This window comes from Rhinopithecus roxellana, chromosome 5, assembly GCF_007565055.1.
Source record: "Rhinopithecus roxellana isolate Shanxi Qingling chromosome 5, ASM756505v1, whole genome shotgun sequence".
Taxonomy (NCBI): Eukaryota; Metazoa; Chordata; class Mammalia; order Primates; family Cercopithecidae; genus Rhinopithecus; species Rhinopithecus roxellana.
In genome coordinates, this window is record NC_044553.1 from 70,909,169 (window position 1) to 70,981,257 (window position 72,089).

Below are 72,089 nucleotides of genomic sequence, written 5' to 3' on the forward strand. Positions count from 1 at the left end.
TAGGTTTGGCATTTTCACATAGTCCCATATTTCTCGGAGGCTTTGTTTATTTCTTTTCACTCTTTTTTCTCTAATCTCATCTTCTCACTTTATTTCATTAATTTGGTCTTCAATCACTGATATCGTTTCTTTTTTTTTTTTTTTTTTATTCATTTGTTTTATTTTTGGGGTGTGGGGGATGGGAGGTTTCAATCCAGTGCTTCACCCATGGTACCACTATGGCTATCTTTTATTTATTTATTTTTTTATTATACTTTAAGTTCCAGGGTACATGTGCATAACGTGCAGGTTTGTTACATATGTATACTTGTGCCATGTTGGTGTGCTGCACCCATCAACTCGTCAGCACCCATCAATTCGTCATTTATATCAGGTATAACTCCCAATGCAATCCCTCCCCCCGTCCCCCTCCCCCCCCCCCCATGATAGGTGTGTGATGTTCCCCTTCCCGAGTCCAAGTGATCTCATTGTTCAGTTCCCACCTATGAGTGAGAACATGCGGTGTTTGGTTTTCTGTTCTTGTGATAGTTTGCTAAGAATGATGGTTTCCAGCTGCATCCGTGTCCCTACAAAGGACGCAAACTCATCCTTTTTTATGGCTGCATAGTATTCCATGGTGTATATGTGCCACATTTTCTTAATCCAGTCTGTCACAGATGGACATTTGGGTTGATTCCAAGTCTTTGCTATTGTGAATAGTGCCGCAATAAACATACGTGTGCATGTGTCTTTATAACAGCATGATTTATATTCCTTTGGGTATATACCCAGTAGTGGGATGGCTGGGTCATATGGTACATCTAGTTCTAGATCCTTGAGGAATTGCCATACTGTTTTCCATAATGGTTGAACTAGTTTACAATCCCACCAACAGTGTAAAAGTGTTCCTATTTCTCCACATCCTCTCCAACATCTGTTGTTTCCTGACTTTTGAATGATTGCCGTTCTAACTGGTGTGAGATGGTATCTCATTGTGGTTTTGATTTGCATTTCTCTGATGGCGAGTGATGATGAGCATTTTTTCATGTGTCTGTTGGCTGTATGAATGTCTTCTTTTGAGAAATGTCTGTTCATATCCTTTGCCCACTTTTTGATGGGGTTGTTTGTTTTTTTCTTGTAAATTTGTGCATTTGTCACGTATTTCTCGTGTCATGGTTTTCATCTCTGTCATTTCGTTTATGACCTTCTCTGCATTAATTAGTCAAGCTGTCAATTCTTCCACTCTTTTTTCAAGATTTTTAGTTTCTTTGCGCTGGGTACGTAATTCCTCCTTTAGCTCTGAGAAGTTTGATGGACTGAAGCCTTCTTCTCTCATCTCGTCAAAGTCATTCTCTGTCCAGCTTTGATCCGTTGCTGGCGATGGGCTGCGCTCCTTTGCAGGGGGAGATGCGCTCTTATATTTTGAATTTCCAGCTTTTCTGCCCTGCTTTTTCCCCATCTTTGTGGTTTTATCTGTCTCTGGTCTTTGATGATGGTGACGTACTGATGGGGTTTTGGTATAGGTGTCCTTCCTGTTTGATAGTTTTCCTTCTGACAGTCAGGACCCTCAGCTGTAGGTCTGTTGGAGATTGCTTGAGGTCCACTCCAGACCCTGTTTGCCTGGGTATCAGCAGCAGAGGTTGCAGAAGATAGAATATTGCTGAACAGCGAGTGTACCTGTCTGATTCTTCCTTTGGAAGCTTCCTCTCAGGGGTGTACACCCCCTGTGAGGTGTGGGGTGTCAGACTGCCCCTAGTGGGGGATGTCTCCCAGTTAGGCTACTCAGGGGTCAGGGACCCACTTGAGCAGGCAGTCTGTCCCTTCTCAGATCTCAACCTCCATGTTGGGAGATCCACTGCTCTCTTCAAGGCTGTCAGACAGAGTCATTTGCGTCTGCAGAGGTTCTGCTGCCTTTTTGTTTTTTGTTTTTGTTTTTTTTTTTTTTTTTAGCTGTGCCCTGTCCCCAGAGGTGGAGTCTACAGAGACAGGCAGGTTTCCTTGAGCTGCTGTGAGCTCCACCCAGTTGGAGCTTCCCAGCGGCTTTGTTTACCTACTTAAGCCTCAGCAATGGCGGGCGCCCCTCCCCCAGCCTCGCTGCTGCCATTTTGGTTAGATCGCAGACTGCTGTGTTAGCAATGAGGGAGGCTCCATGGGCGTGGGACCCTCCCGGCCAGGTGTGGGATATATTCTCCTGGTGTGCCCATTTGCTTAAAGCGCAATATTAGGGTGGGAGTTACCCGATTCTCCAGGTGTTGTGTATCTCAGTTCCCCTGGCTAGGAAAAGGGATTCCCTTCCCCCTTGCGCTTCCCAGGTGAGGCGATGCCTCGCCCTGCTTCAGCTCTCGCTGGTCGGGCTGCAGCAGCTGACCAGCACCGATTGTCCGGCACTCCCCAGTGAGATGACCCCAGTACCTCAGTCGAAAATGCAGAAATCACCGGTCTTCTGTGTCGCTCACGCTGGGAGTTGGAGACTGGAGCTGTTCCTATTCGGCCATCTTGCTCCGCCCCATATCCTTTCTTACACTTGATTGAATTGACTATTGAAGCTTGTGGTTGCATCACAAAGTTCTCGTGCCATGGTTTTCACCTCCATCAGGTCATTGAAGGTCTTCTCTGCACTGCACTGTTTATTCTAGTTAGCCATTCATCTAACCTTTTTTCTAGGTTTTTAGCTTCCTTGCGATGGGTTAGGATGTGGTCCTTTAGCTTGGAGAAGTTTGTTATGACTGACCTTCTGAAGCCTACTTCTGTCAACTCATCAAACTCATTCTCCGTCCAGTTTTGTTCCCTTGCTGGCAATCCCTTGGAGGAGAAGAGGCGCTTTGTTTTTTGGAATTTTCAGCTTTACTGCTCTAGTTTCTCTCCATCTTTTTGGTTTTATCTGCCTTTGGTCTTTGATGTTGGTGACCTACAGATGGGGTTTTGGTGTGAATGTCCTTTTTTTATTGATGTTGATGCTATTCCTTTCTGTTTTTTTGTTTTCCTTCTAACAGTCAGACCCCTCAGCTGCAGGTCTGCTGGAGTTTCCTGGAGGTCTACTCCAGACCCTGTTTGCATGGGTATCACCAGCAGAGGCTGCAGAACAGCAAATATTGCTGCCTGTTCCTCCCTCTGAAAGCTTCATCACAGAGGGTCACCCACCTGTTTGAGGTGTCTGTCGGCCCCTATGGGGTGTTTCCCAGTCAGGCTACATGGAGGTCAGGGACCTGTTTGAAGGAGCAGTCCGTCCATTCTCAGAGCTCGAATGCTGTGCTGAGAGAACTATTGCTGTCTTCAGAGCTGTCAGACAGGGATGTTTAAGTCTGCAGAAGCTGTCTGCTACCTTTTGTTCAACCATGCCCTGCCCCCGAGGTGGAATCTATAGAGGCAGTAGGCATTGCTGAGCTGCAGTGGGCTCCACTCAGTTTGTGCTTCCTGGCTGCTTTGTTTACACTGTGAGCTACTCAAGCCTCAGCAATGGCAGATGCCCCTACACCTGTCAAGCTGCCGCATTGCATGTTGAACTCAGACTGCTACAGTAGCAGTGAGCAAGTCTCCATGGGCATGGAACCCACCGAGCAAGGCACAGGAGGGTATCTCCTGGTCTGCTGGTCACTAAGACCATGGGAAAAGTGCAGTATTTGGTCAGGAGTGTACCATTGTTCCAGGTACAATCTGTCACAACTTCCCTTGGCTAAGAAAGGGAAATCCCCCAACCCCTTGCGCTTCCTGGGTGAAGCAATGCCCCTCCCTGCTTCAGCTCACCCTCCGTGGGCTGCACCCACTGTCCAACCAGTCCCAGTGAGATGAACCAAGTATCTCAGCTGGAAATGCAGAAATCAGCCATCTTGTGCATCAATCTCACTGGGAACTGCAGACTGGAGCTGTTCCTATTTGGCCATCTTGGAAGTGACCCCTGTTAATCCTGAGTTATAATTTGATTGCACTGTGGTCTGAGAGACAGTTTGTTATTATTTCTGGTCTTTGGCATTTGCTGAGGAGTGTTTTACTTCTAATTATGTGGTCAATTTTGGAATAAGTGTGATGTGGTGCTGAGAAGAATGTATATTCTCTTGATTTGGGGTGGAGAGTTCTGTAGATGTCTATTAGGTCTGCTTGGTCCACAGCTGAGTTCAAGTCCTGGATGCCCTTGTTAATTTTCTGTCTTGTTGATCAGTCCAATATTAACAGTGGTGTGTTAAAGTCTCCCACTATTATTGTGTGGGAGTCTAAGTCTCTTTGTAGATCTCTAAGAACTTGTTTTATGAATCTCGGTGCTCCTGTATTGGGTGCACATATATTTAGGATAGTTAGCTCTTCTTGTTGCATTGATCCCATTACATTATGGAATGCCCTTCTTTGTCTTTTTTGATCTTTGTTGGTTTAAAGTCTGTTTTATTAGAGAGTAGGATTGCAACCCCTGCCTTATTTTTTTTTTTTTCCCTTTCCATTTGCTTGGTAAATATTCCTCCATCCCTTTATTTTGAGCCTTTGTGCATCTTTGCACATGAGATGGGCCTCCAGAATACAGCACACCAATGGGTCTTGACTCTTTATCCAATTTACCAGTCTGTGTCTTTTAATTGGGGCATTTAGTCCATTTACATTTAAGGTTAATATTATTAAGTGTGAATGTGATCCTGTCAATACGATGCTAGCTGGTTATTTTGCCCTTTGGTTGATGCAGTTTCTTCATAGTGTTGATGGCCTTTAAAATTTGGTATGTTTTTGCAGTGGCTGGTACCAGTTTTTTCTTTCCATGTTTAGTGCTTCCTTCAGGAGTTTTATTAAGGCAGACATGGTAGTGACAAAATCTCTCAGCATTTGTTTGTCTGTAAAGGATTTTATTTCTCCTTCACTTTTGAAGCTTAGTTTGGTTGGATATGATATTCTGGGTTGAAAATTCTTTGCTGTAAGAATTTTGAATATTGGCCCCCACTGTCTTCTGGCTTGTAAGGTTTCTGCAGAGAGATCTGCTGTTAGTCTGTTGGGCTTCCCTTTGTCAGTAACCCGACCTTTCTCTCTGGCTGCCCTTAATATTTTTTCCTTCACTTCAATCTTAGTGAATCTGATGATTATGTGTCTTGGGGTTACTCTTCTCAAGGAGTATCTTTATGGTCTTCTCTATTTCCTGAATTTGAATGTTGGCCTGTCTTTCTGGGTGGGGGAAGTTCTCCTGGATAATATTCTGAAGAGTGTTTTCCAACTTGGTTCCATTCTCCCCGTCACTCTCAGGTACACCAATCAAACATGCATTTGGTCTTTTCACATACTCCCATATTTATTGGAGGCTTTGTTCATTCCTTTTTATTCTTTTTTCTCTTATTTTGTCTTCTTGCTTTATTTCATTAAGTTGGTCTTCAATCTCTGATATCCTTTCTTCTGCTTGATTGATTTGGCTATTGATACTTGTGTATGCTTCACAAAGTTCTCGTGCTGTGTTTTTCAGCTCCATCAGGTCATGTATGTTTTTCTCTAAACTGCTTATTCTAGTTAGCAATTTGTCTAACCTTTTTTCGAGGTTCTTAACTTCCTTGCATTGGGTTAGAATATGCTCCTTAAGCTCAGGGGAGCTTGTTATTACCCACCTTCTAAAGCCTACTTCTGTCAATTTGTCAAATCGTTCTTTGTCTAGTTCTGTTCCATTGCTGGTGAGGAGTTGTGATCCTTTGGAGGATAAGAGACATTCTGCTTTTTGGAATTTTCAGCCTTTTTGCACCGCTTTCTACCCATCTTTGTGGATTTATCTGCATTTGGTCTTTGATGGGGTCTCTGAGTGGATGTCCTTTTTGTTGATGTTGATACTATTGCTTTCTGTTTGTTAGTTTTCCTTCTAATAGTCAGGCCCCTCTGCTGCAGATCTGCTGGAGTTTGCTGGAGGTCTACTCCAGACCCTGTTTGCCTGGTTATCACCAGCAGAGGCTGCAGAACAGCAAAGATTCTGCCTGTTCCTTCTTCTGGAAGCTTCATCCCAGAGGATCCCCCCTGTTGGATGTCAGCCAGAGCTTTCCTGTATGAGATGTCTGTCGGACCCTACTGGGAGATGTCTCTGAGTCAGGAGACATGCGGGTCAGGAACCCCTTAGCAGTGTGACCCTTAGCAGAGCTTGAATATTGTGCTGGGAGATCCACTTCTCAAGCCTCAGCAGTGGTGGATGCCCCTCCCCACACCAAGCTCAAGCTTCCCAGGTGGACCTCAGACTCCTGTGCTGGCAGCAAGAATTTCAAGCCAGTGGATTTTAGCTTGCTGGGCTCTGTGGGGGTGGGACCTGTTGAGCCAGACAACTTGGCTCCCTGGCTTCAGCCCCCTTTCGAGGGGAGTGAATGGTTCTGTCTCACTGGCATTCCAGGTGCCACTGAGGTATGAAAAAAAACTCCTACAGCTAGCTTGGTGTCTGTCCAAATGGCTGCCCACTTTTGTGCTTCAAACCCAGGGCCCTGGTGCCGTAGGCACCAGAGGGAATCTCCTGTCTGCAGGTTGTGAAGACCGTGGGGAAAGCACAGCATCTGGAATGGAGTGCACTATTCACAGACCCTCAAGGCTTCCTTTGGCTAGGGCAGGGAATTTCCCTACTCCTTGAACTTCCCAAGTGAGGCAACACTCCATCCTGCTTCGGCTCACCTACTGTCCAATCAGTCTCAGTGAGATGAACTGGGCACCTCAGTTGGAAATGCAGAAATTACCCACCTTCTGTGTTGATCTCGCTGGGAGCTGCAGACTGGAGCTGTACCTATTTCACCATCTTGCCAGCCTGTCTCTCTTGAAGCTTTTTTTTTTTTTTTTTTTTTTGACCCAGAGATTATTTTAAAATGTGTTGTTCAATTTTACATATTTGGAGACTTTCCTGTTGTATTTCTGTAATTAATTTCTAATTGATTCCATTACTGTTTGAAAACATACTTTTATTTCTATTCTTTTAAGTTTGTTATAGTATATTTTTTGACCCAGAGTATGGTATATTTTTATGAATGTTCCATACGAGCTACAGAAGAATGGAGTTGTTGGAAAGAGTATTCTATAAAAGTCAATTAGATCAAGTCAGTTGATAGTGATGTTAAATCATTGATATCTTTACTGATTTTCTGATGGCTTGATCTATCAATTACTAACAGAGAAGTGCTGAAGTCTTTATAGCAGTGACTTACTTATAGATTGATCAGTTTTTGCCTCATATATTTTGATGCTTTCTTGTTAGGTGCATAAGAGCAATAAAGAATTGACACTTTTATTATTACATACTTCCCCCTCTTTTAAATTCGCTAATTCTTTATACTTAAAATGGGTTTTAATAGGTAACATATAATTGGAGTTTTTTTATCCACTCTAAAAATCTGTCACTTAACATATTTAGACTATTCACATTTAAAGTGATTACTGATCCAGTTAGATTAATATCTACCATGTTTGTGACTGTTTTCTGTTCATTACATTTATTTTCTCCTCTTTCTTTTGCCTTTGCTGGTATTATTGAACATTTTACATGATGCCATTTTATCTCCTCAATTAGTGTATCAAATATATTTTTAAAAAATAGTAGTTGGGGGGCGGAGCAAGATGGCCGAATAGGAACAGCTCCAGTCTCCAACTCCCAGCGCGAGCGACACAGAAGACCGGTGATTTCTGCATTTTCAACTGAGGTACTGGGGTCATCTCACTAGGGAGTGCCGGACAATCGGTGCTGGTCAGCTGCTGCAGCCTGACCAGCGAGAGCTGAAGCAGGGCGAGGCATCGCCTCACCTGGGAAGCGCAAGGGGGAAGGGGATCCGTTTTCCTAGCCAGGGGAACTGAGACACACAACACCTGGAAAATCGGGTAACTCCCACCCCAATACTGCGCTGTAAGCATACAGGCACACCAGAATATATCCCACACCTGGCCGGGAGGGTCCCACGCCCACGAAGCCTCCCTCACTGCTAACACAGCAGTCTGCCGCGATCAATCCGCAAGGCAGCAGCGAGGCTGGGGGAGGGGCGCCCGCCATTGCTGAGGCTTAAGTAGGTAAACAAAGCCGCTGGGAAGTTCGAACTGGGTGGAGCTCACAGCAGCTCAAGGAAGCCTGCCTGTCTCTGTAGTCTCCACCTCTGGGGACAGCCCACAGCTGAAGACCAACAGGGGAAGTAGCAGGAGCCGGTGCAGACGCGAACGACTCTGTCTGACAGCTTTGGGGAGAGCCGTGGATCTCCCAACGCGGAGGTTGAGATCTGAGAACGGACAGACTGCCTGCTCAGGTGTGTCCCTGACCCCTGAGTAGCCTAGCTGGGAGAAATCCCCCACTAGGGGCAGTCTGACACCCCACACCTCACAGGGTGGAGTACACCCCTGAGAGGAAACTTCCAAAGGAAGAATCAGACAGGTACACTCGCTGTTCAGCAATATTCTATCTTCGGCAACCTCTGCTGCTGATACCCAGGCAAACAGGGTCTGGAGTGGACCTCAAGCAATCTCCAACAGATCAACAGACAGTCCTTCTGACTGTCAGAAGGAAAACTATCAAACAGGAAGGACACCTATACCAAAACCGCATCAGTACGTCACCACCATCAAAGACCAGAGACAGATAAAACCACAAAGATGGGGAAGAAGCAGGGCAGAAAAGCTGGAAATTCAAAAAATAAGAGCGCATCTCCCCCTGCAAAGGAGCGCAGCCCATCGCCAGCAACGGATCAAAGCTGGTCAGAGAATGACTTGGACGAGAGGAGAGAAGAAGGCTTCAGTCCATCAAACTTATCAGAGCTAAAGGAGGAATTACGTACCCAGCGCAAAGAAACTAAAAATCTTGAAAAAAGAGTGGAAGAATTGACAGCTAGACTAATTAATGCAGAGAAGATCATAAACGAAATGACAGAGATGAAAACCATGACACGAGAAATACGTGACAAATGCACAAGCTTCAGTAACCGACTCGATCAACTGGAAGAAAGAGTATCAGCGATTGAAGATCAAATGAATGAAATGAAGCGAGAAGAGAAACCAAAAGAAAAAAGAAGAAAAAGAAATGAGCAAAGCCTGCAAGAAGTATGGGATTACGTAAAAAGACCAAATCTACACCTGATTGGGGTGCCTGAAAGTGAGGGGGAAAATGGAACCAAGTTGGAAAACACTCTTCAGGAAATCATCCAGGAGAACTTCCCCAACCTAGTAGGGCAGGCCAACATTCAAATTCAGGAAATACAGAGAACGCCACAAAGATACTCCTCCAGAAGAGCAACTCCAAGACACATAATTGCCAGATTCACCAAAGTTGAAATGAAGGAAAAAATCTTAAGGGCAGCCAGAGAGAAAGGTCGGGTTACCCACAAAGGGAAGCCCATCAGACTAACAGCAGATCTCTCGGCAGAAACTCTACAAGCCAGAAGAGAGTGGGGGCCAATATTCAACGTTCTTAAAGAAAAGAATTTTCAACCCAGAATTTCATATCCAGCCAAACTAAGTTTCATAAGTGAAGGAGAAATAAAATCCTTTACAGATAAGCAAATGCTTAGAGATTTTGTCACCACCAGGCCTGCCTTACAAGAGACCCTGAAGGAAGCCCTAAACATGGAAAGGAACAACCGGTACCAGCCATCGCAAAAACATGCCAAAACGTAAAGACCATCGAGGCTAGGAAGAAACTGCATCAACTAACGAGCAAAATAACCAGTTAATATCTAATGGCAGGATCAAGTTCACACATAACAATATTAACCTTAAATGTTAATGGACTAAATGCTCCAATTAAAAGACACAGACTGGCAAACTGGATAAAGAGTCAAGACCCATCAGTCTGCTGTATTCAGGAGACCCATCTCACATGCAGAGACATACATGGGCTCAAAATAAAGGGATGGAGGAAGATCTACCAAGCAAATGGAGAACAAAAAAAAGCAGGGGTTGCAATCCTTGTCTCTGATAAAACAGACTTTAAACCATCAAAGATCAAAAGAGACAAAGAAGGCCATTACATAATGGTAAAGGGATCAATTCAACAGGAAGAGCTAACTCTCCTAAATATATATGCACCCAATACAGGAGCACCCAGATTCATAAAGCAAGTCCTCAGGGACTTACAAAGAGACTTAGACTCCCATACAATAATAATGGGAGACTTCAACACTCCGCTGTCAACATTAGACAGATCAACGAGACAGAAAGTTAACAAGGATATCCAGGAATTGAACTCATCTCTGCACCAAGCGGACCTAATAGACATCTATAGAACTCTCCACCCCAAATCAACAGAATATACATTCTTCTCAGCACCACATCGCACTTATTCCAAAATTGACCACATAATTGGAATTAAAGCACTCCTCAGCAAATGTAAAAGAACAGAAATTATAACAAACTGTCTCTCAGACCACAGTGCAATCAAACTAGAACTCAGGACTAAGAAACTCAATCAAAACCGCTCAACTACATGGAAACTGAACAACCTGCTCCTGAATGACTACTGGGTACATAACGAAATGAAAGCGGAAATAAAGATGTTCTTTGAAACCAATGAGAACAAAGATACAACATACCAGAATCTCTGGGACACATTTAAAGCAGTGTGTAGAGGGAAATTTATAGCACTAAATGCCCACAAGAGAAAGCAGGAAAGATCTAAAATTGACACTCTAACATCACAATTAAAAGAACTAGAGAGGCAAGAGCAAACACATTCAAAAGCTAGCAGGAGGCAAGAAATAACTAAGATCAGAGCCGAACTGAAGGAGATAGAGACACAAAAAACCCTCCAAAAAATCAATGAATCCAGGAGTTGGTTTTTTGAAAAGATCAACAAAATTGACAGACCGCTAGCAAGGCTAATAAAGAAGAAAAGAGAGAGGAATCAAATAGATGCAATAAAAAATGATAAAGGGGATATCACCACTGACCCCACAGAAATACAAACTACCATCAAAGAATACTATAAACGCCTCTACGCAAATCAACTAGAAAATCTAGAAGAAATGGATAATTTCCTGGACACTTACACTCTCCCAAGGCTAAACCAGGAAGAAGTTGAATCCCTGAATAGACCAATAGCAGGCTCTGAAATTGAGGCAACAATTAATAGCCTACCCACCAAAAAAAGTCCAGGACCAGATGGATTCACAGCTCAATTCTACCAGAGGTACAAGGAGGAGCTGGTACCATTCCTTCTGAAACTATTCCAATCAATAGAAAAAGAGGGAATCCTCCCTAACTCATTTTATGAGGCCAACATCATCCTGATACCAAAGCCTGGCAGAGACACAACAAAAAAAGAGAATTTTAGACCAATATCCCTGATGAACATTGATGCAAAAATTCTCAATAAAATACTGGCAAACCGGATTCAGCAACACATCAAAAAGCTTATCCACCATGATCAAGTGGGCTTCATCCCTGGGATGCAAGGCTGGTTCAACATTCGCAAATCAATAAACGTAATCCAGCATATAAACAGAACCAAAGACAAGAACCACATGATTATCTCAATAGATGCAGAAAAGGCTTTTGACAAAATTCAACAGCCCTTCATGCTAAAAACGCTCAATGAATTCGGTATTGATGGAACGTATCTCAAAATAATAAGAGCCATTTATGACAAACCCACAGCCAATATCATACTGAATGGGCAAAAACTGGAAAAATTCCCTTTGAAAACTGGCACAAGACAGGGATGCCCTCTCTCACCACTCCTATTCAACATAGTGTTGGAAGTTCTGGCTAGGGCAATCAGGCAAGAGAAAGAAATCAAGGGTATCCAGTTAGGAAAAGAAGAAGTGAAATTGTCCCTGTTTGCAGATGACATGATTGTATATTTAGAAAACCCCATCGTCTCAGCCCAAAATCTCCTTAAGCTGATAAGCAACTTCAGCAAAGTCTCAGGATACAAAATTAATGTGCAAAAATCACAAGCATTCTTATACACCAGTAACAGACAAGCAGAGAGCCAAATCAGGAATGAACTTCCATTCATAATTGCTTCAAAGAGAATCAAATACCTAGGAATCCAGCTTACAAGGGATGTAAAGGACCTCTTCAAGGAGAACTACAAACCACTGCTCAGTGAAATAAAAGAGGACACAAACAAATGGAAGAACATACCATGCTCATGGATAGGAAGAATCAATATCGTGAAAATGGCCATACTGCCCAAGGTTATTTATAGATTCAATGCCATCCCCATCAAGCTACCAATGACTTTCTTCACAGAATTGGAAAAAAACTGCTTTAAAGTTCATATGGAACCAAAAAAGAGCCCGCATTGCCAAGACAATCCTAAGTCAAAAGGACAAAGCTGGAGGCGTCACGCTACCTGACTTCAAACTATACTACAAGGCTACAGTAACCAAAACAGCATGGTACTGGTACCAAAACAGAGCTATAGACCAATGGAACAGAACAGAGTCCTCAGAAATAATACCGCACATCTACAGCCATCTGATCTTTGACAAACCTGAGAGAAACAAGAAATGGGGAAAGGATTCCCTATTTAATAAATGGTGCTGGGAAAATTGGTTAGCCATAAGTAGAAAGCTGAAACTGGATCCTTTCCTTACTCCTTATACGAAGATTAATTCAAGATGGATTAGAGACTTAAATGTTAGACCTAATACCATAAAAACCCTAGAAGAAAATCTAGGTAGTACCATTCAGGACATAGGCATGGGCAAGGACTTCATGTCTAAAACGCCAAAAGCAACGGCAGCAAAAGCAAAAATTGACAAATGGGATCTAATTAAACTAAAGAGCTTTTGCACAGCAAAAGAAACTACCATCAGAGTGAGCAGGCAACCTACAGAATGGGAGAAAATTTTTGCAACCTACTCATCTGACAAAGGGCTAATATCCAGAATCTACAAAGAACTCAAACAAATATACGAGAAAAAAACAAACAACCCCATCAAAAAGTGGGGAAAGGATATGAACAGACATTTCTCAAAAGAAGATATTCATACAGCCAACAGACACATGAAAAAATGCTCATCGTCACTCGCCATCAGAGAAATGCAAATCAAAACCACAATGAGATACCATCTCACACCAGTTAGAATGGCAATCATTAAGAAGTCAGGAAACAACAGGTGTTGGAGAGGATGTGGAGAAATAGGAACACTTTTACACTGTTGGTGGGATTGTAAACTAGTTCAACCATTATGGAAAACAGTATGGCAATTCCTCAAGGATCTAGAACTAGATGTACCATATGACCCAGCCATCCCACTACTGGGTATATACCCAAAGGATTATAAATTATTCTACTACAAAGACACATGCACACGTATGTTTATTGCGGCACTATTCACAATAGCAAAGACTTGGAATCAACCCAAATGTCCATCTGTGACAGACTGGATTAAGAAAATGTGGCACATATACACCGTGGAATACTATGCAGCCATAAAAAAGGATGAGTTTGCGTCCTTTGTAGGGACATGGATGCAGCTGGAAACCATCATTCTTAGCAAACTATCACAGGAACAGAAAACCAAACACCGCATGTTCTCACTCATAGGTGGGAACTGAACAATGAGATCACTTGGACTCGGGAGGGGGAACATCACGCACTGGGGCCTATCATGGGGAGGGGGGAGGGGGGAGGAGGGAGGGATTGCAATGGGGAGTTATACCTGATATAAATGATGAATTGATGGGTGCTGACGAGTTGATGGGTGCAGCACACCAACATGGCATAAGTATACATATGTAACAAACCTGCACATTATGCACATGTACCCTAGAACTTAAAGTATAATAAAAAAAAAAAAAAAAAAAAAAAGCCAGAAGAGAATGGGGGCCAATATTCAACATTCTTAAATAAAAGAATTTACAACCCAGAATTTTATATCCAGCCAAACTAAGCTTCATAAGTGAAGGAGAAATAAAATCCTTTACAGACAAGCAAATGCTGAGAGATTTTGTCACCACAATGCCTGCCTTAATAAAACTCCTGAAGGAAGCACTAAACATGGAAAGGAACAACTGGTACCAGCCACTGCAAAAAGATGCCAAATTGCAAAGACCATCAATGCTAGGAAGAAACTGCATCAACTAATGGGCAAAATAACCAGCTAACATCATAATGACAGAATCAAAAACACATAACAATATTAACCTTAAATGGAAATGGGCTAAGTACCCCAATTAAAAGACACAGACTGGCAACTTGGATAAGCAATCAAGACCCATCAGTGTGCTGTATTTAGGAGAACCATCTCATGTGCAGAGATGCATATAGGCTCAACATAAAGGGATGGGGGAATATCTACCAAGCAAATGAAAAAAAAAAAAAAAGCAGAGGTTGCATTACATAATGGTAAACAGATCAATTCAACAAGAATAATTAACTATCCTAAATATATATTCACCCAATACAGGAGCTCCCAAATGCGTAAAGCAAGTCCTGAGAGACCTAAAAAGAGACTTAGACTCCCATACAATAATAATGGGATACTTTAACACCCCACTGTCAATATTAGACAGATCAATGAGGCAGAAGTTTAGCAAGGATACCCAGGACTTGAACTCAGCTCTGTACCATGCAGTCCTAAGAGACATCTACAGAACTCTCCACCCCAAATCAGCAGAACGTACATTTTATCAACACCACATCACACTTATTTCAAAATTGACCACATAGTTGGAAGTAAAGCCCTCCTCAGCAAATGTGAAAGAAAAGAAATCACAACAAACTGTCTCTCAGACCACAATGCAATCAAACTAGAACTCAGGATTAAGAAACTCACTCAAAACCACACAACTACATGGAAATTGAACAACCTGCTCCTGGATGACTACTGGGTAAATAACAAAATGAAGGCAGAAATAAAGATGTTATTTGAAACCAATGAGAACAAAGACACAACATACCAGAATCTCTGGGACACATATAAGGCAGTGTGTAGAGGGAAATTTATAGCACTAAATTCCCACGAGAGAAAGCAGGAAAAATGTAAAATTGACACCCTAACATCACAATTAAAAGAACTAGAGAAGCAAGAGCAAACATATTCAAAAGCTGTCAGAAGGCAATAAATAACAAAGGTCAGAGCAGAACTGAAGGAGATAGAGACACAAAAAAAAACCTTCAAAAAAATCAATGAATCCAAGAGGTGGTTTTTTGAAATTATCAACAAAATGCATAGGCCGCTAGCTAGACTAACATAGAAGAAATGAGAGAAGAATCAAATAGATGCAATAAAAAATGATAAAGGGGATATCACTACAGATCCCACAGAAATACAAACTACCATCAGAGGACACTACAAATGCCTTGATACAAATAAACTAGAAAATCTAGAAGAAATGGATAAATTCCTGGACACATACACCCTCCCAAGACTAAAGCAGGAAGAAGTTGAATCGCTGAATAGACCAATAACAGGCTCTGAAATTGAGGCAATAATTAATTAATAGCCTACCAACCAAAAAAAGTTCAGGACCAGACAGAGTCAAAACCAAAGTCTACCAGAGGTACAAGCAGGAGCTGGTACCATTCTTTCTGAAACTATTCCAATCAACAGAAAAAGAAAGAATTCTCCCTAACTCATTTTATGAGTCCAGCATCATCTTGATACCAAAGACTAGCAGAAACACAACAAAAAAAGAGAATTTTAGACCAATATCCCTGAGGAACGTCAATGCTAAAATCCTCAATAAAATACTGGCAAACCAAATCCATCAGAACATCAAAAAGCTTATCCACCAACATCAACTTGGCTTCATCCCTGGGATGCAAGGCTGGTTCAACATACACAAATCAATAAATGTAATCCATCACATCAACAGAACCAATGACAGAAAACACATGATTATCTGAATAGATACAGAAAAGGCCTTTGACAAAATTCAACAGCCCTTCACGCTAAAAACTCTCCATAAACTAGGTATTGATGGAACGTATCTCAAAATAATAAGAGCTATTTATGACAGATCCGCAGCCAGTATCATACTGAATGGGCAAAAACTGGAAGCATTCCCTTTGAAAAATGGCACAGGACAGGGATGCCCTCTCTCACCACTCCTATCAACATAATGTTGGAAGTTCTAACAAGGGCAGTCAGGCAGGAGAAAGAAATAAAGGGTACTGAGTGAGGAAAAGAGGAAGTCAAATTGTCCCTGTTTGCAGATGACATGATTGTATATTTAGAAAACCCCATCGTCTCAGCCCAAGGTATCCTTAAGCTCATAAGCAACTTCAGCAAAGTCTCAGGATACAAAATCAATGTGCAAAAATCACAAGCATTCTTATACACCATTAACAGACAAACAGAGAGCCAAATCATGCGTGAACTCCCATTCATAATTGCCACAAAGAGAATAAAATACCTAGCAATCCAACTTACAAGCGATGTGAAGGGCCTCTTCAAAGAGAACTACAAACCACTGCTCAATGAAATAAAAGAGGACACAAACAAATGGAAGGACGTTTCATGCTCATGGACAGGAAGCATCAATATCATGAAAATGGCCATACTGCCCAAGGTAATTTGTAGGTTCAATGCCATCCCCATCAAGCTACGAATGACTTTCTTCACAGAATTGGAAAAAAAAAAAAAAACTACTTTAAAGTTCATTTGGAAGCAAAAAAGAGCCCTCATTGCCAAGACAATCCTAAGTCAAAAGAACAAAGCTGGAGGCCTCACGCTACCTGACTTCAAACTATACTACAAGGCTACAGTAACCAAAACAGCATGGTACTGGTACCAAAACAGAGATATAGAACAATGGAACAGAACAGAGGCCTCAGAAATAACACCACACATCTACAACCATCTGATCTTTGAGAAACCTGACAAAAACAAGAAATGGGGAAAGAACTCCCTATTTAACAAATGGTGCTGGGAAAACTGGCTAGCCATCTGTAGAAAGCTGAAACTGGATCCTTTCCTTAAACCTTATACAAAAATTAATTCAAGATGGATTAAAGACTTAAATGTTAGACCTAAAACCATAAAAACCCTAGAAGAAAACCTAGGCAATACCATTCAGGACATAGGCATGGGCAAGGACTTCATGACTAAAACACAAAAAGCAATGGCAGCAAAAGCCAAAATAGACAAATGGGATCTAATTAAACTAAAGAGCTTCTGCACAGCAAAAGAAACTACCATCAGAGTGAACAGGCAACCTGTAGAATGGGAGAAAATTTTTGCAATCTACCCATCTGACAAAGGGCTAATAATATCCAGAATCTACAAAGAACTGAAACAAATTTACAAGAAAAAATCAAACAACCCCATCAAAAAATGGGCAAAGGATATGAACAGACACTTTTCAAAAGAAGACATTTATGCAGCCAACAGACACATGAAAAAATGCTCATCATCACTGGCCATCAGAGAAATGTAAATCAAAACCACAATGAGATACCATCTCACACCAGTTAGAATGGCTATCATTAAAATGTCAGGAAACAACAGGTGCTAGAGAGGATATGGAGAAATAGGAATCCTTTTACACTGTTGGTTGGAGTGTAAACTAGTTAAACCCTTGTGGAAGACAGTGTGGCAATTCCTCAAGGATCTAAAACTAGAAATACCATTTGACCCAGCCATCCCATTACTGGGTATATACCCAAAGGATTATAAATCATGCTGCTATAAAGACACATGCACACGTATGTTTATTGTGGCACTATTCACAATAACAAAGACTTGGAACCAACCCAAATGTCCAATCATTATTGCCTGGATTAAGAAAATGTGGCACATATACACCATGGAATACTATGCAGCCGTAAAAAAGGATGAGTTCATGTCCTTTGTAGGGACATGGATGAAGCTGGAAACTATCATTCTGAGCAAACTGTCGCAAAGGTAGAAAACCAAATGCTGTATGTTCTCACTCAGAGGTGGAAATTGAACAATGAGAACACTTGGACACAAGGCGGGGAACATCACACACTGGGGCCTGTTGTGGTATGGGGAGATGGGGGAGGGATAGTATTAGGAGAAATTACCTAATGTAAATGACGAGTTAATGGGTGCGGCAAGCCAACGTGTCATATGTATAACTGTGTAACAAACCTGCACATTGTGCACATGTACGCTAGAACTTAAAGTATAATAATAAAAAAAAAGAATTCTCTCTCAATGAAAGTATTTTTCTTTTTTCTAATGTGTTATAGTTGTTTTTATTTTACATGTTTATCTCACTTTCCTTAGTTTTGTTTTTATTTTTATTTTTCAAACATCTTGAATGGCAATAATTTGTTTAATTTTTACTGTTTCTAGAATTACCATTTGACCTAGCAATTCCATTACTGGGTAATGGAAATATATTCACAGAGGAATATAAATCATTCTACCATAAAGACACATGCATGCAAATGTTCATTGCTGCACGATTCACAATAGAAAAGACATGGAATCACCCTGAATGCCTACTGATGACAGACTGGATAAAGAATATTTGGTACATACATACCATGGAACACTACACAGCCATAAAAATTAATGGCATCATGTCTTTTGCAGGTCATGGATATAGCTGGAGGCCATTATTCTCAGCAAACTAACACAGGAACAGAAAACCAAATATCACATGTTCTCACTTGAAAGTGGGAGCTAAATGATGAGAACTCATGGACACAAAGAAGGGAACAACAGACATGATATGTTTGGATCTCTGTCCCCCACCCAAATCTCATGTCAAATTGTGATCCTGAATGTTGGAGGTGGGGCCTAGTGGGAGGTAATTGGATCATGGGGGCAGATTTTCCCATTGATGCTATTCTTGTGATAGTGAGTTCTTGCGAGATCTGGTTGTTTAGAAGTGGGTAGTACCTCTCCTACTCTCTTCCTCCTGCTCCTGCCATGTAAAATGCCTGTTCCTGATTTGCCTTTTGTCATGAGTAAAAGCTCCATGAGACCTCCCCTGAAGCAGAGGCTTCCATGCTTCCTTTACAACCTGTGGAACCATGAGCCAATTAAACCTCTTTTCTATAAAAATTATCTACTCTCAGGGTTTTTTTTATAGCAGTGTGGATTAATATAGTAGAATTGCTACCAGTACAAGCAAATTGGTACCAGGAGTGGGGTATTGCTATAAAGATACCTGTAAATGAAGCAGCTTTGGAACTGGGTAATGGGCAGAGGTTGGAAGAGTGTAGAGGGAAAGACAGGGAAATGAAGCAAAGTTTGAAACTTCCTAGAGACTTGCTGAATGGTTGTGACCAAAGTGCTGATAGTAATATGGACAATGTGGTCCAGGCTGAGGATGTCTCAGATGGAGATAAGGAAATTATTGGGAACTGGAGTGAAAGTCACTTTTCTTATGCAATGGCAAAGGGAATGGTTGGATTGTGCGCCTGCCTTAGGGATCTGTGGAACTTTGAACTTGAGAGAGATGATTTAGGGTATCTGGTGATAGAAATTTCTAAGCAGCAAAGCATGCAAGATGGATGTGGCTGCTTCTAAAAGCCTATGCTCATGTGCATGAGCAAAGAAATTACCTGAAACTGGAAGTTCTATTTAAAAGGGAAGCCAAGCATAGAAGTTTGAAAAATGTGCAGCCTGGCCATGTGGTGGAAAAGAAAAGCCCATTTTCAGGGGAAGAATTCAAGAAAGTTGTGGAAATATGCATAGGTAAAAAGGCACCAATTGCAAGAGCTAAGACAATGGGAAAAAGGCCTTGAGGGCACATTTCAGAGACCTTCATGGTAACCCCTCCCATCACCAGCCCAGAAGCCTAGGAGAGAAGAATGGTTTTGTGGGACAAACCCAGGGCCTCACTTGCACTGCCTCAGGACACTACTTCTCGATTCCCAGTCACTTCACCTTCAGCCCTACCTCAGAGGAGCCCAGGTGCAACTTGGGCCACTGCTTTGGAGGGTGTAAACTATAAGCTTTAGCGGCTTCCATATGGTGTTAAGCCTGCAGGTGGTCAGAGTTCAAGAATTGAGGCTTGAGACCTCTGCCTAGATTTCAGAGGATGTATGGGAAAGCCTGGATGTCCAGGCAGAAGGCTGCTGTGGGAGCAGATCCCTCATAGAGAACCTCTACTAGGGCAGTGAGGAAGGGAAGTGTGAGGTTGGAGCCCACACACTGTCCTCCAGATCCCAAAATGGTAGATACACAGGCAGCTTGCACCTGTCACCTGGAAAAGCTGCAGGCACTCAGTGCCAGCCCATGAGAGCAGCTGCAGGGGCTGAAGCCTGCTAAGTCACAGGGGTGGGACTGCCCAAGCCTTGGGAGCCCACTTCTTGCACCAGTATGCTCTGGATGTGAGACATGGAGTCACATGAAATTATTTTGGAGCTTAAGATTTATTGACTGCCTGTTGCATTTCAGACTTGCATGGGGCCTGTGGCTCCGTTGTTTTGGACAATTTCTCCCCTTTGGAATTGGACTATTTACCCAATGCCAGCATCCCTATTGTGTCTTGGAAGTAACTAACTTGTTTTTTATTTTACGGGCTCATAGGTGAAAGGGACTTGTCCTGTCTCAGATGAGATTTGGAACTTTGGACTTTGAGTCAATGTTGGAGTAGTTAAGACTTTGGGGAACTGTTTGGAAGGCGTAACTGGAATTTACAATGTGTGAAGAATACGAAATTTGCAAGGGGCTGGGAGTGGAATGATATGGTTTGGATCTGTGTCCCTGCCCAAGTCTCATATTGAATTTTAATTCTCTATGTTGGAGGTGGGCCTGGTGGGAGGTGATGGAAACATAGGGGCAGAGTTCCTAATTGGTGCTATTCTCATGATAGTGACTGAGTTCTTGTGAGATCTGGTTGTTTAAAAGTGCGTAGCACCCCCCGCCCTTCTCCTGCTCATCCCATGTACGATGCCTGCTCTTGCTTTACCTTCTGCCATAAGTAAAAACTCCCTGAGGCCTCCCCAGAAGCAAATTCTGCCATGCTTTCTGTACAGCCTGCAGAATCATGAGCCAATTAAACCTCTTTTCTTTATAAATTACCCAGTCTCGGGTATGTCTTTACAACAATCCAAGAACAGACTAATATAAGACACTTTGGCCTACTGGAGGTTAGAAGGTGGGAGGAGGGAGAGAAGCAGAAAAAATAACTATTGGGTGCTAAGCTTAGTACCAGGATGATGAAGTGATCTGTACAACAAACCCCCGTGACACAACTTTACCTATATAACAAACCTACACATGTACTCCCAAACCTAAAATAAAAGTTAAAAGAAAAATTTACTGTTTCTCATTTACTAAAGAAAGAGTAAAAGTGAAACTATGAATTTGAGTCTGACTACAGCTTTAACTATATCTCATGAGTTTTTAAAATTTGTAGATTTATTATGATTTTTAAATATTCTACAGTTATACTTTTGACTTCCTCTTTGGCAGTAGAATTATTTAGTAAAATTTTTTTGCTTTGAAATTTTCAATTGATTTGAATTTGATGTTTTAAAGTTGTTAAAATTTTGCAGTTATATTTCTTTGTTGCAGAAATCTGCCTTCTAAATTTTCTGCTTTGGTGAATTTAACTAAGTTTACCTTATGTTTATTCATGATCAACTTTTGAAAATTCTCCAAAACAAATATATTTCTGTCAATCTCACGTATTTTTTTAAGTTTATACTTTGTATATTTATTTTTTACATAATTATTTATGACCCATGTATTCATTGTGCATTTTACCCTTTGTCAGTAAACATCAACTCTTCCTATTACTTGCTGCTTTGGTTTCCACTATTTTGATATTACAATCTCTGCTGTTTTTGCCTATTTAGTCATTTTGTCTAAATGATAGGTTGTAAAGAAAATACACAATTTTATTTTATTTTATTTGTTGTTTGTTGAGATATGGTCCCACTCTGTCTCCCGGGCCAGAGGGCAGTGGCGCCATCATGGCTCACTGCATCCTCCACTTCATGTGCTCAAGTTTTCCTTCCACCTCAGCCCCTTGAGTAGCTGGGACCATAGGCATGTGCCACCATACATGGCTAATTTTTTTTTATTTGTTGAGATGAAGTCTTGCTATGTTGCCCAGGCTAGTCTTGAACTCTGGGACACAAGTGATTCTTTCACCTTGACCTCCCAAAGTGCTGGGATTACATACGTGAGTTGCTGTGACCAGTTCATAGACTTTGAGGTAGGATACCTTTTAACCTTTTTTCTTTTAACTGTAATAGCCTGATATTTAGATATTATTTCTGTCATAATGCTTTCTGAGGTTATAAGAATGTTTATTTTATGTGTGTTACACAAATTGTGTTGTTGTTGAGTTTATCCTCAATCTTTTTACTTTCTAAGGTGTATTTCTAAGTTATTTTGTTCTAATCATTATTTTTGAAAGTTAAGCAATATGTGTTAACTCTCCTTCTTGACTCTTAAGTACATTAAGGACATTGGCATGGTTTGTTTTTTTCCTCCCACCGTCTTCTGCAGTGATTTTTGGCAGTAGTTGAGATTTATTTTATCTGACTCCTTATTATATTTTATCTTATATTTCAGTTTATATAAGTATTTAGGACTTCCATTTTGTTTTGTAATAATCTTTAGGAGATATTTAGCCTAAATTCTGTTGTTACGTGGTTTTAATACCCATTGACATTTCTTAAAAAGTATAGTTTTCCCGTTACTGAGGTTTTTTTTTTTCTTTTTGCATGTCCCTCAGTTATTTCAAAATGTCTCTTGTAGTAGTATTTTAGGAAAAGTACATGAGTGTTTTGCTTGTCAAGTTCTTCATGTCTAAGACTTTCTGTTACCATCACACATAAATGCCAACTTTGTGCAGGGTAAAGGAGGGACCAAGAATAATGCAGGCAAAATGACTGAATTCCTTTGTTCTCACTGGCATGTTTTCTAAAATCTTTAATTATTTTTTTGTTTACTAACAGTATGACCCCCTAGAGTACTGTGTGCCGTTGCTTTGTGTAAACAGTTCTTTCATATATTGTCTTAAATTTTTCTAACTCAAGTTCAAGAGATGTCCTTAAACCTAATAATATGAAATTTGGGGAATATGCCCATGAACTTTATGGCAATATTCACACTTTATAGATTTCAATCAGGCCAATAGTTAACTTCTGCTTTTTTAGACTGGAAATCTCTAATATTCTTCCACTCACATTCCTTCATTTTTTTAGTCTTTTTTCCTAATACTACTTATTTTTAATGTTTTTACTGATTCACTTCAAACTCATGCCAAATTCAAGGTGCTATGCAATATATGCATAAAAAGACCCTCTATTTTGTCTTCAATGAGTTTCTTATAGAGAGGCAAGGTATCTTGATAAACTGAGACATGTGCACTTGGAAAGACTTCGTGAGGGTTCATTACCAAGATCCTTGACTTTATACATATAGTTTAGATTTTTAAGCTCTAAGCCCATTTATCTTCCATTTCTCTGTCAATTTATAAGATTCATAGTATTCACCCATAAATACACCATCGTTTACTTAGGTCTCCTGGAGTGCATTCTTACAGGCCTGACTCTTCAGAACTGAAAAATGGTATTATTTAAAAACAGCAAATGAAACTGCTTGTAGCACTTGCTTCAAAGGAACTATCTAACTGTTACAAAGAGAAAAAAGTAAGTGATGTACCCCATATGGAAAGTCCTATATCATTGTGGACTTTTCAAGTAAATGATTCATAGGAATAAATCTCTAAGGAGTTAAAACGTGCTGTTTTGTTATTCTTTATTCTAATAAAAATATTCATTAGAATGTTTTTCTAAAATTAAGCTTTGTATTAGAGTGTATATTAAGGTCATCAAATTGGGAGATTTTAGAATTAGTACATTTTTTCTTAAGCGAAATGTATTCTTATTTCTAGTTTCTACACATTTCTGAAAAGTTCTTTTCTGCCTTATAAATTTAGCAACTTAAGCGACTGAATTCTTTCTTTTTTTTTAATTCACTGTTTAAAAGTGCCATTATATCTACATTTGAAATAATTATAAGTAGATACAAAAAAAATCTACTATCAAAATCAGTTGTCACTTGAAAGTATTTCTCATTGCTAACTTTTAAGGATTCCAAGGTTGCATATTTGTTATAGTTTTTATTTTTAAGTATTGTCAACTGTATCCAGAAGATTAAGGCAGATCTAAAGAAATCGTCAACTAGGCCACAGTATGTTATCTACATTTTTTTAATAACTTAACAAAACAGACTATAATGGTTCCAAAGAATGCATTAAAGACACTTGGGTGCTCTTTCAAGTTCCTTCTGTGGATTATAATTAACTTGCTGGATGAGTGGCATGCCATCAGTGTGGTCTGTTTAGTACATAGCAGGGAAAATCTGTGGTAAAACAAACTATAATTAGACCTGGGACTATTTCATAATCCTTTGTAGGCAATGAAATGTGGACTTTGAGGAATAACTTTAATAGTATTGGGTGAATTTTACTTCAATCACTTCACTATTGCTTGCTAATTCAAGAAAAGGAACACCAATTTCCAAACTAGCTTTGATCTAAAACATTTATTTTAGCCAAATGTCTTTTACAAGAAAATTTCATCAATGATGCACCGTTATAAGAGTTTGTTCATCCACCTTATGCTGAGAAACCTAGATGCTGTATTATTCTAACATGAGACAACTTTCTAAATTTCTCAAGCCTTTGATTATAAATTTGAACAAGAGAAATCATGTATCCCACTGTTGAAAAGATGTGTTTTTTCTTAACTTCCTTACCATATGGAGAAAATACTATTGAATATACACTTTATACTCCATAGAGAGGCATACTGAAGAGAAATTAAAGACATAAACGTGAAAAGTAAAACTATAAAGCTGATACAATTATAGAAAAATATTTTTGTGACCTTAGAAATGAGAAAAACTAAGAAAACTGATATCATAAGGAGGAATATTAATGGTTTTGATTGCATACTATCAAGTATTTTTATATAAAGATACCATAAACAAATTTTTTTAATTGAGAAAAAATATTTTCCTGAAACTAAGCATGCTTCATAGCTCTATTACTACAACTTCCTTGCTACATACAAATCTAATTTATGTGTGAAATGTTATTATGTACTAATAATTTCTAGTGTTTTTAATTTTTTTTTTAATTTTATTTTACTTTGAGTTTTGGGAGACATGTGCAGAACGTGCAGGTTTGTTACCTGTGTGGAAAGCTCAGGTTAACGTTTGCCATGGTGGTTTGCTGCCCCTACAACCTATCACCTAGGTATTAAGCCCCACATGCATTAGCTATTTGTCCTGAATCATAAACAAAATTAACAGAAAAATAGATTGGAAAAATACTTATAATGTTAAAAACTAGGTAGCAGTCAACACAATTCAATGGGGGAAGAATGGTCTTTTCAACAAATGGTGCTGGGACAACTGGGTATCCACAGACAAAAGGATGAATGAAGTTAAACCCATACACAAAATGTTTTCATATCCATACACACTATACACAAAAAATTAACCTAAAATGATCAAAGATCTATAACTTTAAAACACTTAGAATAAAACATTGAAGTCCATCTTCAAGACATTGGGTTCCACAATGGCTTCTTAGTTACAAAACCAAACACATAAATGACAAAAGGGAAAAATAGACTTCATAAATTAAAAACTTTTATTCTTCAAAAAACACCATCAAGAAGGTGAAAAAAACCCACAGATTGGAAGAAAATGTTTGCAAATCATGTGTCTGATAAGGGATTTTGTGATAGTTAATGTTAGGTGTCAGCTCAACTGGACTGAAGTATACTCAGCTGATAAACCATTATTTCTGGGTATGTGTGGGGGTGTTTCCAGAAGAGATTAGCATTTGAATCAGTGAACAAAGAAAGATCCACATCAATGTGGAAACCATCCAGTTGGCTGAGGGCCTGGATGAAGGAAAAAAAAAAAAAAAAGACGGAGGAAAGGTAGATTCCCTCTCTGTCTTCTGGAGCTGGCACACCTTTCTTCTGCCCTTGGACATCAGAACTCTAGACTCTCTGGCCTTTGGACTCTGGGAGTTGCATCAGTACACCATCAGGTTCTCAGGTTTTCAGCTTCAGACTGAAGGAAACCATTGGTTTCCCTGGTTCTCCATCTGGAAGACGGCCTATCCTGGGACTTCTCAGTCTCCATTGTTGAGTGAGCCAGTTCCCCTAACAAATCACCTCTCATGTATCTCTCTATATATATCTCTGTCTATCTCTTGATATCTGTCTATCTAATCTGTTTATCTATCTATCCTACTGGTTCTGTCACTCTGGAGACCCTGACAAATTCAGATTTACATCCTGAATATATAAAGAACACTTAAAAATAAAAAGACAAATCAAAGATAAAATGGGCAAATAGTTTTAATAGACATTTCTCTAAAGAAATGATCTAGCAAATCAAAACCATGATGAGATATCACTTTCATACCCATAGGATGGCTATACTTAAAAATATACGTAATGACAAGCATTGGCAAAGATGGGGAAAAAATAGAACTTTCATATATTGCTGAAGGGTATGTAAAATGATGCAAGTGCTTTGAAAAATGATTTAGTTGTTTTTTAGAATGTTAAACATTGAGTTGGCATATTATCTAGCAGTTCTACTGCTAAGTACACACCCAAAAGAAATATAAACATAAAAACTTGTACACAAATGTTTATAGTAGCATTATCCATAATAGCTTCAAACTGGAAAACAACCCAAATTTCCGTCAACTGATGAATGGGTTAGCAAAGTTCCATACCATGGAATATCACTTGTTAGTAAAAATAAGCATTGATACATGTTACCACATGAGTGAACCTCAATAACATTAGCTAAGTGAAAGAAGCCAGTCACAAAAACCACGTTTTGTGATTCCATTTGTATTAAATGTTCAGAATAAGCAAATCTATAGAGACAGAAAGTAGAATAGTGGTTGCTTATGGCTATAACATTGAGGGGAAATGGGGAATGATGGCAATGGGTATGGGTTTTCTTTCTGTAATGATGAAATTATTCTAAAAGTGATAATGATTGTACAACTCTGCGAATATACTAATAATTTAATATACTAATAATTGTACATTTTTAATGTATGGGTTGTATGGTGTATGAATTATGTATCAATAATGCTATTTTTTAATATCTAATAATTTCCTGGGTTTTAACTAATGTAATATATTAATATTAGGGCAAGTGAGATGAGTATATATTGAAATTCTTTGAACTGTAAATAAAAAAGTATTCTAAAATAAAAGTTTTAAAAATAAAAACTAGAGTTTAATATCTAGTATATTCAGGAATTCCTCAAGGCAACAATAAGATAGAAAATTAAATTAAAAAACAGACCAACAAAATTAATAGACAATCAGAGAAGATGAAATATTAAGGGCTAACAAATTTTAAAGTGATTTCTCACTAGTTAGATGAACAACATAAAATGAAATAAAACAATAACATAAGTTTTCATACCTCTCAGCTGACAAATACTACAAAGTCAGAGAATGATAAGTTCTATTAAAGATGTGGGCAAGCAAGTACTCTCATGTTGTTGGGAGTCTAAACTAGTGCAGCCATTCTGGAGAACAATATGGTAACTGCTTGCAAAATGAAGTACTCAAATACCCAATGGCCCAGCCACCCCATCCGCAGACGTAAAATCCAAAGAAACTCATGTGTAAGCTCATGAGTGGAGAGATGTAAAATATTCATGCCATGAACTTTATGATGGTGAAAATTTGGAAGCAAGCTATATATCCATCATAGAATTGATAAGAAGATATGGAGGACACGTCATATGAAATACTTTGCAATAGTTAGAAGGAATAAGCAAGGGATTTTTTTTTTTCATTAAGAAGAGATTCTAAAATCAAAGTGAAAAAAGAATAATAAAAATAAAAAAGCAATATTGACAACATAGTATTTACGTAACTCACAGATATGTAGACAGAAGTCCATTGTATATTTTTAAATGTATATACATATTCAGAGACATTTAAGAAGCATTTTTGTGGGGGTCATTGAAATAGTGTTAGGGAGTAGTGAAAGGTATAAGTATTAAAGTCAGGGATAATGGAAACAAAATAAAGTAATAAATAATATCATACCAGAGAAATGCTTTAAGTACTATACTCAACCTTCCGCCCCTGAGTTCTAAAACAGAAAGGGCAAAAACATAATGTAATTCATTAGAGCACTACTGGCCTCACGGAATTATATGTATTTCCTTGAAATAATCAAACTAGATACAATAGTTTTGCATTATTTATAGAAGTATTAATTGTATTTTTTCTTCTTTACTACTAAATTTTTAAAAAGAATTATTTTCCCAAGCTACTCTCTTGATCTCTTGCAATTTGCATTCTACATTATTCTCTTTGCACATCACTCTTTTTTTTTTTTTTTTTTTTTTTTGAGAAGGAGTCTCGCTCTGTCACCCAGGCTGGAGTGCAGTGGCCAGATCTCAGCTCACTGCAAACTCCGCCTCCCGGGTTTACGCCATTCTCCTGCCTCAGCCTCCCGAGTAGCTGGGACTACAGGCGCCCGCCACCTCGCCCGGCTAGTTTTTTGTATTTTTTTAGTAGAGACGGGGTTTCACCGTGTTAGCCAGGATGGTCTCGATCTCCTGACCTCATGATCCGCCCGCCTCGGCCTCCCAAAGTGCTGGGATTACAGGCTTGAGCCACCGCGCCCGGCCGCACATCACTCTTTCAGAAGACTCCAATGACATTCTTACTTTCTCATTTTACAAAATCTCTGTCACCAGGCTAGAGTGCAGTGGCTCAATCTCGGCTCACTGCAACCTCAGCCTCCCTGGTTCAAGTGATTCTCCTGCTTCAGCCTCCCGAGTAGCTGGGACTACAGGCACCTGCCACCACACCAGCTAATTTTTGTATGTTTAGTAGAGATGGGGTTTCACCATATTGGCCAAGATAGTCTTGATCTCTTGACCTCGTGATCCGCCCACCTCAGCCTCCCAAAGTGCTGGGATTACAGGCGTGAGCCACTGCACCCAGCCTGCAGTTTTTTGTTTGTTTGTTTTATGTTTTTTATATGGCTTCTTCTTAAAATGTTCTCATATTTTGGATTCAGAAAGAATTCATCCCTAGTTCTCCTGGTAAGTTCTCCTAGTTCTCCTGGTAAGTTCTCCTAGTTCTCCTGGTGGTACGCTCCCAGCGCCTTATCAGTTTTTCTCACTATGTTCTCGCTTTTCCTCCTCAGCCTACCCATTAATGGTAGATACTTCCAAATGCTTTCACCTTGGCCCTCTTTTATTCTTCTTGATGTTTTTTTTTTTTTTTTTTTTTTTTTTTTTTTTTTTTTTTTTGAGACGGAGTCTCGCTCTGCCGCCCAGGCTGGAGTGCAGTGGCCCGATCTCAGCTCACTGCAAGCTCCGCCTCCCGGGTTCACGCCATTCTCCTGCCTCAGCCTCCCAAGTAGCTGGGACTACAGGCGCCCGCCACGTCGCCCGGCTAGTTTTTTGTATTTTTAGTAGAGACGGGGTTTCACCATGTTAGCCAGGATGGTCTCGATCTCCTGACCTCGTGATCCGCCCGTCTCGGCCTCCCAAAGTGCTGGGATTACAGGCTTGAGCCACCGCGCCCGGCCTCTTCTTGATGTTTATATCCAGGCAAATAACTTCAAATATTACTCAATATAATTGATTTCCTGGAATGTAGCTCAGAATTTTCAATATATCTCCTGTGAATGTCCCAGCATCCACTGCACCTCAAATTGAACATGTCTCAAGTTGAATATCTTCCTCCACAGACTTTTTCCTCCTATTGTATTCTCAATCTCAGCAAGACTGTTCTAGTCACCGTAGGCTGGCAGCCCTTCCTAAAATATAATTTACTTTCATAGTCCACACTCAATAGACGACAAGTCTTTTGAACATACATCCTCAGTGCCTTCTGGTATCCATTCTCTCCTCTTCATTCCCACCACTACCTCTGTAACTCAGACCTTCATTGTGACTCAGCTGTCCTATTTCTACTACTCGAAACAGAATAGAATTCTATTTTGATATATCTTTGGGTTAAAGATACAAGGATACTCCTGGAGAAAAAGTATGAAGGTAAAAGTAAGAATAAGAATAGGAAAAGCCCTAAGGGGATGGACAAAATTAGAAGAAAGACCTATAAATCACTTTTTCAGGGAGATAAATTTTTAAGAATCCATTTCTATTCAAATATTGGCAGGTTTTGTGCTGTATTTTCATGGGCATGTCATCCTCTTACAGCCCTATCCCTAGCCCGTATCAATTCTATTTCGTGGTGTGAATGCTCTGCTTTAAAACAGCCTATCTCTTCATTTCCCTTCATTAACTTTGTCATATTGGAATAATTGTTTCCTAAAGGAATTTTCCTGGATTCGGTTTCTTACCTGTCATTCAAAGTTTTAAAACCTAACTCTTTAGAGCAGAGATAGCATTTTTCACCTATTAGATTAGCAGAAATAAAAAAGACTGATACTATGCAGGTATGGAGGAAAGAGCTCTATTTCCATAGGACTGCAAATGGCAGCAACTTACTGGAGGCTAATTTGGTAAAGCCAATAATGCTTTTTAAATATTCATGCCATTTGACCCAGGGATTCCACTTTAGAACTATAGCCTACAGAATCACTTGCATAGGAAAGCAAGAATGTTCCTTATAGCAGTTTTCATGGAAAAAGAAATTTGAAAATCCACTTAAATGAGCATAAATAGGAAAATATTTAAATTATGGAACATCCATATTGTATGATATCATTTAACTTTTTGAAATAATGAAAAAGACCTGCATACACTGGTATATAAATATGCCCACAAAAAAAAATACAGAATAATCTCATTTTTATAAAATAAAGAACTACAAAATACATACAAATTTGAGTGTGTGTGTGTGGTAGAAATATGGTGTTGTATACATTTATGTGTATATATCTCTGTGCATATATATGTCATATATATATATAGTTTACATTTTTTAAAAAGGAATATGTGTTACTCTCTCTGCCTCCCACAATGTCTCCATTTTGTTCTTGCTCCTCCTTTTCTGAATTTCTATAGCACATTCCAAGGCGTCTACATGTGTCTTGTTTCTACTAGCAATTATAGGTTTGTTGAGAATAGCTAAATTAAATTTTATACATCTTAAATTTCCTGTATGGCCTATGTAGGTACTCAAGAATACTTGCTGAAGCACTTCACCATTATCAAAGTAAAAATACATATTTTTAAAATACGTTACCAAAATTATGTGTTTGTGCGTGACTCAGTTTAGAACTGAGAGCTTCATAACATCCTTTGCATGCATTTCATAATCCACTAAACTACAGAAAGTTAATAACGAAGGAGGGAAGTTAATTACCAGTCAGTCAAAAATTAGACATTTATTTGGTATTCAGCAAGTTGGCATAAATCTTTCTAATCTTTGAGTCATAGTTTGATTCTGTTTAAGAGCCTAATAATTAAGAAAGAAAAGAGAGAACATGCTTCTTGTGGGTCAGTGGCGGGGATCACAAAGAGTTTATGATCTGATAAAGTAGTTCAGCTCTTTTGAACTAGAAATTTCTGCTGGAGCTGGAAATAGTAGAGTAGAAATTTACTACCAGAGCTGATATTTGATAAGTCAACAAAAACTAAAGATTTTTTCCACCTGAGGAAGTAGAGTATTTGTCAAGGTATGTTTTCCTGGGAAAAAATGGCACTGGAATTTGTCACTATTATCACTACTACCCTTGTCATTATATTAAGTTCCACAAATTTCCCGAAACAAATATAGCAAATAATTGTATTTCTTAAATATTTTTAAAATTATACAAAAGTTTATAAATTTTATTTATCAAATATATTTACTACATATTTATATTTATATAAGTTTGTAATTCTTATAACATTCCTGAAAATATATAAAGTGATGTATCTCGTAACAATGTTTCAGTCAATGATAGACCACATATAGGATGCTGGTCAGCTGAAAAATTCCTGTCATCTAGCGATGTCATGGTCATCATAATGTTGTAGCAAAATGCATTTCTCAGGTGTTTGTGGTGATGCTGGTTTAAACACACCTACTGCACTGCCAACTGAATAAAAGAATAGCATATACAATTATGTACAGTACGTAATACTTGATAATGATAGTAAACAACTATGTTACTGGTTTATGTGCATATTAATACTCTATTATACTTTTATCATTATTTTAGAGTGTACTCCTTGTAACTTATTTTGAAAAGTGAACTACAAAATAGCCTCAGGCAGGTCCCTCAGGAGGTATTCCAGAAGAAGGTATTTGTTCTCATAGGAGATGACGGCTTCATCTATGTTATTGTCCGTAAAGACCTTACAGTGGGACAAGATGTGGTGGTGGAAGACAATGATATTAATTATTTTGACTCTGTGTAGGCTCAGGCTAATGTGTGTGTTTGAAGTTTCAACAAGAAAACTTTAAAGAGTAAAAATAAATAAATTTTTAAATGGAAAAAAAGTTTATAGAATATATATAAATAAAGAAAATACGTGTGTACAGCTGTACAATCTGTTTTAAACTGTGTTATTATAAAAGAGAAAAACGTTAAAAATTATTAAAAAGTTTATAAAGTAAAAGAATTACTTTTATTAGTAAGTTCAGGTTAATTAGTAAGCTAAGGCTAACTTTTTTTTTTTTTTTTTTCTTACCACTATCCTAACAAAGAAAGTTAATTTACTATTGAAGAAAGAATTTTTGTAAATTTAGTTCAACTGTATGGTGTTTTTAAGTCTATGGTAGTGTGCAGTTATATCCTAGGCCTTCACATTCTCTCACTGCTCAGTCACCAACTCACCCAGAGCAATTTTTAGTCTTGCAAGCACCATTCATGGTAAGTTCCACATATAGGTGTGTCATTTTTCAAATCTTTTATTCTGTATTTTTACTGTATCTTTTCTATGTTTAGTTACACAAATACTTACCCTTGTGTTATAATTGTCCATAATATTCAGTACTGTAACATGTTGTACAGGTGTGTAGCCTAGGAGCCATAGGCTATATCGCATAGCCTAGATGTGTATAGTAAGCTACTACCATGTAGGTGGGTTTGTATAAGTAAACTCATGATGTTTACACAATGATGAAATCAAAGCATATCACTGTTGTTAAGTGAGGCATGGCTGTATATACAGTCATACAGTCATACACCCATTTACAGCTAACAGAGAGGTCAAATAGTTTTCAAAGTTACGTAGCTGTAGGTTTTAGTACCATGATTCAACCTGGATCTATTTAATTCTGAGCTCTTTTTCAGATTCCATCTCACTCCACAGTGTGATACAGCATCTTATTGAAATGTATGGGAAAAAAGATAGTTAAATCCTAGGATACTTCAAATGAAAATTCCCATTACTACTCAAGTTTGGACAAGTAGACAAAGATGTGGAAGTTGAGGCAGCCTCCTTGCTGTTACTCTGATGTAGCATCATCTGCAATTATGACCAACATACAGTATGGACAGCTGTCACTCAGTTACTTCTGTAGACTGGGGACTGCTTTCAGTAGCCTATTGAGGTGTTGTTAATTGCCTTTCCTAGTTTGTGCTTCAATTTCATGTCCTCTACTTTTACAGAAGATTCATGCAAAAATCAGCAATGTAATATCTGCTTCACATTTCCATAGGCTGTTGTTGATAACTCAGAGTGGTGGCTCTAATCTCACATTGCTTGGGTTTGAATCCCAAAGCTGCCATTTACTGTATGACCTTGGATGAATTGCTTAATATAAGTCACAGTTTATTTAGCTATAAAGTAAGGATCACAATGCTAATTCAGGAATAACTGAGATCAATACTCAGGAATAAATGAGATCATGTGTGTATAGTACCTACTTCAGCAGCTGGCTCATAATTAGTGCTCAATAAATATTAACTATTATTATTATCAATTAAAATTGTTCATGTTTTATTAAAGTTTGTTTCAATAGTAAGTGTCACAAAATAATTACGTCTATCTCATGTCCCCCAAACTTCAAGAACTGAGTAGAACTTTCTCCATCCTTAAAATGAAAGCTAGATTACCTAGAGTAACACTACGGTCTAAATATTGATTTACCCTTAAAATTAATATGTGGAAACCTAACACCCAAGATGATCATACTAAAAGGGCCTTTTGGGAAGTGATTAAATCATGAAGGCTCCACCTTCAGGAAAGGGATGAGTGTCCTTATAAAACTAGTTGAAGGGGTGGAGCAAGATGGCCGAATAGGAACAGCTCCAGTCTCCAACTCCCAGCGCGAGCGACACAGAAGACCGGTGATTTCTGCATTTTCAACAGAGGTACTGGAGTCATCTCACTAGGGAGTGCAGGACAATTGGTGCTGGTCAGCTGCTGCAGCCTGACCAGCGAGAGCTGAAGCAGGGCGAGGCATCGCCTCACCTGGGAAGCGCAAGGGGGAAGGGAATCCCTTTTCCTAGCCAGGGGAACTGAGACACACAACACCTGGAAAATCGGGTAACTCCCACCCCAATACTGCACTTTAAGCAAACGGGCACACCAGGAGATTATATCCCACACCTGGCCAGGAGGGTCCCACGGCCACAGAGACTCCCTCATTGCTAGCACAGCAGTCTGCGATCTAACCGCAAGGCAGCAGCAAGGCTGGGGGAGGGGCGCCCACCATTGCTGAGGCTTAAGTAGGTAAACAAAGCCACTGGGAAGCTCGATCTGGGTGGAGCTCACAGCAGCTCAAGGAAACCTGCCTGTCTCTGTAGACTCCACCTCTGGGGACAGGGCACAGCTAAAAAACAACAACAACAAAAGCAGCAGAAACCTCTGCAGACACAAACGACTCTGTCTGACAGCTTTGAAGAGAGCAGTGGATCTCCCAACATGGAGGTTGAGATCCGAGAACGGACAGACTGCCTGCTCAAGTGGGTCCCTGACCCCTGAGTAGCCTAACTGGGAGACATCCCCCACTAGGGGCAGTCTGACACCCCACACCTCACAGGGGGGAGTACACCCCTGAGAGGAAGCTTCCAAAGGAAGAATCAGACAGGTACACTCGCTGTTCAGCAATATTCTATCTTCTGCAACCTCTGCTGCTGATACCCAGGCAAACAGGGTCTGGAGTGGACCTCAAGCAATCTCCAACAGACCTACAGCTGAGGGTCCTGACTGTTAGAAGGAAAACTATCAAACAGGAAGAACACCTATACCAAAACCCCATCAGTACGTCACCATCATCAAAGACCAGAGGCAGATAAAACCACAAAGATGGGGAAAAAGCAGGGCAGAAAAGCTGGAAATTCAAAAAATAAGAGCGCATCTCCCCCTGCAAAGGAGCACAGCTCATCGCCAGCAATGGATCAAAGCTGGTCAGAGAATGACTTTGACGAGATGAGAGAAGAAGGCTTCAGTCCATCAAACTTCTCAGAGCTAAAGGAGGAATTATGTACCCAGCGCAAAGAAACTAAAAATCTTGAAAAAAGAGTGGAAGAATTGATAGCTAGACTAATTAATGCAGAGAAGGTCATAAACGAAATGACAGAGATGAAAACCATGACACGAGAAATACGTGACAAATCCACAAGTTTCAGTAACCGACTCGATCAACTGGAAGAAAGAGTATCAGCGATTGAGGATCAAATGAATGAAATGAAGCGAGAAGAGAAACCAAAAGAAAAAAGAAGAAAAAGAAATGGACAAAGCCTGCAAGAAGTATGGAATTATGTAAAAAGACCAAATCTACGTCTGATTGGGGTGCCTGAAAGTGAGGGGGAAAATGGAACCAAGTTGGAAAACACTCTTCAGGTTATCATCCAGGAAAACTTCCCAACCTAGTAGGGCAGGCCAACATTCAAATTCAGGAAATACAGAGAAGGCCACAAAGATACTCCTCGAGAAGAGCAACTCCAAGACACATAATTGCCAGATTCACCAAAGTTGAAATGAAGGAAAAAATCTTAAGGGCATCCAGAGAGAAAGGTCGGGTTACCCACAAAGGGAAGCCCATCAGACTAACAGCAGACTTCTCGGCAGAAACTCTACAAACCAGAAGAGAGTGGGGGCCAATATTCAACATTCTTAAAGAAAAGAATTTTCAACCCAGAATTTCATATCCAGCCAAACTAAGTTTCATAAGTGAAGGAGAAATAAAATCCTTTACAGATAAGCAAATGCTTAGAGATTTTGTCACCACCAGGCCTGCCTTACAAGAGACACTGAAGGAAGCCCTAAACATGGAAAGGAACAACCGGTACCAGCCATTGCAAAAACATGCCAAAATGTAAAGACCATCGAGGCTAGGAAGAAACTGCATCAACTAATGAGCAAAATAACCAGTAATATCATAATGGCAGGATCAAGTTCACACATAACAATATTAACCTTAAATGTAAATGGACTAAATGCTCCAATTAAAAGACACAGACTGGCAAACTGGATAAAGAGTCAAGACCCATCAGTCTGCTGTATTCAGGAGACCCATCTCACATGCAGAGACACACATAGGCTCAAAATAAAGGGATGGAGGAAGATCTACCAAGCAAATGGAGAACAAAAAAAAGCAGGGGTTGCAATCCTAGTCTCTGATAAAACAGACTTTAAACCATCAAAGATCAAAAGAGACAAAGAAGGCCATTACATAATGGTAAAGGGATCAATTCAACAGGAAGAGCTAACTATCCTAAATATATATGCACCCAATACAGGAGCACCCAAATTCATAAAGCAAGCCCTTAGAGACTTATAAAGAGACTTAGACTCCCATACAATAATAATGGGAGACTTCAACACTCCACTGTCAACATTACACAGATCAACGAGACAGAAAGTTAACAAGGATATCCAGGAATTGAACTCATCTCTGCACCAAGAGGACCTAATAGACATCTATAGAACTCTCCACCGCAAATCAACAGAATACATTTTTCTCAGCACCACGTCGCACTTATTCCAAAATTGACCACATAATTGAAAGTAAAGCACTCCTTAGCAAATGTAAAAGAACAGAAATTATAACAAACTGTCTCTCAGACCACAGTGCAATCACACTAGAACTCAGGACTAAGACACTCAATCAAACCGCTCAACTACATGGAAACTGTACAACCTGCTCCTGAATGACTACTGGGTACATAATGAAATGAAGGCAGAAATAAAGATGTTCTTTGAAACCAATGAGAACAAAGATACAACATACCAGAATCTCTGGGACACATTTAAAGCAGTGTGTAGAGGGAAATTTATAGCACTAAATGCCCACAACAGAAAGCTGGAAAGATCGAACACTGACACTCTAACATCACAATTAAAAGAACTGGAGAAGCAAGAGCAAACACATTCAAAAGCTAGCAGAAGGCAAGAAATAACTAAGATCAGAGCAGAACTGAAGGAGATAGAGACACAAAAAACCCTCCAAAAAATCAATGAATCCAGGAGTTGGTTTTTTGAAAAAATCAACAAAATTGACAGACCGCTAGCAAGACTAATAAAGAAGAAAAGAGAGAAGAATCAAATAGATGCAATAAAAAATGATACAGGGGATATCACCACTGACCCCACAGAAATACAAACAACCATCAGAGAATACTATAAACACCTCTATGCAAATCAACTAGAAAATCTAGAAGAAATGGATAATTTCCTGGACACTTACACTCTTCCAAGACTAAACCAGGAAGAAGTTGAATCCCTGAATAGACCAATAGCAGGCTCTGAAATTGAGGCAATAATGAATAGCCTACCAACCAAAAAAAGTCCAGGACCAGATGGATTCACAGCTGAATTCTACCAGAGGTACAAGGAGGAGCTGGTACCATTCCTTCTGAAACTATTCCAATCAATAGAAAAAGAGGGAATCCTCCCTAACTCATTTTATGAGGCCAACATCATCCTGATACCAAAGCCTGGCAGAGACACAACAAAAAAAGAGAATTTTAGACCAATATCCCTGAGGAACATCGATGCAAAAATCCTCAATAAAATACTGGCAAACCGGATTCAGCAGCACATCAAAAAGCTTATCCACCATGATCAAGTGGGCTTCATCCCTGGGATGCAAGGCTGGTTCAACATTTGCAAATCAATAAACGTAATCCAGCATATAAAGAGAGCCAAAGACAAGAACCACATGATTATCTCAATAGATGCAGAAAAGGCTTTTGACAAAATTCAACAGCCCTTCATGCTAAAAACGCTCAATAAATTCGGTATTGATGGAATGTACCTCAAAATAATAAGAGCTATTTATGACAAACCCACAGCCAATATCATACTGAATGGGCAAAAACTGGAAAAATTCCCTTTGAAAACTGGCACAAGACAGGGATGCCCTCTCTCACCACTCCTATTCAACATAGTGTTGGAAGTTCTGGCTAGGGCAATCAGGCAAGAGAAAGAAATCAAGGGTATCCAGTTAGGAAAAGAAGAAGTCAAATTGTCCCTGTTTGCAGATGACATGATTGTATATTTAGAAAACCGCATTGTCTCAGCCCAAAATCTCCTTAAGCTGATAAGCAACTTCAGCAAAGTCTCAGGATACAAAATTAATGTGCAAAAATCACGAGCATTCTTATACACCAGTAACAGACAAACAGAGAGCCAAATCAGGAATGAACTTCCATTCATAATTGCTTCAAAGAGAATCAAATACCTAGGAATCCAACTTACAAGGGATGTAAAGGACCTCTTCAAGGAGAACTACAAACCACTGCTCAGTGAAATCAAAGAGGACACAAACAAATGGAAGAACATACCATGCTCATGGATAGGAAGAATCAATATCGTGAAAATGGCCATACTGCCCAAGGTTATTTATAGATTCAATGCCATCCCCATCAAGCTACCAATGAGTTTCTTCACAGAATTGGAAAAAACTGCTTTAAAGTTCATATGGAACCAAAAAAGAGCCCGCATTGCCAAGACAATCCTAAGTCAAAAGAACAAAGCTGGAGGCATCACGCTACCTGACTTCAAACTATGCTACAAGGCTGCAGTAACCAAAACAGCATGGTACTGATACCAAAACAGAGCTATAGACCAATGGAACAGTACAGAGTCCTCAGAAATAATACCACACATCTACAGCCATCTGATCTTTGACAAACCTGAGAGAAACAAGAAATGGGGAAAGGATTCCCTATTTAATAAATGGTGCTGGGACAATTGGCTAGCCATAGGTAGAAAGCTGAAACTGGATCCTTTCCTTACTCCTTATACGAAGATTAATTCAAGATGGATTAGAGACTTAAATGTTAGACCTAATACCATAAAAACCCTAGAAGAAAACCTAGGTAGTACCATTCAGGACATAGGCATGGGCAAGGACTTCATGTCTAAAACACCAAAAGCAATGGCAGCAAAAGCCAAAATTGACAAATGGGATCTAATTAAACTAAAGAGCTTCTGCACAGCAAAAGAAACTACCATCAGAGTGAACAGGCAACCTACAGAATGGGAGAAAATTTTTGCAATCTACTCATCTGACAAAAGGGCTAATATCCAGAATCTACAAAGAACTCAAACAAATTTACAAGAAAAAAACAAACAACCCCATCAAAAAGTGGGGAAAGGGTATGAACAGACATTTCTCAAAAGAAGACATTCATACAGCCAACAGAGACATGAAAAAATGCTCATCATCACTGGCCATCAGAGAAATGCAAATCAAAACCACAATGAGATACCATCTCACACCAGTTAGAATGGCAATCATTCAAAAGTCAGGAAACAACAGGTGCTGGAGAGGATATGGAGAAATAGGAACACTTTTACACTGTTGGTGGGATTGTAAACTAGTTCAACCATTATGGAAAACAGTATGGCAATTCCTCAAGGATCTAGAACTAGATGTACCATATGACCCAGCCATCCCACTGCTGGGTATATACCCAAAGGATTATAAATCATGCTGCTATAAAGACACATGCACACGTATGTTTATTGTGGCACTATTCACAATAGCGAAGACTTGGAATCAACCCAAATGTCCATCTGTGACAAACTGGATTAAGAAAATATGGCACATATACACCATGGAATACTATGCAGCCATAAAAAAGGATGAGTTTGCGTCCTTTGTAGGGACATGGATGCAGCTGGAAACCATCATTCTTAGCAAACTATCACAAGAAGAGAAAACCAAACACCGCATGTTCTGACTCATAGGTGGGAACTGAACAATGAGATCACTTGGACTCGGGAAGGGGAACATCACGCACTGGGGCCTATCATGGGGAGGGGGGCGGGGGGAGGGATTGCATTGGGAGTTATACCTGATATAAATGACGAATTGATGGGTGCTGACGAGTTGATGGGTGCAGCACACCAACATGGCACAAGTATACATATGTAACAAACCTGCACGTTATGCACATGTACCCTAGAACTTAAAGTATAATAATAAAAAAAAAAACTAGTTGAAAGGAGCTTCCTTCCCTTTTCTTTCCTTTCATTAATGTAAGGACACAGAAGGTGCCATCTATGAAGAATAGGTTCTACTAAAGTCACCAAATCTGCTGGTGCCTTGATCTTGGACTTCCCAGACTCCAGAACTGTGAGCAATAAATTTCTGTTGTTTATAAATTACCCAGTCTAAAATGTTTTCTTATAGCATCCCAAACAGACTGAGGTAGAAATTGGTGTTGAGAACGGGGGTGCTGCTATAGCAAATACCTAAAAATGTGGAAGCAGCTTTAGATATGAGTAATGGGCAAGAGCCAGAAGAGGTTGGAGGAGCGGGCTAGGAAAAACCTATATTGCCATTAAAAAAACCTTAAGGATAATTTTGGTGAGGTCTCAGAAAGAAAGCAGGACAGCAGAGAATGCCTTAATCTTCTTAGAGATTACCTAAGTGGTTATAATTAGAATGTTGATAGGTATATGCATGGTAAAGACCATTCTTTTGACATCTTAGAAGGAAATGAGCAACAGTGTTCAGAGGAAGCAGAGAAAACTAGAGGAAAGATAACCCTTGTTATAAAAGTAGCAAAAAATTTGACTTCACTGTGTTAATGTTCTAGTGTTTTGTGAAAGGCAGACTTCTGAGTGATAAACTAGATTTGGTGGAAGAAATCTCTATGCAAAGTGTCAAGGGTGCAGCATGGCTTCTCCTGACTACTTGTAGTAAAATGCGAGAAGAGAAAAACAAATTAAAAATGAACTTAATCTAAAATGAAACAGAACCTAAAGATTTGGAAAATTCTCAACCTGACCATGTTGTAATTAATATAAAACAGTGTTCAAGAGAGAATACCAAGTGTTTGGCTAAGCAAATGCTTGATAAAGAAATTAGTATGGATAGAAGGAAGTCAGATGCTATTATCAAGATGACGGAGGAAGAATTCTTTTTTTTTTTTTTTTTTTTTTTTTTTTTTTTTTTTTTTTTTGAGATGGAGTCTCGCTCTGTCGCCCAGGCTGGAGTGCAGTGGCCGGATCTCAGCTCACTGCAAGCTCCGCCTCCCGGGTTCACGCCATTCTCCTGCCTCAGCCTCCCGAGTAGCTGGGACTACAGGCGCCCGCCACCTCGCCCGGCTAGTTTTTTTTTGTATTTTTTTAGTAGAGACGGGGTTTCACCATGTTAGCCAGGATGGTCTCGATCTCCTGACCTCGTGATCCGCCCGTCTCGGCCTCCCAAAGTGCTGGGATTACAGGCTTGAGCCACCGCGCCCGGCCGACGGAGGAAGAATTCTAAAGGCATTTCTGAGATCTGTGTGGCTGCCCTACCCTGACAGACCCAGAATGCCTCTTGGAGGTAGAACAATTACAAGATTCTGTTCCTTGGATTCCAGTGTAATGCTCCTTGACTGCCCCAGCTGTGGCTCAAACAGGTTTAGGTGTGGCTCAGGCCACTCCTCCAAAAAGTACAAGAAATAAACCATTGCAGCATGCATGTGGTACTAACTTTGTAGGCACACAGCAAGCAAGAACACAGCTTGCTAGAACAAGTTAAAACTTTGGGAGCTATTGGGATGGAGTGAATATATTTTGGCATGTGCAAGAAGCATTAATTGGAGGAGGCAGGGACAGAATGCTATGGCCTGAATGTTGGTGTTCTCCCAAAATTCGTATGTTGAAACCTAACCCCAATGGAGATGGTATTAAGAGATGGGCTGTTAGGGAAGTCATTAAATCAAGAGGGCTCTGCTCTCATGAATGGGATCAGTGCCCTTATGAAAGAGGTTGAAGGGTGTGGCCTTGCCCCTTCCATTCCTTACACCATGTGAAGACACAGAAGGTGCAATCTTTGAGGAACAGGCCCTCACCAGACACCCAATCTGCTGGCACTTTGATCTTGAAATTCATCACCTCCAGAACTGTGAGCAATAGATCTGTTTATAAATTACCCAGTTTAAGATATTTTGTTATAGCAGCTTAAATGAAATGAGACAGGCAGTGATTCTCAAATGAGGGGAAAGATCTAGAGGTATTATTGGTCATCACAACAGGAGGGGAGGAAGGGAGGCACTACTGGCATCTAGTGGTTAGAGTCCAGGGATGCTGCTCAACTTCCTATAATGCACGAAAACATCCTACAATGCACTAGGGCAGCCTGCCACAGTAGGAAGTTGTCCAGCCCAAAATGTCAATGTTAAAACATCAGAGTTAAGAAACTCTGGCCAAGGGTAGTTCTCTCCTTGCCAGAACTGCAGAGAAATTCACTTTCTCATCATTCAGTTTCACTCTCTTATCATTCTACTGGTTTCTTACATTAGTGCAGGCATCTTATTAACCTTTTTTTTTTTTTTTTTTTTTTTTTTTTTTGCTGTAAGATGCTTGAAATTATTTTTGGAAAGAAGTAGTAGATTATATAAATTCAATAAATGTAATTTTTAAATGTCTACGTGAATCACTCCAAACTCTAACCTCATGTGCCGTCTTTCCTGATTAGTGTATCTGTCAATGTCCATTCAGTTATTCTTATAGTTTTGAGATCGCACTGCTAAATTTTGTGTAGCACCCAGAACAGTGTCGTAAACAGATAAATGAGGTTTACAATGATTATGATAATGACCTTTCAGCATCTGAAATATTAAGAGGAGTCACAAAGCAGAATGCTAGCAATCAATCAATACAGGTACAAGCATTTATTGAGCTCCTGTAATGAACCCTACTCTGTGTCAGGTGCTATGAGGGAAGAAAAGTTTGTCTTATACTTCTGTTACATCCTTGAGAAGTGCTTTGTCAAGTTCAGAAGAGAAAAATCAGACATGAAATAGATGTCAAACTGTGTGCCCCTGAGTGCTAGGTTGTATAGGACAGTTAAGTTGTAGTGGATTTCACGTACAGTTAAAAATTGTTTAAAATTAGCATTAGAATTTTCTTTAATTAAGTAATGAGATCATGGATATAGTCACTGAAAAAGTAAGATAGCCTCTTTTTTACACATTTAATTTTAATTTCTAAAAATGTACTTTCCACAAAGCAAGATAGTGATTTTACTTCCTGAATATAATAGAGGGCTTTCTGACTTGTGATCTCAGTCATGAAGCTGACATTGCATTTGATAAATCCCCAGCATATTTAAAACTAACCCTGTTTATTAAGCTGGTTTAATTTTTAGATTTTAGATATCTATGGCATACAAGTAGAATTTATAAATCTGAGAGGCAAGAGAATTGTTTTTTGGTTTATCATGTTAAATCAATGATGCTATTCAGGCCAGAAATTGAACTGATTATTCACAACAAACTAGTTTATGAAAACCAACAAGCCTTGTCAAGGAAGGATTGGGTGTTCTCCAGAAAGACTGCATGCAAAAAGTTGAGATGCAAGCTAGTTCCCTGGACTTTTTCTCTGGATGCAAAAAGGGAATATTCTGGCTCTGAGATAGTTCAGAATGTAGCTGTGTGTTATGTGAGGGACACTTGGCATTCTTTACCTTCAGGGTGGCAATTACCTTCACAATTGCATGCACATGGAGAAGAAAATATACTCCAAATTACATTGTGAACTCTGGAGATTAGTGCATCATTTCATGGACAGTTGAACCTGTGTCCCATATAAATGTTTCCACAGCAAAAACAAAGAACATCATTATGCCGTCTTCTAGATTTCCAAGGAGTTTGCATTAGAGTTTTGCCACCTGACTTCCATTACAGGGAATGGGAGTCAGGGGGCTGAAACCACAAGCCATGCTTTGAAAATTTAGGGGGATGTGTCAGTGTCTGGACTTAAACATTCATTCTTGTGCTCTTTGGTGGCAATTGAGTATGAGATGCATTGCCTCCTCCATGCCTTTTAGGAATGGAATTACATACAAATTGTGTCCGTGTAGTCAAGTATATATGGCATAACTTATGTAGATATAGAGGGCTTTAACCCTGCAATAGGAGTTTAACGTGCTTTGTAGTTTCAGGTCAACCTCTGAATTCTTGACCCTACAAGAAAATTTAAATAATGACTTCCTGTGTCATTGAAATTATGAATTAAAGCAGTGTTTCTGATTCTGAGAGTTGGTATTGTCAGGGTGAAGAAAATCTCTGAACTTTAAGCTGCTTAATCGGGTTGGGAAGATTTCCTCTGGCTCTTAGCGACCTCTCCCCCATTTGACTCCCCTTCACTCATGTTCACTGTTCATGCTCTTCATTTCTATAACACAGAGTTAGTTTATGAGTTCAGTTTCATAGCTTCAGTTCCATCATGCCCTGAATGCTTACAATTAGAGATCTTAGAGTTTCAGTTATTGTGAGTTCTTTCTCCTGAATCCTTTCTTTTCTCCTACTTTCTTTTATTCACTGAGTTCTATCTATTCTCCTTGCACAGAAATCTAAGTGTGGTTCTGATGCGTGAGTATAAAATGTTCAATAATTCTTATGCATTCTGACTAATTTCCAAGAGAGTACACAATTGTAAGACAATAATGAAGAAAATGAAATAGTACAAAGACTAAAGAGCCAAAATCAGGGGTACTTCCGTGGCAGATGCCCAGATCCAAAATCCCCTCCCCACTCACAGTTCCTCAGGCCTCTACCAATCTTACCTCCTATTAAACCCTGGTTATTTGGGGGATTCTCAGACAAAGGTTGAATTCCTGAGCCTTTTGTATACTTGCCACTCGAATGATCTCAACCACCACATCATTGGAGTTATTTCCTTTAGTGCAAGTTTATTGCTTGGAATGAAACATGGGCTGTTATAATTAGGTTTTAATAAGACAGGTCAATAGGGATTTAGTCTACAGGATCTGGGGAGAGGACTCCTTAGTCTAGGAAATAATGCTGTTTGAAATGTTCAAAAAGATGTCTAAATCATAGAATGATAATGACAGATATGAAATGTCAGGATTGTAATGGAATTCTCCAGCTCCAGCTACTCTTATGGCAATTAATCAACAGTCAGGTTAACCCTCCAACCTTATCCAACTTTGGAGAACCTGACATTCCAACCATCAAAGTGACACATGTTCCTTCAGAATTTGCTGTTATGTATCAGTCCACGATATTGCTTTTCAAAACATCATTGTCTGGAAACTCTGAAAGGCCTATGTGTTATCTAAGGCTGAAGTGCATGAACTGGTCTCATAACAGTAATATTTTTAGTATAACAATGCTTACATTTATGGTACTGTGAAAACAGTCATTTCTATTTCACACTTTTTAAAAACTAACATTATCCTTTTCAAATTAGAATCATTTTATTCTGCAGTAGCAAATGGAGTGCATGGGTCAGAACGTCCATATTCAGCAAAAGTAAATATGTATAAAAACCATTTTTCTGTTCTAAGCAATAAAACCACAATTCAAAGTTGCATTCAGGTACACAGAAAGTATGGGCTTTATTATTTCATCTTTTTCATAGCTGATTAATCTTCCTCTTGAGCTTCTGTCCAACATAAGGAAAAAGAAGGTTTAGTAGAAGACAATAGCCAAAGCCCTATGCAATAATTTAAATCATTTTAAGACAAAATATCCTGTGGTAGACAGAATAGTGACCTGCCAAAGATATTAATATCCTAATCCCTGGAACCTGTAAATAATGCTACATTACATGGTAAAAGAATCTTTGCTGATGGAATTAAAGCTACAGACGTTAAAATAGTGAAATTAATCTGTTAACTGATAAGTCTCAGATAATAACATGGCCCCTTGAAAGTAGAAGGGGAAGACAGAAACATAGGACAGAGATAAGTGTAAGAGATACAAGGCAAGAAATATTTAATACATGAGATAGGCATGGGGTTCAATCATTATTAGCCTTCCAGTTATTGCAAATATCTGATATTTTATCTTATAAAAGAAAAATGTAGACAAAACCCCCTTAGGTTTATGTATTGAAAACAAACTTTAGATTACTGTGCAATGAACAAGTATGTTTTTAAGTCTTTCAAATACATACCTATGCCAATAAAACATCAGTAATGTTAGAAAAATTTTAACAAGATCTGAATGGGATTTTAGAAATGGTAGAAGGGGTATTCAATTACTGCTCATCAACAGACTAGTAAAATTAAGCAATCTAATGAAAATGTTGGAGGGGGCAAGATGGCTGATTAGAAGCAACTGCAGTCCGCAGCACTCACAGAGAGGAATGAAAGGAGTAAGTGAATTCAGCACCTTCAACTGAAACATCCAGGTTTTCGCATTGGGACTGAATAGGCAAACAACTCAATCCATGAAGGATGAAGAAAAAGCAGAGCGGGCTGATGGCCCATGCAGGAGCAGCACAGAGCCAGGGGAACCCCCATCCCCAGTTAAAGAAAGCGGTGAGTGACTTGTGCAACCCTGCCCAGGGTCTCTCATGAATCTTTGCAACCTGCACATCAAATCCCCTCTTGAGCCCATGACACAAGGGCCGCAGGTCCAATACACAGAGCTGTGTGGAGTCTTTGCAGAGCAGCAACTCAGGCACAAATAGAGACCCAGGAGTTTTACATTCTCTGGCCCCAGGATCTGCAACAAGTCAGGAGATCCATCCCTACATATCCCTAGGAAGGGGGCTGAATCCAGGGATCCAAGCAGCATCATTCTGCAGGCTCCACTTCCATGGTACTTCACAAGTTAAGATCCATTGGCTTGGAATTCCAGCTGGCCAAAGGCAACAGGCTAGAGTCGGTCTGAGTTGGGACTGAGTTCCTGGAGAAGGGATGGCTGCCATCTCTGCAGTTCAGTAGATTCAGTCATCTCAGCCTATCAGCTTTGGAGAATACAAATGGTTTGGACAAGGAAGGGCACCCCTCAGTGTAGCAAAGCAGCCTTGCCAGATTGCGGTCATACTGCTTCTTTAAGTGGAACCCTGATTCATTCCTCCCCACTGGGCAGGATCTCCCTGCAGGGGCTTCAACCTCTCCAACTAGGGTTCTACAGACAGACCTCTGATCACTTCCTGGGACAAAGCTCCCAGGGGGAGGGGCAGCTGCCATCTCTGAGGTTTGTGTCAGTTTAGCCGTTCCAGCTTGCTGGCTTTGGAGAATACAAACAATTCAGACAACGAAGGGTCCCCCCCATTGCAGCACACTTGCTCTACCAAAAACAGCCAGACTGCTTCTTTAAGTGTGTCCCTGATCCTGTACCTCCTGACTGAGTGAGATCTCCCAAAAGGCGTCTCCAGCTACCTCCTACAGGCACATTTGAGCCAGCAGCAGGTCAGTACTGCATTGGGATGGAGTTTCCAGAGGAGGGAGCAGGCTGTCATCTGCATTTTGCAGCCTTCACTGGCAATATCTCTAGGTATGGGAAGAACTGAGGCAACTCAACACTTTAGACATGGATGCCATTAAAAAGATGGCTACGTCTCATGGATTTAAAAGTAACCTACCTCATTTTTAAATTATCCTAACTGTTCTTGGGAAATCTAGAGACTAAGATCTAGAAGGAGTGGGTGTGGACCTTGAGGGCTCCAAGTTCCATGGATTCTGCTGGGAGCAGAATCCCAGCAAATCACAGCAGCCCTACAGAAGAGTGGTCTGACTGTTAAAAGCAAACAAACAGAAAACAACAACATCAACAAAAAAGACCCTACAAAAACCCTGTTCAATGGTCAGCAACCTCAAAAATCAAAGGTAGATAAACCCACAAAGATGAGAATCAATTCAAATATACTGAAAACTCAAAAATCCCTTGCCTCTTCTCCTCCAAATGACCACAACACCTCTCTAGCAAGGGCACAGAACTGGGCTGAGGTTGATACGGCTGAGTGGACAGAAGTAGGCTACAGAAGTAGACTTCAGAAGAATGAACTTCACTGAACTAGAGGAGCAGTTGTAACCCAATGTGAAGAAGCTAAGAATCATGATAAAATAATACAGGAGCTGATAGCCAGAATAGTCAATTTAGAGAGGAACATAAACGACCTGATGGAGCTAAAGAACACAACACAAGACCTTCACAATGCAATCACAAGTATCAATAGCAGAATAGACCAAGTTAGGGAAAGAATCTCAGAGCTTGAAGGCTATCTTTCTGAAATAGACAGACAAGAATAAAGAAAAAAGAATAAAAAAAAGAATGAAACCTCTGAGAAATATGGGATTATGTAAAAAGACTGAACTACAGCTTATTGGGGTACCTAAAAAAGATGGAAGAATGGAGCCAAGTCAGAAAACATACTTCAGGGTATCATTCAGGAGAACTTCCTGGATTTGAACTTGAACATTCAAATTCAAGAAATGTAGAGAACCCCAGTAAGATACTCCATGAGAAGGGAGGAATGGAGGGAGGAATGGAACCATGTCAGAAAACATACTTCAGGATATCATCCAGGAGAAATTTCTGGATTTGAATTTGAGCATTCACATTCAGGAAATGCCGAGAACCCCAGTAAGATACTTCATGAGAAGATCAACCCAAAGACACATAATTATCAGATTCTTCAAGGTTGAAATGAAAGAAAAACATGTTAAGGGAAGCCAGAGAGAAAGGCCAGGTTACCTGCAAAGGGAACCCTGTCAGACCAACAGTGGACCTCTCAGTGGAAACCCTACAAGCCAGAAGAGATTGGGAGCCAATATTCAACATTTTTAAAGAAAAGAATTTCCAACCCAGAATTTCATATCTGGCCACACTAAGCTTCATAAGTGAAGGAGACATAAGACTCTTTCAGCCGAGTCAATGCTGGGGGAATTTGTCACCACCCATCCTGCCTGGCAAGAGCTCCTGAAGGAAACACTAAATATGGAAATAAAAAACTGTTACCAGCCACTACAAAAACACACTGAAGTATACAGATAAGTGACAATATGAAGCAACCACATCAATAACTCTGCAAAATAACCAGCAAGCATCATGATGACAGGAATTCACACATAACATTACTAACCTTAAATATAAATGGGCTAAATGCCCCCAGTTAAAAGACACAGAATGGCAAGCTGGATAAAGAGTCAAGACCCACTTGTGTGCTGTCTTCAGGAGACCCATGCATGTGCAAAGATGTACATAGATTCAAAATAAAGGGATGGAGGAAAATTTACCAAGAAAATGGAAAACAGAAAAAAACAGGGGTTGCAATCCTAGTTTCTGACAAAACAGACTTTAAACCAACAAAAATCAAAAAGACAAAGAAAGGCATTACATAATGGTAAAGGGTTTGATTCAACAAGAAGAGCAAATTATCTTAAATATGTATGCATGCAATAGAGGAGCACCCAGATTCATAAAGCAAGTTCTTGGAGGCCTACAAAAAGACTTAGACTCCCAAACAATAATAGTGGGAGACTTTAACACCCCACTGTCAACATTAGACAGATCATCAAGACAGAAAATTAACAAAGCTATTCAGGACCTAAACTCAGCTCTGGATTAAGAGGGTCTGATAGATATCTACAGAACTCTTCCCAAAAAAACAACAGAATATAATATACATTCTTCTCATTGCAAATGAGATCACTTTTACTGTAAAAGTGATCACATAATTGGGAAGTAAAACAGTCCTTAGCAAATGCAAAAGAACTGAAATTATAACAAACAGTCTCTCAAACCACAGCACAATCAAATTAGAACTCAAGATTAAGGAATTCACTCAAAATGACACAACTAAGTGAGAACTGAACAACCTGCTCCTGAATGACACTTGGGTAAATAATGAAATTAAGGCAAAAATAAAAACGTTCTTTGAAACATTATAATGAGAACAAAGAGACAATGTACCAGAATCTCTGGAATACAGCTAAAGCAGTGTTAAGAGGGAAATTTGTAGCACTAAATGCCCACATTAAAAAGTTAGAAAGATATCAAGTTAACAAGCTAACATCTCAGTGAAAAGAACTAGATAACCAACAGCAAACAAACACCAAGACTAATGGGAGACAAGAAATAACCAAGACCAGAGCTGAACTGAAGGGGATAGAGAAATGAAAAATCCTTCAATAATCAACAAATCCAGGAGCTTGTTTTTTGGAAAAAATTAATAAAATAGATAGACCTCTGGCTAGACTAATAAAGAAGAAAAGAGAGAAGGATCAAATAAACACAATCAGAAATGATAAGGAGGATATTACCACTGACAACACAGAAATGCAAACAATCATCAGAGAATACTACAAACACCTCTGTACATACAAACTAGACAATCTAGAACAAATGGATAAATTATTGGAAACATACACCCACCCAAGATTGAACCAGGAAGTAATTGAATCCCTGAATAGACCAATAATTCTTTCTGAAATTGAGGCAGCAGTAAATAACCCAACAATGAAAAAAAAAGCCCAGGGCCAGACAGATTCACAGTTGCATTCTACCAGAGGTGTAAAGAACTGATACCTTTCTTACTAAAACTATTCCAAAAAACTAAAAATGATGGAACTCCTCCCTAACTCATTCTATGAGGCCAGCATCATCCTGATACCAAAACATGGTAGAGATACGACAACAACAAAAAGAAAACTTCGGGCCAATATCCTTGATGAACAATGATGGAAAAATCCTCAGTAAAACACTGGCAAACTGAATCCAGTAGCATGTCAAAAAGCATATTCACCATGATCAAGCTGGCTTCATCCCCAGGATGCAAAATTGGTTCAACATATGCAAATCAAGAAATGTGATTCATCACATAAATAGAACTAAAGAAGAAGAAAAACTACATGATTATCTCAGTAGATGCAGAAAATTCAACATCCCTTCATGTTAAAAACTCTCAATAAACGAAGTATTGATGGAACATACCTGAAAATAATAAGAGCTATATATGACAAACCCACAGCCAATCTCATACTGAATGGGCAAAAGCTGGAAGCATTCCCCTTGAAAACTGGCACAAGACAAGAATGCCCTTTCTCACCACTCCTGTTTACCATAGTATTGAAAGTTCTGGCAAGGGTTATCAGATAGAAAGACAGGAAGTCAAATTATCTTTGTTTGCAGATGACTTGATTCTATGTCTAGAAAAATTCACTGTTTCAGCCCAAAGTCTTCTTAAGCTGATAAGCAACTTCAGCAAAGTCTCAGGATACAAAATCAATGTGCAAAAATTGCCAGCATTCCTATACACCAACAACAGGCAAGTGGAGAGCCAAATCCTGAATGAGCTCCCATTCATAATTGCTACAAAAGGGATAAAATACCTACGAATACAGCTAACAAGGGAAGTGAAGTACCTCTTTAAGGAGAACTACAAACCGCTGCTCGAATAAATCAGAGAGGATACAAACAAATGAAAAAACATTCCATGCTCATGGATAGGAGGAATCAATATTGTGAAAATGGCCACACTGTCCAAAGTAATTAATAGATTAAATGCTGTTCCCATTAAACTATCATTGATATTCTTCACAGAAATAGAAGAAAAAAACTATTTTAAAATGCATATGTAACCAAAAAGAGCTCGAATAGACAAAACAATCCTAAGCAAAAAGAACAAAGCATCATGGTACCTGACTTCAAACTATACTACAAAGCTATAGTAACCAAAACATCATGGTACTGATACAAGAACAGACACATCGACCAATGGAATGGAATAGAGAACTCAGAAATGAGACTGCACACCTACAACCATCTCATCTTCAATTAATCTAATGAAAGCAATGGGGAAAAGGTTACCTAGTTAATAAATAGTGCTGGGAGAACTGACTAGCCATATGCAGAAAATTAAAACTGGACCCCATCCTTACACCTTGTACAAAAATTAAGATGGATTAAAAACTTAAATGTAAAACGCAACACTGTAAAAACCCTAGAAGAAAATCTAGGCAATACAATTCAGGACATAGGCACAGGCAAAGATTTCATGCAAAGATACCAAAAGCAATTGCAACAAAAGCAAAACTTGACACATGGGATCTAATTAAACTAAAGAGCTTATGCACAGCAACAGAAACCATCATCAGAGTGAACAGACAACCTACAGAAGGGCTGAAAATTTTTGCAATCTCTCCATCTGACAAAAGTCTAATATCCAGAATCTACAAGGAGCTTAAACAAATTTACAAGAAAACAAACAACCACATTAAAAAGTGGGCTACAGAATGACTGAAAATTTTTGCAATCTATCCATGTGACAAAGGTCTAATATCCAGAATGTACGAGGAGCTTAAACAAATTTACAAGAAAAGAAACAACCACATTAAAAAGTGACCAAAAAATATGAACACCCACTTCTCAGAAGAAGACATATGTGAGACCAAAACACATATGAAAAGAAGCTCAATATCATGGATTATTAAAGAAATGCACATCAAAGCCACAATGAGATATCATGTCATGCCAATGGGAATGGCTATTATTAAAAAGAAAACAACAGATGCTGGCCAGGTTGCAGAGAAAACAAATGCTTTTACACTGTTGGTGGGAGTGTAAATTAGTTCAACCATTGTGGAAGACAGTGTGGCAATTTCTCAAAGACCTAGAGGCAGAAATAGCATTTGACACAGCAATCCCATTACTGGCTATATACCAAAAGGAATATAAATCATTCTATTATAAAGATACATGCACGTGTGTGTTCATTACAGCACTATTCGCAATAGCAAAGACATGGAATCAACTCAAATGCTCATCAATGATAGACTAGAATAACAAAATGTGGTACATATACACCATGGAATACTATGCAGCCATAAAAAGGAATGAGGTCGTGTCCTTTGCAGGGACATGGATGGAGCTGGAAGCCATTATCCTCAGCAAACTAATGCTGGAACAGAAAACCAAACACTTCATGTTCTCACTTACAAGTAAGAGCTGAATGATGAGAACATATGGACACATTGGGGGAAATAATACACACTGGGGCCTGTAGGATAGGCAGTGTCAGGGTAGGGAGAGCATCAGGAAGAATAGTTAATGGATGCTGGGCTTAATACCTAGGTGATGGGATGATCTGTGCAGCAAACACCATGGCGCATGTTTACCTATGTAACAGACCTGCACACCCTGCACATATACCCTGGAACTTAAAATAAAATAAAATAACAACAAAAAGAAAATGTCTACATTAGGAAGAAAATAGGGAAAACAGAGTTGGGTTTTCTTTTCAAGTAATGTTTTACATTACATTAAGGTATAAAATGCTTGAATGCCAAATGATTTAGAGTTCATTGAAATATTGTCAATCCTTTTAATTAATGGTCACTAACAAATAAGCATATATCTTTTCATGACTTAAGGGTAAGAATTTTGACAAAATTGAAGAAAGAACATCAGTTCTTCTTAGCCCTTGCTTTTGAAAATAGTTTTGAACCACTTTTCTCTTATGTTTCTTGGTTAATACAAATGAAACACTGTGTTTATTTCTATTGAGGTGTTGTCACAATTTTTTGTTCATGGATCTTTAGTTTTCCTCCATAAGATAACAGAAAACCATCAGTGACTAACGTTCTAATCCAGTCATGGAAATAGGACGTGACCCAGAATGGCGATTATTAAAAAGTCAAGAAAAAATAGATGTGGGCGAGGCTGTGGAGAAATAGGAATGCTTTTACACTGTGCGTGCAAGTGTAAATTACTTCAATCACCGTGGAAGACAGTGTGGCAATTTCTCAATGATATAGAACCAGAAATACAATTTGACCCAGCAATCCCACTACTGGGTATATACTCAAAGGAATATAAATCATTCTATTATAAAGACACATGCACATGTATGATTGCAGCACTATTTACAATAACAAAGACTTGGAACTGACCCAGATGCTCATCAATGATAGACTGGATAATGAAAATGTGATACATGGAATACTACGGAGCCATACAAAAAGAATGAGATCATGTCCTTTGCAGGGATATGGATGAAGCTGAAAGCCATCAGTCTCAGCAAACTAACACAGGAACAGAAAACCAAACACTGCATGCTCTCTCTTATAAGTGGGAGTTGAACTATGAGAACACATGGACCCAGAGAGGGGAACAACACACACCGGGGCCTGTCGAGTGGTGGGGGGTGCAAGGGGAGCATTAGGATAAATAGCTAATGTGTGCAGGGCTTAACACCTATATGACGGGTTGATGGGTGCAGCAAACCACCATGGCACATATATACCTATGTAACAAACCTGCACATTCTACACACGTATCCCAGAACTTAAAGTAAAACAAAATAAAATAAAATTTAAAAAAAGAAACTAGACATGACCAAATGATGTAACACAAATAATAAATATCAGTACTGTATTTATCCATTTTTCTATTTTATTTTATTTGTTTTATCTATTTCCATTTTATTTTGTTGTCATCTTTGTTGATGTGGAATTCTTATGCATGCTTGTTAGAACTGGCAATAGGTGAGCAGGCTAGGAGGAATTGATAGCATTGATAAGTGTGAATGCCCATGATGAAAACTCATTAAAATAGAAAGAAGTTTGGGAGCATAATCATTTTTGAAATGTATTCCTAAAGCTGGTCTGGTCTAATCTACAGCCTTGCAACAAAATGACACTTCATCATCCCACACCAATAATATCTTTCAGAATCTTAGCAAGAGATCCCACAGCGCCCTTAAATAATTCATTCCAATATCTTAAGATGCTCTTGATTCAAAAGTTTCCTCTTCAATCTCTTGCTGATGTGACTAGTATCTCTTCCCTGTTTTCCTGCCTTCATCAGAAATGCAAAATAACTACAACTCACTCCTAAAATCGTATTTCTTAAAATTTTTGAGGACAAAATTATAGCAACATTGCTGAATGTTACATTGTTAGAGACACCACTACTAATTTGTGACTCTCTCTTATGAAGTATTGTGAAAGATAATACAATGACTACATGATTGTTTTAAAGAAAGACTGATCCATGTCTCTCATGTTAGCATGAGTTGAGTATGTTTGAACATTATGTGGACTCTTTATTAATGAGGCACATTTTTAACCAGAGGTGAATTAAAGATGCATAGGGCATCCATGTTAGGTTAGTGAGCAAAACAATCAGTAACATGCTCATGGTTATTTTTTATGATCTATCAAATTGAATCACCAATCTATTAAATTTAAACTTCTAGCGTGTAGCAAATCTCTAATTAAACCAAACTAATTAACATTTTATCCTCATATGAAGAATGCATTTACTCTGTTTATATGGGATTATATTTGTAAGACTTTCTACAGACCATCTGTGTGGTCTCTTCTAAAGCGCCATCTATCTTGTAGCATATTTCCCTTGCAAAAAAAAAAATATATATATATATATTAAAAAACCAAAAACAAAACTGTTGTTGGTGCAAGAAATTTATTCACCACTAAAAAAACATTTTCCAATTTAGTAACAAAAAAGAGGTACAGTAAATTGTCAACTAACTCTTACTGCCTAGAGAAAGATTGATTTTGTTTGCAAACCATATGTTTGACATCTAAATCATGTTCGGGGTCTTTTATTCATGATTACAGATTGATACAGTCCTCCTTGAAAAAAAATGTATTTATCTTTTCCAGCACTCATCAAACACTAAATACCTAACTAGGTTGCAAGAAGAATCTTTAATTCCATCATTGTACTTGGGTAATTGCTTTTCCTTCCTTATGTTTAACCAGAGTAGATGAGCTATAATTTTAAATTTCTCTTGACACTTGCTATCAGATGCTTTATAAAACACGAACAAGGTGAGGAGTGATGAAAAAGCCAACAGAAATAAAAGTCTTTTCTGCTACACACACACACACACACGCACACACGATGTTGCTTATGTGGATCAAAATGATTACTACGAAGACATCCAGAATTCCTTAAAATCACATGAATCCTGAAAAGCCCCAGACCCAAATCAGGAGTCCCAAACACCAGTGCCTCCAGGGGTCACATGTGAATCGAAGAGCAAGTCCTCCATAGAAAGAGGGGGCCATCTCAGAGCTTCCACTGAGTTGTTGACAGGTGAGAGTGTTAGCCTTTTGTGCCTAACTCCTATGTTTTCAAGAAAAACCAAAATTCAGGTGGTTTTGAAATATCTCTTTACTTTAAAATCTGGGCTACCTAGTCTGTTGCTGTTGCTGTTGCTGTTGCTCTTGTCATTGTTAGTAATGTTGTTATAATGCTATCCAAGCCTAGCAAAGTACATCTCTTCCTTAGATTGTGTTGCTAGGCAATATAATCAACTGTAGAATAGCATTGCAAAATAGGCTTTTTAACATTAAGAATTAGTTTTTCTGCTTTACATATATTTAATTAATATCACTGGCTAACTATTAGTGGGGAACTGGGAAACCTTCGTTACAGTTCCATTTCTGTCACTAATTTTGAGGCTTATGGTGATAGCAACAGTAACAAGCACACATATTTATTAGGTACTTACTGTTTGAGTTCCCAACATGGTACTACTAAGTAGTTTCTTGCATTCTCTCATCTAATCCTTTAGACAACCCTATCTGGGTTGTGATCATAATAACATTATTATTTTTATTTTATTTTATTTTATTTATTTATTTTTTGAGATAGAGTCTCACTGCATCACCTAGGCTCACTGCAAGCTCCGCCTCCCGGGTTCACGCCATTCTCCTGCCTCAGCCTCCAGAGTAGCTGGGACTACAGGCACCCGCCACCACGCCCGGCTAATTTTTTTCTATTTTTAGTAGAGATGGGGTTTCACCATGTTAGCCAAGATGGTCTCTATCTCCTGACCTCGTGATCCACCCGCCTCGGCCTCCCAAAGTGCTGGGATTACAGGTGGGAGCCACTGCACCTAGCCAATAACATTATTTTTATAACATTATTTTATAACAATAAATTATTTTATATTTATTGTTGAGCACCTAATATGTACCAGCCACCATATGATGTGTTAATGTTTAGAATAGATGTAGTCTCTGCCATCCTGGAATTTTATGTCCAGTGGGGAAGATAGACTATAAACAATAAACAATTGTGCAATACAAATCATTATAAATGTTACAAAATGCTTAAAGTAAGTTGCCTAACAGCACACAAGTAATTTATTGCACAGATAAAATTAAAATAATATTTATTGAGCACGTATTATACCCCAGGCACTATGCTAAGTACATTATGCAGACTCGCTTACCTACGTCTCAAAACAATCTGAGGTAGGTGCTACTATTATTCCCATTTTTCAGACAAGCCACCTGAGGCATGAAAATAATTGAGTGAATTGCTCGAAGTCACACAGCTAGTAAGTGATGGAGCCAAGATTTGAATCTAATCAGTCATATTCTTAACCACAAACTATTCTGTCTTCCTTAAGCCAGTCATTTAGTTTCTCTGCAGGCTCAACTGTAAATTCCTCACCTAAGTTTACTGAAGTGTAAATTATATTTGGATGTATGTTTGGGGAAGTGCAATGAAAGGAAGAGAAGATTGGGCTCGATGATTTATAGGTTGTCTTTCTGATCTATGATTTAAATTTTAAATTTTTGGTGAAGTATGTGGTTCAAGAGTGTAGCACTTCTGCATTGAGGTTTTTGGTGGGGTTTTTTGGTTATTCAAAAATTTATGGAAATAAATGTAGTAAGTGAGATTTTGTTGTAAAGTCATTCTTAGGCCAGATATGCCTGACACTGCATTTTTATAAAGCTTAGTCGTATAATCCTTTAATGTCAAATTCAACTAATTGCTCTTTCTGGTTACTAGCTAGGAGTCTTACTTACCAACAACTTTTGAATTTCTTCCATACTCTGGAGTTTTAAGTCATCCAGTGTCTTTCATTTCTCTTAGTCTTCTTAAATACAAACTTGTATTATTATTTAGTTCAACCACCCTAAGTCTTTAAAAATTAGTTGTTTATATTTGGATTAAAAATATCACAAGATAATTCATGATTTACTTTAAAGGATGGCAACTCATCTATGCCACAGCATCCTTATTCTTTTGTTGATAGAAATTCAACAGAATATTATCTTATGAGAATTTAGATATGCAATAAATAATTTCTATAAATGCATGTTGTTTAAAAGTAGTACTGAAATCCAGTCTGGACATGAAATAATTAAGTTGGTATGGTTAGACTTTGTGTGTCCCCACCCAAATCTTATCTCAAATTCTAATCCCCATAATCCCCACCTGTTGAGGGAGGGACTGAGTGGGAGGTGACTGGATCATGGGAGCAATTCACCCATGCTGTTCTCGTGATAGTGAGTGAGTTCTCCTGATATCTGATGGTTTTATAAAGTAGTTTTCCCTGCTCTTGCTTGCTCTTCTCCTTCCTGCCACCTTGTGAAGAAGGTGCCTTGCTTCCCCTTTGCCTTCCTCCATGATTGTAAGTTTCCTGAGGCCTCCCCAGCCATGCTGAACTGTGAGTCAATTAAACCTCTTTCCTTTATAAACTACCCAGTCTCAGGGAGTTCTTTATAGCAGAATGAAAATGAACTAACAGTATAATATCAATTACATATAATGGGAAAATATTTTGAATTAATGTATATACCAGTTATTGCCATTTCTTTATTAAATTCAAAAGCCTTTTGTCAAATAAATAGCAATTTTTTTACAATGGGCATATATAGACACACCGTGATCATTTAGGTTTGGCTACAAGAGTTTTACCAAAACTATAACCAACTCATCAATACATTCCAAAATGTGTCTTGTCTTGGCACTACAAAAGGAACTATTAAATACAGCATTTGTCAACATCACTGTATCTTGTCCAGCCAGCAAAACACTGCAAAACACTTGGAAATAAAATTATATATGTATATAAACACATATATATAATTTATATATAATTCATATATATAAAACTCACATATACGAATAAGCTTAAAATAAATTGTCATGCAAACAATGGCTATAAAATTCTAGTGCAATCGTGTGTGATCGACCTTTATGTGAAACAAAAGGTTTTCCTTTTAATTTGTCAAGTAATATTCTCCTGAGATGTGACATTATAAGCAGCATTCCCAAAGGATTTTTATTTCTCATAGGCCAGTGAGAAAACCTAGGTTATGGCAGTTTATGTTGATGGTTCTGTATCCATTCCAGGGAATTTACTCACAAGAGAATAGACATATAGAATTCAGTTGCAAAGCACAAATGAAAAGAACATCTGGCTCTTTACAAGGCCTCAGAGGAAGTGACCTGATATGATGGGAGTCATTAAAATCATGAAGTCCTAATGCATTTTCGAAGAAATTGCACACTATGAACTACTAATTAAAATGGTCTCCAGGGAAAACCATTAAACTTATGGTAGATCAGCATTCATTAATAACATTTCATGTTTTGTGTCTTCTCAAGATACTCTGGTGAAGTCTTTTACGCTTTGATCAAATCTCCCCTTATGAAAATATGAATGCTTTAATATATTGCTAACACTGTAGACAGCATAATTAAATTTTAGTGGAATGAAATTATTCACCTGTTAGTTATCTGCAGATTTTAAATAGCACTGTACATGTTACATTCCAGTACATAGCAGCTGGTAAACACCTAAGAATTCATTTAGTGCATCTGGAAGAAACCTACTAATGCATTTCATAGCACTCTTCATGTTATTTTGACTATGAGTAGGAAATATTTGTTTAATTCCAAATTTGTCATTTAACAATGTCCCTGGTATGTGAGGAACAGACTCTTCCTTGGGCTTGTGTCAAGCTCTGGATTCTCTCAACCAAAGGGAAAGTGGGGCATTTAGAGGCCTCAGAGGAGAGAAGTACTCATAATTCACATTGAACTTAACAGATTATTAAAGACTTAGGAAGTATTCAGCAGAAAAACTAAGATGAAGATTGATTTTTGGGGCCTATGTAATAATTTATAAACACTATTATGCTATGTAGAGGTTTCTCTTTTTGCTCTTTGACTGTGGTTAATAGAGGAGCGTGGCCAACTATCCTCTAAAGATAGAACAACAAATGTTGAAATTAAACTGCTTTAGATAGTCTCATGCTACAGGTAAGAAGCAAATTTATAAGAGTTGTTAAATGTTAAATGGATCTAAACTCCTTATTAGAGGTTCTTATAAACGTAAACAGGATTGCTTCTCTCACTAGTCTCAGACATCATAGAGGTCACAGCACAGGCCACCTCAGTCGTTTTTTGGATTCTCATGCCCTTCCACTTTCCTAAACGTACTCTACAATGTAGCTGTGTGAAACTTCCAGCTACTGCATAATTTTTTATGCCTCTGGGTGTTTGCACAAACTTTTTCCTAGCTGCTCACTACTCCCTGTGAATACTTGTGCTAATCTTTCAAGATGTAGATCGTATATGATCAGCGTTCTGAGACCTTCTCTGACTCCAGACACTTTCTTTTTCTTTTGTGAGTACTGTGCTTATGAAACTTTATTGGAGTATAGGTAACATATATTATAGTACTATTATGTTATATATGTTATAAACTATGAAAATATAATAAATATAGTAAATGTAAGGCATGTCTTTGTTATGTATTTGTTTCTTTTCCTTGATTTGATATATTTAAGAATAACGACCATTTCTTATTCTTCATCCTCAAAATCCTGGCTTTTAGCAAAATAACTAGCAGAAGGCAGGTGCTAAATAGCTATGAACTGTTGCATTGCCATTATTATTAGATGCTGAATAAAAATTGGAGGATGAAACAATAATTACTAACAAATAGCCCGTATTTGCATAAAACTTTATAATTTGTGTAATCCTTCAAATACTTTACTTTCTTTGATATTAAAATAACCCTGTATGGTGAACAACAGAGAAAACATATTCATCATACAGATGACAGTACAAGAGGAAGGAAATAGAAGTGTTAACTAGAAGGCATTAAGATGTTTCCTAGCTTGGAAAGTCTGTAAAGGAATTGCAGCACTGGTAAACATAGTAAGTTGTATAGTTACTTATCTCAGCTCTCTTCTATAATCTCATTTAAATGGCAATTAAAATATTTTAAATATGAATTTAAAAATGAAGAAATAGGGAGAAATTATGACCATAAAGATGGTAAAATATTGTAGACTAGATAGCAGTAACTGCCCTTGCTGGCCTGGAAACCTAAATTTCCAAGTCAAAGATTGGAAAGAGGAAATGAACCAAAAAGAAGCCAATTCCTACTCTGGACCCTTGGAAAAGCCAAAGGATTTGAAACACCAAATGTCTTTGAAGGTTGTGCATGGTAAGGCTGAAAACACAAGAACTTGAGTAGAAGATTGTATACAGAGCAGCCAAGTTTCCCGGATTCCCTTCCCTGATCCTCTGCTGATCCCAGCATAAGACTGGAGATCTATATTCTAGAGCTAGATTTGATGTGGACTTTGTGATGGTAGGTATGAGAGTCAGGGGGGATAGAGCTGAGTAGGGTCTCATTCTTAAAAGAATTATGGAAAATTCCACATCTGGAAAGGGAAGACTATGGAAATAGTTAAACTAGTAAACTGGGAGGAGGAAAAGGTGTCACCAGAGAAAGTGACATACTTGAGCTAATAATTTTCGAGTAAGAGGAGATCCAGGTGATGCTGAGATCCAGGTGTGCCAGTGGGAGTACATTGCTGACGGCGAGTGGAGACAAAGGTCCTTGGAGACATAGAACTCTGGGTCTGACAGGCCAGGGGATTACATGCACCTTCCACTTGGGAAAAAAAAATCACTTGAGATAATGATGGGATTTTAAAGCTTAGGGTTCTTCAGTTGAAAGCAACAATCTGGTAAATTAACTAAGTACACTGATACCGGTAACTTAGGCAAAAAGGAAGAATTTAATAGAAGGATGTGTAGAAGAACTCATAGATCCAAAGGAAAAGCTGAAGACATTCTCTTCTAAAAGAATAGAAACCAGAATGGCTTCAGTGAGTCTTTTCAGAACACCATTTTAGAGGAGACTTAGCTCCACTTTTTATCCTTGGGAAATTTCACTTAAAGCTCAACATTCCCAGGGAAAAAAAAAGAACAAGATTTGCCTAGTTTGAGTCCTGTGCACCTTGGCTAGTAAAGGGCAGGCAGCCTTGACTGATATGAATAATACACACAATGGGGGAGAAGGAGCTGCTCAAAGTGAACTGTGCGCTATTACTAGAAGAGGGAATCGTTGCTGGGCAGACAGAAGTAACAGATGTCCACTACAGATGCCTACTGGTGGAGTATATGAATTTTATTCTAACTTTATACAATAAATATTCATCTGTGTAAAAAATTTCCATATAATAATGAGTAAACTCCTAAACTTTCTCCTATTCTTTCTTTTCAATTGATGACAATGATCTTAAACCTAAAATTTTAGTGTGAGATTCTGAGAATGCAGGCCTTAGGTTGTAGAAAACAAACTTTCAGGTAAAAAAATTTAAAGAATGCAATTTTATGAATTGAAAAGGAAGAAAAGAAGTTTTTAAAATCTCATAAGACACCATTTTTGATGTTTCGCTTGATTTGTACCACATAAGAAAAAGATATATATATTCACCAAAAAGTTAATAATAATAAAAATAATAATAAAACAGGTCTCAGAGTTCATATTTCTTCATGAACTTTTAATTTATATAATTTATTCTGTCAAAAACAATAGAGTCAGCTATGCTTAAGTTTATGGCTTTGAGAAAGCCTGATAAGATTGGACGTTTAACAAAACTTGTGATGGCATCAGGATGAAGCGCACCATTTTCTTGTGTCTTGCTGGCCCACAGTGACTAATTTAAATATTTGTTGATATAAACTAAACTGGTAGCAGCAACGAATCACTTTGATTAGTTTACTTGCATACATAAGAAGCCAAACCACCAGGAAGATGAAAGTCAAAAGTTAATAGATAAAAATATCAACAAACTCTCTTCCGTTTTTTTGAATTTTCATTCAAGAGTAAAGATAGTTTCACTACAGTTTGTAGTTCCTAACTTTCCCACCTGTCATCTAACACTGAATAAATGTTATTGATGCACTATGGTATCCTAGGTGCTAGTTTAATAAGTAGTTAGATAATGAGGGAAGAAAACAACCATTGGTACTTTCAAACATACTTCTGGTAACCTAGAGATCCCGCCTTTTATTCCCAGTCTACTCTTCCTAAGCTAATTTAATTTATTTATAGTCTGCCCAGTCTCTTGTATATATATTGATTTGTACTGACATTTTTGTCTTTTTCTTCTATTTCTTATTTCTGTCAGCATTACAAAGGTAGCATTCACATGTAACAAAAATTACCAATTTTAACATCAATTTTAATTCAATGAGTTTTGACAAATGTATATAGTCATATGACCACTATCATACTCTGATCTAGAATATTACTGTCATTCTTCCCGTTCTTCTTACATCCTCTACCCCTAACCCCTGGAAAACACTGATCTGCTTTCTATGGGTGATAGTTTTGGTTTTTAGTTTTTGGGTTTAATTTAGCATAGTGCTTTTGAGACTTATCCGTGTTACTGTGTGTAGCAGTAGTTTATTCCTTTTTATGGTGGATGGCTTTCCATTTTATGAATATACCAAAAATAGTTTGTGCACGCACCAGTTAATGGGCATTGGGTTGTTTGCAGTTTGAGGCTATTATAAATAGTTGCTGTGAACGTTCAAGTACAAGTATTTATGTTTATATAAGTTTTCATTTATTTTGGGTTAATACCTGGAAATGGAGTTTCTGGGTCATATGCTGAGTTTCTTAAACCTTTTGTTTAAAAAAACTGCAAAACTGTTTTCCAAAGTGCGTGTACCATTTTACGTTTACACCAACAATGTATGAGAATTCCAGGTTTTCCATAGTCTTGCACTTACCGTTTTATAGTTTAGGCTTTTATAGTTAGTTAAGTCTATGATCTTCTTGAAGTTAAATTGTGAATATGGCCTGAGGTAAGAGTTAAGATTCTCTTTTTTCTCTCTTTTTTGGTACACGCGAATCCAACTCTTCCATCACCATTTGTTAATAAGATCATTTCCCCATTGAACTGTCTTGGCACCCACCGTGAAAAATTAATCAGCTTCTATTCCACCAACCTACATTTCTATCTTTATGGAAAACTACCTGAATGGAATGCGGAGGCTTAATATTAGGTCTTACAATTAGGTAGTATAAGTTTTGGACTTTGCTTCACTTTTGCAAAATTGTTTTGGTCGTTCTAGGTCCTCTGTGTATACATTAAAATTTTAGAATCAGCTTGTACTATCTTTGAAAAAGTCTGCTAGACTTGATTAGAATTAAGCCAAATATGTTGATCAAATTGGGATAATTAACCTCTTAATAATATTGCATCTTCTAAGCCACAATCATGGTATCTCTATTTGTTTGGGGTTTTTTTAATTTCTCTCAGAAATATTTTATAGTTTTTAGGGTACATGCCTTGCAAATATTTCGTTAAGTGTATCCTCAGGTATTTCATGGTTTTTTTTTTTTTTTTTTTTTTTTTTTTTTTTTTTTTTTTTTGCTATTCTCAATTATATCATTCCTTTATTTTCAATTTTCAGTTGATTGTTGCTGATCTATAGAAATAAAATTGATTTTTATGCTCAAACCTTATATCATGCCACATTGTTAAATTTAGATGCGTGTCCATTCTTTTATAAATTCTTCAGAATTTCTGTACAGATAATTTATAAATACATTTTTTTCTTTCCAATCTGTAAATGTTTATTTCTTTTTATTTCGTTAAAATGCTGGTGAGGAATTCCGGTAAAATATTGAATAAAAGTGGTGAAAGTAGCCATCCTTGCTTTGTTCTCAATTTTAGGGGGAAGCATTTAGTATTTCACCATTAAGTATAAAGGTAGTTACAGATTTTTTTCCATAGTTGCCTTTAGCCAGACTGTGTTCCCCACTTCTTAGTAGGCTTGAGAGTCTTTACCATAAATGGATTTTGAATTTTGGTAAATGCTTCATCTGCATCAGTGGGCTGATCATACGGGTTCCTTTTCTCATCTGTTAATATAGTTAATTACATTGATTCAGTTTTGAATGTTAAATCAACTTTACATTCCTAAGCTAAACTCCACTTGGTAATGATTAATTATCTTTCTTACATATTTCTAGGTTTGATTTGCTAATAGTTAAGAATTTATTTTCATCTGTGTTCATATAGAACACCAGTCTCTAGTTTTCTTTTTTTTATAATGTCTGTCTTGTTTGCTCTCAGAGTAATACAGGCTTCATAAAATGAGTTGAAAAGTGTTTCTTTTTTTTTTCTATCATTGGAAGAGTTTGTACACAATTTCTTCTTTAAATGTTTGGTAGCATTTGCAGTGAAGTCACTTGGGCCACTTGGGTTTTCTTTGTGGGAAGATTTTAACTACAAATTCACTTCCTTTAATAGGTAAAGGACTGTTCAGGTAGTTAATTTCTTCTGGAGTGAGCTTTGGTAGTTTTTGCCTTGCAAATAATTCATCCCTTTCCCCTAAGTTGTTAAATTTATTGACATAAGCTTATTCATAGTATACTCTCATTGTATTTATATCTGAAGGATGCATAATGATATTCCTTCCTGATATTGACAATTTGCATATGTTCTATTTTCCTGATCAGTTCACTAGAGGTTTATCAATTCTATTGATCTTTTCAAAGAAATAGCTTTTGTTTTCATTGATATTCTCTATTGTTTTCTAGTTCCTTGATTATAATCCTATATTTTTTATCTTTTTCTTTATGCTTACTTAATTTACTGCTCTTTTTCTAGTTTCTCAAAGTGAACATTTAGGTCATTGATTTGAGGCTTTTCTTCTTTCTCAATATGAGCATTTAATGCTTTAAATTTTCCTGTCAATACCAAATTAGCTACACCCCACAAATTTTGATATGCTGTAATTTTTTATTAAGTTCAAAATATATTCTAATTTCTCTAGTAATTTTTCTTTGACTCATAGTTATTTAGAAGTGTGTTATGTAATATCTAAAGATATGAGGATTTTCTGTATATATTTCTGTTCCTCATTTTTAATATAATTCCATTTTGGTCAGAGAACAAACTTTGTATGATTTTAATCCTTTTAAACTTAACCAGACTTGTTTTGTGGCCAGAATATGGCCTATCCTGATAAATGCTTTATGTGCACTTGAAAATAATGTATATTCTGCTGTTGTTAGTTTTCAATAAAAGCCAACTGGGTCAAGTTGGTTCACAGTATTCAAGTTTTCTACATCCTTGGTAATTTTCTTTTTTCTTTTTTTTTTTTTTTTGAGATGGAGTCTCGCTCTGTCACCCAGGCTGGAGTGCAGTGGCCAGATCTCAGCTCACTGCAAGCTCCGCCTCCCAGGTTCACGCTATTCTCCTACCTCAGCCTCCCGAGTAGCTGGGACTACAGGCGCCCGCCACCTTGCCCGGCAAGTTTTTTGTATTTTTTAGTAGAGACGGGGTTTCACCAAGTTAGCCAGGATGGTCTCGATCTCCTGACCTCGTGATCCACCCGTCTCGGCCTCCCAAAGTGCTGGGATTACAGGCATGAGCCACCGCGCCTGGCCCCATCCTTGGTAATTTTCTATCAACTTCTTCTGTTAATTATTGAAAGAGGTCAAAGAAATCTCTGAGTATAATTTTGGATTTGTCTATTTCTCCTTAGTTCTAGAGTACTTCTTTAGAAAGAACAAAAATGGGAATTTTCATTTAGAGGATAATAGTAGTTTAAATGTTGAATAATACTGGGATGTTTTCGTTGTTTTAATAAAGTTTCCCTCTTCTACATTGCTTCAGTTTTAGTAAGTACATCAGAATCCCAGTTCATTTGTCTAAATGTGAATTTTTATGAACTGCTTGATTCATAAAATGTTAATGTTAAGCAGAAACATTCAAAGACAATTTCAATAACTATAAAGTTCTGGAGAAAATTGTATTTCTGGTATCAAGATTATTGATTCTTAATGTGGAGGTAGGTATATGTTCTTAAATTGGTTAACTCAGGAAAACTTTTGTATGCCTACTAAGTGGAACCAAAATTGTATCAGATATAAATTTCACCCTCAAGCAGCTTTTTTGGACTTAAGATAAAACATAATATGAGCACCAACATAATGTGATTTGAAAAATTCTGGGAAAGTCTTTCCTTGACAATTGCCTTTTTTTTCCTACTGATTGGTTGTCTGAGTCCATTTGGACATCTGTAACAGAATATCATACACTGGGTGGTTTATAAACAGTGGAACTTTATTTCTCACAGTTTTGGAGATTAAGAAGTTCATGATCAATGCACAAGCAGATTTGGTATCTGGTGAGGGCCCACTTTCTGGTTCAAAGATGGCTCCCACTCCCTGCTTCCTCACATGGTGAAAGGAGCAAGACCACTCTCTAGGGCCTATTTATAAGGGCACTAAATCCATCCACAAGAGCAGAGCTCGCATGACATAAGCACCTCCCCAAGGCCTCACCTCCCAACTGGCATCACATTGGGGATTAGGTTTCAACATATGAATTTGGGGGAACATAAGCATTCAGTCTATAGCATTGGCTAAATAATCCACAATTTCATTAGACATTCTGATTATTAAGGAAACATTTGCTGTTAAAATACAAATACTCCTTGGAATGAGAACACACATTTTCATTTACCAGCAATTATATGATCAAGGATGAGTAGCTCATGTGCCTTCCAATATGAAAAGTTTAAATATCTCACTTCAGAATGGTTATATTTTGATACTTGAGTGGGAAAAGGTTCTGGATCATAGGGGCTGGCCAGAAAACACAACTAGTTCTGACAGATAGGGGATTTTGGGGAAGGGAAGGAAGAAACAGCCCAGAATCCCTGAGGTCTGTGTGAAAGGTTGGATGGTTGGATAAGTGAGGTATAAATGTAAGGGAAATAAAAGAAACAAGTGAAAGTCACCAGGATTTATTCAATCAATATTTAAGGAGCATCTGCTATGTTCTAGAATATAGCCACTTATGCATGGTTCACAGCAGTGAGCCAAAGTCCTGCTCTCATGGGGAATGTATTCTGGCAGGGAAGAATGAGGTTACAAAATGAAAAAATAAATTTATTTAATATTTCAAGGGTCAAGTGTTATGATGGATGTGAAACTGATGGTGGGAGGAAATTTTATTTTAGTTCATCAGGAAAAGTCCCTCCAATGAGAGACCTCAGTGAGGTGAGGGAGCAAACTTTACCAGTATCTGGAGGAAAAGCATCTAAGGCAAAGAGAATAACAAATTCAAGATCCTTGCTTGGGGGTGGCAGGAGTACAGGAATGTTTTTTACATGTTTAAGTAAGAGCAGAGTCCAGTGTGGCCAGAGAACAGTGAGTGAAATTGGAGAGGTAGCAAGGGACCAGGGTAAACACTTTGGATTTTATTTTCAGTGGGATGGAAAGCCACCGGGTGGTGGTGGGGGGAACAGAGAAACAACATGATTATATTTATGTTCTGTATGGATCACTCTGGCTGCTTATGGAATAGACAATAAAGAAACAAGAGTGAAAACAGAGAGACCATTTGGAGGCTGTTCCAATCGTCCTAATAAGGGATGATGATGATTTTGACCAGAGTGATAACTATGGAAGTGATGAGAAGTGATAAAATTCAGGATATATCTTACAGACATGTATATAGATTGAGATAAATTGACAAAGAATGAGAAAATGAAAGACAAGCCTGACCTTTTTCACAATTTTGTTAGGGCTGGCAAAATAAGATTTCATTTCACATGATTTTGGCAGCATAAGTTGAGATTACTTTTAGTTTGAAGGTTGTATATTTTGGAGAAAATGCATGGTTCTAAGACTCTCAGAAAACATGTAAAAATTGCACTTTGGTACACTGGATAATGTATGTAAACTACCATAGTTTTGTCATCCTCACTTCTCCATACAAGATCGGTGATTCACTTGGTACTGTATGTCACTCCTCCAGCACCACAACCTCCCTTTTTGTGAGACCCAGCATCTACAATACTACCTAACATGTGGTGTAACATTCAGTACTAATAATAATAGCATCGAGTGTTTTACAAAGTACCAGGCACTGCGCAATGCATAACCTAATTAATCCCCACAACAAGTCCATAGGTCAATTATTTATCTCTTTTCAGGAAACAGAGAGAACATTCAAGGTTGCAAAATTCTGCCAGGGTCACAGCTGACATGGGCAGGGCTGACATTCAGATCCAGAGTATCTTACTTTCCAGCCAAGGCTCTTAATCAGTAAGCATAGTCCCTCCTCACAGGATGGCTACATGGAACTGAATTACGTTCTAGATTGTGTCAAGGAAATAACAGAGTCTCCCAATGTTAGTAAAATGTCTTCTCACAATGAAAGATGAAGTTTTCTGTTCTATAACATCATAGATATAGCCAAGTATAACAAAAAGTAGCCTCTTTTGGAGATTTACATGAAACATCAAAATCAATCATCAATCTGTCAGTTTAAATTTTTATACACTGGTAGAACATATCACAGCACTTCCTAGAGAAATACTTACCAATTTAGATTATGAGGACATGCATATAATTACTTGAAATAAGTCTTGAGAAACATGCTGAATAAGATTACTAAGTTGTTCCAATTCATAACTTGAGTGAGATAATCACAACAAAGGGAGTAAAGGCACATTCAATTATAAAAGTAGATTAGCTTGGTCTTCCTCTTTGCTTGATGGAAATGGGTTTTCCAAATGGAAGAGATAAATAGCACCCACATCAGAAAGCACTGCTGTGAAATCTGTCACTTGGCTAAAGAGAGAGCTGCAGACAAACCCTACCTGAAAATCAAACCTAAATTGAGCCTCAGTATATTCAAAAAGGATGAATTCAATAGATAAAGAAGACCTGTACATTGTCAAAAAACAAATATCTGATCCAACTTTAACTGCATTTCCAAAGCCAAGATGAGCAAAGGCCCCAGAGAAACAATGATGAATGGCACCATGTCTTTGTTGCACAGAAGCCACAGAAAATAGGATTGTGCAAGAAGTTAACTAGAAGATCCAAGTCAAGTTTCATCGTATAGATGTACTGGAAGATAAAATGACTAGTTGAAAAAAATATCCTCCAATAGAGTTTGTTTGTCCCACCTCAGCCTAAAAGTACTTTCTTGGGGCAATCTTCTCTCATCCTCCAGCTAGATTAAATCTACTGCTATCTATTCTCCTCTGTACTTTCCCTCAGCTGCACTTATCACAACTGTATTTATATTGACATGTTATTGGTACCATTGTCAAAACCATCCCTCCCCCCCTGGCCCCAGTAGATTAGGTTTTTATGAAGCAGACATCATATCCTGGCTTGTTCATCATTGTGTTTTCAGTTTTTCACACCGACCCAACAAGATAGGTGCTCAAAACTTACTTGACGAATGAATAATGACTACTGCTGTGCAAGCCCTAGATGATGTAGAGAGGAAACAAAGGGATGATTAACTTTAAACACTAACACAGAAACAGGGGCTAAAATTAATAGATAAAATGCAATTTCTAACTCTAGAGCCTAGGGTCACCTAAAACCGTCACCACTGAGCCCACTTTCAGTTTCTAGTAGCACCTTTTGTATTTAGATCTGAGTCAGAGATGGGGAGCAAAAGTTCTGTTAATCTTACTCAGAAATGTTACCATGTTGAAGACCTAAAGAACTTCCTAAAGTATTTACAACATAATTAAATTATTTGAACACAGAGTTCTCTTAATAATTTTTTAATTTTTAATCCAGAATTGTATCTATTAAAAAATGAGTCAAAATTGAAGCTATACCTAGGTATGTATGCAAATGAGTTACATTGTATAGGTCGCTTGACAGGTTAAACATGCCAAACACGTGTGTTGCAGCTAGCAACTCTCTAGGCATGCTCTGAATTTATGGTGTCATATACGTTGCAATTATTGATTTACATAAGTATTGCAGTTTCTTTACTAGTGTAACAGATTTTAGCTTGAAAGGACTGTAAACTGAGAGGTTCACTGTAGTTTAAAACTGGCAGCTGGTGAGAAGATGAATTCTAAGCCAGAAGAAAGAGCAGGCAAGAGGCTCCTGCTGTTTTCTAAAGAGAGTGTCCCTGGGTGATACATCTGCCATTGAAACATCAAAACACATTTAATTGTGGGATCTTCCAAACATACTTAATCCAGATTTCTTTGATTTTATGTGGCAAAATGAAAAGACATACATTTTGCATTTCCTGTTATTAAAAAATGTCAAACTCTCTAAGCAAATACTGACTTGGGTGGTAGATAGAATAATGGCCCCCAAGGAGGTCCATGTTCTAATCTTCAGAACTTATAAATGTGTTACCTTACATGGCAAAAGGGACTTTTCATATGTAATTAAGTTAAGGATCTTGAAATGGGAATATTATTCTGAACTAGGTGAGTAATGTAATTCTAATGTAATCACAAGAAGCTTTATAAGAGGGAGGCAGAAGGGTCAGAGTTAATACGAGGATGGAATCAGAGATAGGAGTTGTGGCACTGCTGGAGTGGCCACCAGCCACGAAATGAAGGTAGCCTCTAAAGCTGGAAAAGTCAAAGAAGGAATTCTCTTAGAGTCTTTAGAAAGAACTCGGTTCTGATGACACTCTGGTTTTAGCCCTGCAAGACCCATTTTCCAGGCTTCTGACCTCTAGAAAGCGAGATAATTTGTGCTATTTCAAACCACTAAGTATGTGGTAATTGGTTACAGCATCAATTGAAAACTAACACAATTCATAATTATGTTGTTGACCTCTATTATCTCTAGCAATAATTCTTTTTCGTAGGTACACTTTATTACTGCACATTTTATTCTTAGTCTTACTTTAAGTGATTCAGTTCTTCCACATGATAAAGTGATCTGGGAAGACAAGATGTAGTGGTCAGTAGTAAAACTACAAATAGAATGTGTATTGAACATTTACTACATTTGTATTACACTCCATAGTCAACACTATGTTATACTGTATTTGCTGTATTATTCCACTATTTTAGGTGCTATAAGGGCAGAAAAAAATGTTGTTTTTTCCTTTGCCAAAGCTTACAACCTTGCTGGGAGACATGATAAATTCACAATTGTGTTACCTCCAGGGCCCCAAACACTCTTGCAAAATATGACCAACATAGTACCAAATATAAGTGTTCCTAGAATATTCACCCTAAAAGGTAAGCAGCTGCTCTCCTGGTTCACAAAACCATACCTACCCTATAAGTCTCCTGAATAGGATTTAATTTATCTCCTTTTAATTAAAAAAATGTTGTGGGTACATAGTAGGT